The following is a 60,948-nucleotide window of genomic DNA, read 5'->3' as shown; positions in this document are numbered from 1 at the left end:
CCCTGCCCCCATTCCCTTCTCCTTCCAGTCTCCCACCCCTTCCCTCCCTCTCTCTGCCTCCTATGACTATTCTATTCCCCCTCCTAAGGTGATTCAAGCAGCCTCCCTTGGGCCCTCCTTGTTTAACTTCTTGGGGTCTGTGGATTCGTCATGGGTATTTGGTGCTTATGGCTAATAACCACTTAGCAGTGAGTACATATTATGTGTGTCCTTTTGGGTCTGGGTTACCTCACTCAGGATATTTTCTAGTCCCATCCATTTGCCTGCAAAATTCATGATGTCCATGTTTTTCATAGCTGAATAGTTTTCTATTGTGTAAATGAACCACATGCTCGCTCGGTTTCTATTCTTCGAGGGACTTCTGGGTTGTTTCCAGTTTCTGGCTATAAGAAGAAATCTGCTGTGAACATAGTGGAGCACGTGTCCTTGCGTGGCGGAGCATCCTTTGGGTGTATGCCCAGGAGCAGTATAGCTGGGTCTTCAGGTAGAACTATTTCCAGTTTTCTGAGAAAACGACAAATTGACTTCCAGAATGGTTATATAAATTTGCACTCCCACCAGCAAATAGAGAAGTGTTCCCCTTGCTCCAGTCCTTGTCAGCATGTGCTGTCACTTTAAGTTTTTGATCTTGGCCATTCTGGTTTGTGTAAGGTGGGAATCTCAGGGTTGTTTTGATTTGCATTTCTTTGATAACTAAGGATGTTGAGCATTTCTTTAAGTGTTTCTTGGCCATTTGAGTTTCCTCTGTTTAGCTCTGTACCCGATTTTTTAATTGGGTTATTTGGTTTGCTGGAGTCTAACTTCTTGAGTTCTTTACATATTTTGGATATCAGCCCTAGGAACCCCTAGTCAAGAGATAAGGACACAAATCTACCCAGGGAGAGGGAAGGAGAGGGGGAGGGGGAGAGGGGGAGGGAGGGGGGGGAAACCATGAGCTGCAAGCCATATATGGAGAAATCCAGTGTGTAAGTTTCGTGACGTCATGTTTTGCTTTCAGGCTTCTCATGCTGAAGTAGGCTGTGCTTCGTAAAGCTGGCCATAAAAAAAAAAAAAAAAAATCCAGGGAGCTGAAGATGGGGCTCAGGAGCAGAGCACTTGTGTAGCATAAACAACCCTGGGTTCATTCAAGCTCCAACATGGAAACTGTCTGCAGACTGAGCGAACCAAGCATTCTATCAGAACCCTGAGACTCTGGATTCTAGGTCCAGCAGCAGCCAGAGGGACCATGCAGGTCCTCCTCGCTGTGATGGTCTGGATGGCTTCTTCTGCATCTGGTTTTTCATATACAGCAAGTACTTTGCCAAAAATAACAAACGAGGACTTCATCGAAGAATGCGTTGAAGTTCACAACCACTTTCGGTCAAAAGCGTATCCACCAGCCGGGAATATGTTGTACATGGTGAGTTCACCGGCAGGGCTTGGAACACATGTCAATCGGAAGCAGCTCGCCTGCATTAATTTGGGTGTGGGTGCTGGGTAACCCTGAGTGGGGTTTTTCTTTCTTTTTTTTTCTTTTTTCCTTTTTCTTCCTTGTAATGAATGTGTGCAGTAAATCAGCTTGTGAGCAAAGTCCATCGTGACCGCCCTCGACTGCCTTGAGCAATACCACAGACATGATTCAGTTCTTTCTGCACACTTCCTTTCCGCAGCCGTGAGCAGCAGACTACTCTGTTGTGGTGGGTTTTCCTATTAATGCTTGTGAGGTCTCTTTTTTGTGTCTTAAGGGTTTTTTTTTTCATTATCTGCTGTGTAAAATTATGGTGTTTCGTTATGACAGTTCTCGGTGTGCTTAGGTTATACTCCTCCCCATCGTCCTCTTGGCCCTCATCCTCTGATCCCTTCCCCTTCCACATTTCTGTGGTCTTTGGTTGTTTTTCCTCTATACTTCACCTGTCAGAGGACATCTGCTTTGTGTTACTTAATGTGACGATCCCCCAAGCCCATCAATTTTCCTGCAAATGTCATAATTTTGTTCTTGGTGACTCAACAATACCCCTCAGTATGTTTGTAGAAATATATCTGTACATGTGATACTTTCCTTACCCTTTCATCGAGTTGGGAACCACTGGATGTAATGCATAGCTTGGATGTTGTGAGTGGTGCTACAAAAACGTGGCTATGCAGGGATCTCCAGAGTGTGTTGACTTCATTCCTGTAGATATGTGCCCAAACATGTTGTCGCTGAATCATCATAGGCTAGTCTTATTTTCTGTTTTTGGTGATACCGATTTCCATAGTGGCTGAGCTAATTTACATCCCTGTCAACAACATTTATGGGCTTTTTTCCCCTCGCCCACAAATCAGTGGACTGAGTAGTCGCATTTCCCTAATGGCTAAGGATGTTGAGCTGCGCTTCTCTGAAGGACTGTGTTCATCTATTTATTGTTGGATTTCTCACTCTTTTCGGGTTTAATGCTTTGAGCTCTTCATAGATTGTAGGTATTAATCTGATGATGGGTGAGTGGCTACCATGCACTTTCTATTTTCTTCTTTTAGCCTTTTTCTTTTTTTTTCTTCTTTCTTCCTTTCATTTTTATTTAAACTTGATATGTAAATGAGGCTGGCCTGGGACTGAGATCTGCCTGACTCTATGGCCCCACCTTCAGTGTTGTGGTTAAAGGCATGTAGCATCATGCCCAATTTTTCTTCCACTCTTTTGGCTATGCCCTCTCTCAAGTAATGTTTGTTTTCACTGCGTCCTTGATTTTTAGTCCATGCTGTCTCACTTGTCAGTACTTAACGTATTTCCTGAGCCACAGAAGCCCTGTACAGAAAATTGTCTATGCTTCATATATTGGAATGTTAGCCAAAGTAACTGGGCAAAAGAGAGAGAAAACAAAATAAAAGCCACAAATAAAAAAAGAAGATGTAAAATTAGAAATTAGGCTGTGGCAGTTTCAGGTCTCATATTAATTAAGATTTGTAATACATTCTGATTTGTTTCTTCTACTGTAAGAACCTGTTTTGGTTTTTCTGGTTTGTTTTTTTGTTTTGTTTTGTTTTTGTTGTTTTTTTGTGCTTCTGGGTGTATATATATATCCAGTTTGCCCAGCACCATTGGCCTACTGTCCTCTTGCATTCATCTCCTTGTCTGTTTCGATGTCAATACCATTCTGTCGATTTTAACTGGCACTCTTGATTTTGAAATCCAGATTGACAAGTCCTTTTGTGCTTCTGTGTAAATTTTCAGATGTTTTTTTTTTTCTATCTCTAAGAAGAAAGCCTTGGAAGCATGGTGAGATCTGTAAAGCATCTTTCCTTTGAAAACACTTACCCAAATCCATGAGCATAAACAGCCTTCCCATCCTCTACAGTAGTGGTTCTCTGCCTAGTGCTGTGACCCCTTAGTACAGTTGGCCATGTTGCAGTGACCCTCAACCATGAAGTATTTCTGTTGCTTCTTCCCACCTATAATTTTGCTATTGCTATGAGCTTTAAGTCTGTTTTTGATGAGAGTTGCAACTCACAGGATGAGAACCACTGAACTAGTTCTCTCCAGCCTGTCTTTAGTGTTTCTTAGTTTTCCTTGCATAGGTCTTTTACTCCCTTGTCAGATGTTTTCCTACATATTTTACCGTTGGAGAACTGTCAGGATGGAATTACTCTGGAGGTTTGCTTTTTGGACTGTTCACCATTCCTTCATACAAAAGCTACCCATGTATCCCATGCTGATTTTTATTTTCTCTGCTACATCCCCGGACTTGTTTACTTCTTAGAGCTTCTGGTTATAAGACCGTGTCACCTGCAGACATGAATGCTTCTGCTTCTCTCTGATTCTTATTCTCTGACCTGATCACTTATTTGGACTGACTGCTTTTGTGTTACGTTGACACAAGATCTAAGAGTCATCAGACAAGGAACCTCCGTTGAGAAAATGCCTTCATGGAATCAAGCTGTAAGGTGTTTCTCTCTATTAGTGATCTATGGGGAAGGGTTCCACCTATTTGCCATCCCCGGACTTGGTGGTCCTGGGTTCTATAAGAAAGCCAGCTTGTTCCATGAGCAAGCCATGGGAGGCAAGCTAGTAACACGCATCCCTCGATGGGCTCTGCATCAACTCCTGCCTCCAGGATTCTGCCCTGTTTGAGTTCCTGTCCTGTCTTCTCAGAACAGAGGTGTGGAAGTGTGAGCTAAATAAACCCCTTCCTCTCTTGCATTTTCTTCCTGGCATGTCTTTAGAGCAATAAAAACCTACGACAGCATTCTCAACCTAGTTAGCAGGTAGAGACTAGTAAGCACTGTGTTTTGCTTCGGGATTCTGCCTCATTTGTCACTTTGACTCTACTCTCGCAGGAACTGGAGCCTGGCCTTAAAGTAGTAACATACTTAAAGCTCATAGCAGTAGCAAAATTACAGGTGGGAAGAAGCAACAAAAATATATCATGGGGGCTGGGGATTTAGCTCAGCGGTAGAGCACTTACCTAGGAAGCGCAAGGCCCTGGGTTCGGCCCCCAGGCCCGAAAAAAAAAAAAAAACCAAAAAAAAAAAAAAAAAATATATATATATATATATATATATATATATATATATATCATGGTTGAGGGTCACTGCAACATGGCCAACTGTATTAAGGGGTCACAACACTAGGCAGTGGGGTTTCCACATCTGAGTTGAGTAGGCGAACAGCCTTGTGTTAGTAGTCTTATGTTTTTTGAGTGAGAGATTTCTTTCTTGACTCCTGTATTGTTTTGATTATTTTTCAGTCTTGGGACCCAAAACTAGCCCAAATTGCAAATGCGTGGGCACAGTCTTGTGTATTTCAACATAATCCACAGCTGCATTCGCGAATACACCCAAACTTTACTGGCCTGGGCGAAAACATTTGGCTTGGCTCTCTATCGCTCTTCTCAGTACATGCGGCCATCCTCGCCTGGTTTGAAGAAATCCAGTACTATGACTTCAGCACTGGGAAATGTAAAAAAGTCTGTGGGCATTACACTCAGGTAAGTACTTCCCGATAGCCTCCAGGAACGACCCGTTTAAAGGTGGAGAGATCTGGACTTGGTGTTGAGAGAATATATCATGAGCCAGTAGGAGTATAATGAGAGGAAAACCTATGTGGAGACATTACGTTCGTGGATAATATCATATGCAATGGCCATCAGTCTAGGCAGTACAAGACACCCACGTGAGATGACATTATGTTCCTTAAAGCCTTGCAATACAGCTGATAAATGAATTTGAAATGTCTTCTCCCTAGCTAAGTGGCTTTAGAGAAACATCATCATCTCTTTAACTGAGTTAGTTGATGTATGGATGTTAGGCCCTCTTCTACATGTTTGGTTAAGAAGTGAAAGAAGCTTTCCGCTTAGGAAAGTAAATGCCATATTCACTGACTAAATGGATGTCAGAGTTACATTCTCCTAGACTTGGGAATCCATGGACATTCTCCCATAAGAAGCTCTCTCTTCTGTAGGGAAGACAGAACATGGTCGTCTACTGAAGAAGTCAGGACCACTAATTTCTTCTTCTCATATCTCATATGAGAGATAGGATTTTGAAAATTAGTTGTTTCATGTGCCAAGGGTCAGCCTTCCTTCTTTTCCCTAGACGAAAGGGGGAGCTTACAAATCGAAGGAAGTTTCTGCTGTCTCAAGTCTGTGTGACATGAACTTGAGTTCACCCCTCTTGTTCTGACTCTCTGGGATGATGGATATGAGCCTGTTAAAAAGTGAATTGTCTTCTGACTGCTACCTACTTTATGTGTCCAGCTACTTAAACTCCAATTAGTGCACAGGCTCATCCATAGACCTTGCGCAACTTCTTTACCTGGATTCTTTCTTTTCATTTGACAAACTTCATTTTCAAGAACTAACTCCTCTAACTACACCTCTTACTGCATGGAACACAGTGTGAGCCCTCGCCGGATAGTTTCTCTGTCCTCTTTGCTCCTAGGACTTCCATCGACTTCTCTTAATTGCACTAGCCATACACAAACACACACACACACACACACACACACACACACACACACACACACACACACACACACGTCTCCCCAAATCAGGGAGAGCTCTCCTGAAAGCCAGAAACCATCCACAGGTGCACACCGCTCTCCCTGCCTTGCTCCTACTTCTTCCTCCCACTTCTGAGGTTGTAAAGCATTGTCATATAAGCAAGCGAATGTGGCAGAGTGAGGTATGCAGGGTCTGGACCAACACTCGTCGGTAGCCACTTTACAAAGAGTGGAGTCCTGGAATCTAGCTTTGTAATTTATGTTAGAAGAGGATTTCTGATAAATGCTTGTCTAAAATTCCTGTTTCATACTTCGTGGGGTGGTGTGGGGTTCAGACTACTCAAGTCATTTTCATGTTCCTACTGGGAAGTTACCTAAAGTAGGAATTGAAACTTGTACTTCCCTTCCTCTTTCGAAAATCAACTTGTTTACATATGCTGCCCAATGATAACGGGAACAGAGCATAAATTCAAATTGATTATGAGACTAGTATAGTAATGACATACTAATTCAACATTTTAGCTTTGTGTTCATTGGAGATGGACTAGCGAGTTTTTCATTAAAAGATTCACTGGTAGGCAAGTTCCAGACTGCATTTATGGACTAGGGCTACACAATCTGAGTTCATATTCCTGCCCTGACCCGGTGAGCCTGACTTTGCTTCTTTTACTAGTAAGTATAGATAACAATAGGACTAATGGGATGGCCTCACATTCAGTAGGTAGTCCAAGTAGGCCCACAGTGAGCTTCCTGTTTCATCTTTCGGAATGCTGGGATCACAGGTGTGAGATACCGTATCCAGCTAAGCCCAACTTTGAAAACAATTTTCAAGGTCTCTCAAAGGCCTGGAACATGTTAGAAAGTGGGGGAATGGTTTCCTCAGGTGGTGGGGTCCAGACAAAGGAAGATAGATAGGTCATGGGGGTTTTCACTTAAAAGGGATGTTGGGGATTTATCCCCTTTTCTGTCTGGTTTCCTGGCCACCAGGAGGTGTGACTAGTTTCCAGACCCTCATCACAGATCCAAAGGCAATGACAACTGACCATTCAGGACCCAGAACATACCTTTCCACTGATATTTTGTCACAGAGACTAACAGCTAACTACTACCAACTACTAGCAATCAGACATTTCCACCTTCCTGCCCTCAGGGACATACCAGTACCTTTATGTCACCATTTGTCCCCAACAGATGCAACAGATGTGACACATAAGACCTCTGCCCTATATGGTCTTTATTTAACCTTGTGACTTCAAAATTTGTATCTGTTTTCCCATCCTCATAACTGCAGGTAGTTAGGCCTAGGACCTAGCCCAGTCTTTACTGGGATATTTAACAGGCAGCTCAAAAGGAACATGCTTCGAACAGAACCCTGTGCCCAAGTTCCTACCCACCTTACTTGTTCCCTGGTTTTCTGTTTAAAAAAAAAAAAAAAAAAAAAGATAGATAGATAGACAGACAGATAAATAGATAGATAATACCTGGGCCCCAAGCCGATAGATAGATAGATAGATAGATAGATAGATAGATAGATAGATAGATAGATAGAACCTGGGTCCTAAGCCCAAGTGCTCCCCACCACACACTCAGAATAAAATCCAATGTTCTCAGTTAGTCTTGTGAACTCCATCAGCTTCTAGGAATTCTATCACCCAAGAGTGAGTTACCACATTTTCATTCCTATACTGCCAAATAAACCTCCAGAATTGCCTCCTCCTTCCTCTGGTCATCTCAGTCCATCTATTCCATAAGTGCCAAGTGGACTCAGAAAGAGAAATATTTTTCTTACCTACCAGAACTCCTTCAGTCCGCTCCCTTTGATCTCATCTGTGACTATCCCCCCATCAGATTAGGCCTCCACTCGCCCTTTTTTTTTTCTGTCACCCTAACATGCCAAGCGACTTTTACTCCAGCAGCCTTCATCCCTGAGAATGGATGGCGTCCACTGTCCAAGCCTTCCCTTTTTCCTACATCATCACTCACATCTCGGTTCAAAGGTCATTCCAGAGACGTCTTCCTCAAAACCCTTTGAATCTTGGCTGCTTTCTTCCCTTCAGACACTCCTTCAAGTTATGTCTTATCTTGTTGCAGCAGCTTTCTGTAGGAAGCCCTGCTTAGAGTGAGCACTGGAGAAAACAGAATTGCTAAGCACATGGGTTTGTTTTCTTCCATGGAAGGAAGGATGATGATGCCGGGTCACCTGGAATGCTGGAGTCAGGGTGGCCAGATAATCCAGAGAGCATTCTATTAGGAGCCAGTCTCCACCTGAATTGTCCCTGAATCCTAAGAATTGTCTGGGCTGACCTCTGGGCTTTTTCCTTATAAAAGAGACCCCCGTGTACCCTGCCATCCTCCAGCAACAGAATACATCCTTACGCTTATGACAAATCCTTCCTCTGCACTAGGCCCTAGCCCTGAACACGGTTTATCAGCCAACAGAGCTCACTCTTATTGTAAAGGTCAAAGGGGCTTTGCTACGTTGCAAGGGAATTTGATGCAGCCACCCTGAAGCTTTGTTAGAAGACCCCTTGGAGACCTTTCCCCCCAGTTTGACTGTGCTGAAATGTGTAAGAGAATTAAACCCCAGGATCAGGCTCTGGAAGATTTCATCCAGCCTGACTGACCAAGTCCGGTTCTTCCTAGTTTGCATTGTCACCTCTTTGTGGTTCATTTCCTGGCTTGCAGTGACAGCTGCAGGGACCCTGTGACAGCTTTCCAGCTGTGCATAAACATAACCTTGTCACTCACGTACATGTTTTTTACACACGAACCCATGCACCCTGTGCTGAGATTAGAACTCAGGACTTGTTCCAGCTGAATTCTGAGTGCTTAAACTTTCCTTAGTAGACTCTCTAGGTATTCCTTAGCACAGATCTGAAAGCGTGATCATAACCAAATGTTCTTTAGTCATTTCATGGTAAGAAGTCTTCTTGTACTTTCAGATTGTTTGGGCAGATAGTTACAAGATTGGCTGTGCAGTGCAACTCTGCCCCAGAGGAGCAAATTTTATTTGCAACTATGGACCAGCGTAAGTGCCTGAATTCTAAAAATATGTTAATGTAGGTATTCATCTTTAATATAGAAAAATCTAGGACAAGTATAAAGAAAAAAAAATCTCAAGGCCTCTAAATCCTCCTGCCCAGAGACTCACTACATTAATATTGTGTGTGTGTGTGTGTGTGTGTGTGTGTGTGTGTGTTGATACACACATACATGTGCTTTAAAACACTAGCATTCATCTTTAAAAGTCACAAGATTAAAATGCTTGCTGGCGATGTAAATTGATACATTAATAATTCAAGGAAAGAAAATTGACATTAACTTGTTTTGTTAAAAACCAGAGCCAACTTTTGCACACTTTGAAACAAAGAACCAAGGTGGAATTGCTCAGTTCACACTAGCTGCTTCAGTTCTTGAGACAGTTGAATTTTTCAGATACAAACAGCTTAGCTTCCAGTGGTTATAAAAACAGTGGGTGATGCTGAGTCGTTCTGGGTGGGAATAGTCTATGTGTTCCATGTGTTGGCTTATTTTCTGTTATCTTTATTCCTTCTGTACAGGGTGAATGTTATTTCAATTTCTATGTTTCCTGAGAGTTGCTTGTGTCCTGCTATGTGGTCAGTTTTAGAGAAAGTACTGTGGGCTGCTTGAGAAGTATGCTCTAGTGTCTGGATGTGACGTTCTAGAAACATGTTATAACCTATGACTCCAGGGACCACAGAACAGAAGAGGGTGTAAGCTTTGAACCTAAGGATAGCCTAGTGTTCTTTAGGGACCACTACCTGAGGCCACCCCCTTGGGGACCTTTGCTCATATTCTGTCTTCCCTTTCCCAGGTTCCCAAACCTCCTATCCCCCAGGTTTCTAGAACAAATTCAAAACTATTCTGCTTGATTGTAGAAAATGATAAAGTCTTAAGGACCCACCCAAACAAATTCCAGGTCTTCCTAGTTTCACGTTTTCCCCAAAACGAATCTACCAATTTTAAGTGACATTTTCCCCACTTCTTTTAGTTTGGAACGCACAATTAAAAAATAAGCTAATAGTGATTTAATCACAGCCATTCTCCAACTTAGGCTGTTTATGGAGTGCTGTACTTTTTAACAATGAAAGACAGCATAACTATATTTCATTCCCAGCCCTACATGCACGGACATGTATGTCTGTATCTTCTAATCTCGTTTGGTTTCACATTAAGTTGCTTCAGAAAGTAGCTTTTCGGGGGGCGGGGCTGGGAACACGGTACACTGATAGAGCATTTGCCTAGTACGGATGAAACTTTGAATTTCATCTCCAGTACAGCAAAAATGGTGAGTTATCCTCATTTTAGGTATAGAAAACAAGTCCAAACAAGTTAGAGATATCAATTACTTAGCTCTCTCTATCTTGTAGATATTTGACTATGTAATAGTTATCAGTTACTATCACATTTATATACAAATAAATTTTTTCTAATTTTCTTTGTCTTTTGGAGGACATTACCTCAGCCAAATGGTAAATCTAGTAAAAACTGTGATGGCCTGGTACACGGGAAATTCCACGTGTAATAGCATTTCTAGGATAGGCAGTGTTTGGGTGGAAGTAATCATATGTGCTATGGGTTAAGTAGAAGAGAGCCCAACATAAGACACTTCTAGATGTTTTTTCCTGCTTCACACATATCAACTGACATCTTTGGCAAATTACTAATCTCTAAGATCTTCGGTTTCCTTACCTGCTAAACAGAAACAAAAACAATTCATTCTCAAAAGTCCTCATAAATGTGATGGTATAAATTATACAAAGTTCATAAACACACAGGGTTCACGCGACACGAGCCCTCCGAATACTAGCAGCCTTCCACTTGCTCCAGCTCTGTGATTTTATTAGCATCCTGAATCTTCATCCATCTCACCATTTGGTAAAGTGCAATTGTGTTGGGGGCCCCCTCTAACGGTCTTCTGCTTTACAGAGGGAATTACCCAACGTGGCCATATAAGCAGGGAGCCACTTGCAGTGCTTGCCCAAAGGATGACAAGTGCCTGAACAATCTCTGCAGTAAGTAAGACCACAGTAAAGACTTCCCAGAGAGTTAAGGGATAAGCATGCGCTTTAAGCTGTCCTTGGTAAGACGCAGAGACCAGCTCAACACACCAGGCATAGGGAAAGGATGCGCACGCACAAGTCTGGAGGATAGAGCTACAGACCTGGAGGCCTTGTTATCTCTCCATGCTGGTAGGTAAGCCAGATGCTAGGCAAAGCTGGGGCTGCAGGGAAATGAGAGAAATCTGTGGCAAACACTGGAGAACTGGGGATCTTTGTTCAGTCGCTGATTCTAGAAAGCTGTAACAAATCAATAGTTTACTATTCTCAGATCAGACATTTAGTTTAACAGATTGTCCTTTAAGACGTCTATTTTTCCACGGTGTGAAGGGAGCCGAAAGCTACTGCAATTATGCCAAGCCCATGGTTCTGTGCTGTCACATCTGTCACAGACTGCCTCACAGCAGCAAGTTGATAAGCCAGATGCCTTGCTGAGACTCTGGGCCTGCTGGGATGGACGAGAAACTGCCGCCTCATCTGTCATAAACAGTACCCTTACACTTGGGGAGGAGCGTACAAACTAAAGGAAATACTTGTGTTATTTAAAACAAATATTTTAATCTTCAGTTTCAACCATGGTTCAAAATCAGATTCATCTAATAGTTGTGGCATATTAAATGATTTTTCCATCCATTCCAGTAGTTATTTCTTTTGTACAAAAATTCACATATCAAGTTCATATAAACACTGGAAAAATACCATACTGACACAGCAGCAAAAACTGGACTGTATCTTGAAAATCATTGTACTTAAAGCCAAATCAAGTTCTTGGTTATAAAGAAAAAATTAGAAACCTGCTTCCCCCCTATACCTAACTTTTTCTTAATTCTGGTTTTACAGCTAACCCACAACGAGATCAGGTCTCACGTATGTATACAAACCTTAAGTCATTTTCATGGGGCACTATGTAGGCTGGGCTATCACAGCACGAGAAGCTGAGTACATTCTTGTTTGTTTCACAGGTCACTCTGCTGATTATCCAGATGGGCCTAAATATCTACGTAACAGATACACATCGCTCTATCTCATTGCTAAGTCAGTTCTCCTAATACTGTCTGTCATAATTACCATTTGGGTAAAGCACAAATACCCTAACTTAGTTCTTTTGGACTAATGCCCTGGTTAGGAGACAACTTATCATATGTGGTGATTTTAAAATGTTTCAATAAAATCTTAGAAGAGTGAACTTGTCTTTCTGCATTGTGAATTCAGACCGACCAGGTTGCCACAGCTAGGCTTTCCAGTAAGTAACGTACTTGGAGTTCCAGATCTGCAATACTCATTTTGATAATTCTAGTTCCCCTCAAGAATACTTGCTGCTCTTCAACGCGCCAGTGTCTGACTTCCAGCATCCACGGTGTCCCACTACCACCTACAGCTCTAGCTCCAAAGGATTCTCTGCCCTCCTCTGGCCTCAGGGGTGGCCGACAGGTGTGCACATGCTTACATGAAGACTAGATACACCATCTGTCTTGCTGGGATCATTTCCTCAGTCAGAATAGAATAATAGCAACAGAGACGTGGAGGCCTTGGATTTTCTGCTTGTGAGGTTTTCTTTTTAAATTCTGGAGTAAAATAACAAAATCGAGTGGAAATTTTCCTCAAAACCAAATCTTTTGGGTATGTTTACAAAGACCAGTCAATGGCAACAAACATTGATGAGTAACAGTCTCATTACAAAAATCTGTACAATTTAAAACAACAGGTGTTCCTAAAACATCTGGGCCAAGTGTGCCTGGGCTGGCTGGGCACAAGGAATGCACAGGCATCCTCCACCTTTGTATTTACAAAGTGCACGTCCATGAGCAGAAGAAAATGGTCAGGATTTTCTGAGTTTGACTCAGCTAAAGTCTTTGCATCTCAAAATCCTTTACGAAAGGAAACAGTAGAAAGTCCGAGTCTTTCCGATGTTACTTTTTTCTCTTCTGCTTCTTTTTGTCAGCCTCCATCTTGAGCTTAACTTCCTCTGCTGTAAGAGCGCCCAGCTTCTTGGCCTTCGCCTTCTTAACCTTTTCCTTGATGGCAGCCACGTCAATCTTCGTTTCAGTAGAAGCTGCAAAAGTTTAAAACAGATGCAAATTTCAGACTCTATTTTTTAGAGTCATCTATGAAACAGAATCTTGTCTAAGAATGATTGGTCAGGACAGACTAACTGAACTCAGTCAAACTTCATTCTTTTGTATTACAAATGATTTTGTATTTGGAATTTAATCATTAAGAAGCCAATTTTCCACACTGCCTGCAAAATAATTTAAAATTATATTTCATGAAAAATAATAGGTACAGATAGATCCCTTCTAGTTTCAGTAACTTTAACAAGGCTTATCAAATTAAGCTAGCAGTATTTTAACATGATTTTGTTAAAACTCTAATGTGACAGCATCTAGTGGTCTTAATAGGTCAAACTATTTAACCGGTGTCAAAAGGCTGAACTAAATACAGAAAATTTTAAAAGGATGTAAAGAATTAAAACTTAAAATGTTCCGTCCAAACAGGGCAGACCCTGGAGGTACAGGCATTTTAAATTGTGTTTCCCACTCATCGTGCTAAGGTTGGCTTTGGAAGGTTACTCTGACAAGTGCAACCAGAGTCAAAGAAAATGAAGAGGTCCGATCAGAATGAGGCCAGACGTGGTTAGGGTGACATGAGGTTTCTCCTCTTGGCACCTTATTATTAACACTTTGTTTTAAGATGACGAGAAGTGTGTGTAAACACAGAAATGTGTGGCAACAGTGTTTGGTGTCTTCAGAGATTACATGAGGCTCTGGGATTACATCTTTCCCAATAACGAATCTAACCCCAGCACAGGGCAGCCAACCTAACTTATAGAAACCTTGATGGTCACTTTTGCCTAGGCTTGTGAGCTAATGAAGCCAGTTGTTTCTTAGAGGTTGATATGCACTCTGGGTTTGCTTATCATATACCACAGGTATCTTACCTTCCTTTGGCTTCACAGCCGGCTTTTCCTTAGGTGGAATAAATGCTTTGTTTCGTTCTTCCTGCCTCTTTGTAAGAGCTTCTGCTTGTTTAGCCTACATCAGTGAAAAACGCCTTAGTAAAACACAACTGTATAACAAACTGTGCTGGTGATGTTGTGTGTAATATGAAAAATCCTTACCTTGATTGCTTCCATTTTCTGCCGCTTCTTCTGATTCGCCTTCAAAAAGTATTCCCCACTAGCCAGTTCTTTATCAACCTATTAGAAAGAGTATCTACAGTTAGACCAGAAATAATGGACACAAGGGAATTTCCTAAGCAGTCAGTGTCCTTGGGGCCAGAAAGAGTGTGGCATCAATTCTATGATTACTGGTCACATGAGAGGTTAATACAAACGTGGAGCTAGGACAGAAGGTGCTGCTTGTGAACCATATGGCTGATTCAGGTAGGACCAAAGGTTTGGGTGTCAGAAAAGTATGAAAAGGAATCAGACGAGTTTGGGAGAAATCTGAGTCTCCAAGAACGTGGTACTCATCTTAAAAAGGATAGAAGCTATGGCACAAAAGAACAGTGAAAGGATCTAAGCCAGGTGTGGCTGTGCAGGCTTTGGATCCACACACCCAGGGAGGCTAATGCAGGAGGATGGAGCTCAAGGCCAGCCAGGGCTTAGACCCTGTCTCAAAAACAAAGAGAAGCAGGCAAGCCAAGAGGAAGAGGGGACCCAAACAAAACCACTGTCTTAATTCTTGTACTTTCTTACTTCAAAGTTCCTTAAGGTTGGTGTCATTACCTCACTTAGGCATGAGGACACTGACCACTGACAGGTCAGATAAAATAACTTGTTTACAGTCTCGGAAAGAGGTGTGAGCACAAGGCAGGGCAGGCTCCGCTGTTTCAAGAAACTTATAGGGCCCCTCCCTCCTCTACAAAGAGCCAAAGTTACAGGTGCATAACCTTGTTTTGGGGTGAATGAGCATGAGAACACAGGGTATCAACGAGAGAGAGACTAAAGTACTATAATTACAAAGCCCACAACAGTGGCATAAGGAAACAAAACACACAAGCATCTTGGCTACTGAACAACAGGAGAAAATTCATCTACTCTACAGGGAGAGGGGTGAGAGGGAAATTGCCAGCAGACTTAGGGCAATCCTCACTACAACCCAGTAAGGTAAATAACCTGAAATCTGCACACTAGCCCAGCTGTGGGAAGGACTGATCTAGGGACCACAAACAATGCACATGTCTATGTCTGCCGACCCAGACTCCACCACACTGAGCTATCCGATGAACCTGACTTGGCACAACACAGTACTGACCCATGCTTGCTGGGTGTCTTGTATTGTGAGGATGAGTGTTGGGACAGGGAACCACCCGCTTCAAAATGCTCGCCTTGTGGAAAACCAAGGGGATCGTCAGAAATATGAATGTAAAGCAGTGTTAGGGCTGGAGGCAGGCACCTCAATGGCCCCAGCTCTCTAACCATAGAACAGAACAACCTATTGTATTCTGACAGGGATACACAGAGGGACCCTAGGGCAGCTGTGGTTTGAGCATCACGCCTTGAGCTATCCGTAGTGAAAAAGTCTAAAACTTTGCTGTACTCCAGCCTTGGGGACACAATGCCATCGAAGGATGATAGTTCTTCTGTGCTGTCCCTCCCACCTGACTGCAGTAATCCTGTAAGGACTCAGTGTGAGTGTCACAAAGGAATACTAAGGTTCCTCCCAGCTTTCCTGTGGAGCCTCTGGGCGAACACCACTGACTAGTCAGAAATAAAGACAGAAGAACCATGGAGCAATGATCCAATACTCACCAGAAAAGAGGTGAGACCCAAATAAAACTATTAGGCAAAGGGGGATATGAAAACCTGTATTAACTAAGTACAAAAATTCACTAGCAGTTAGTACACACCTACATGTCAATTACAAAACCTGAGGGGATGAAAAGATCTTCCCTGTTACTGGATTCCAGGAATTATTCTTGATGAATGCCCATGTCACCACAGCAACCTATGGAGTCAATGCAATTCCTGCTCTTCACAGACAGGGAGAGGCAAGCCTAAAGTTCATATGGAGGCCCAGAAGACCTTTAGTCAAAGCAATCTTGGGGAAGGAGAAGACAGGCACCATTCCTGGTTTCAGGACGTAGCTCAGAGCCGTGGAATCTAAGCAGCGGGCTGGCAGCTCCCCTGCTGTGTAATGAGGTCCTTTCCTCTCACTCTCCTTCCTTCCTTCCCAGCGTAGATGCCACTGCCTGGCATTCTCAGGGCTGTCTCACTTCCAACACCATTCTGACTAGTCCCCCTCCCCCAACCACTGGTCTTCAGGGTTTCCCTGAAAACTCCAAGCACAGGTCAGTGAGGAGTGGAAGACTGTGGCCAGAAAATAGTTTGTTTAAACCAGAAACGACATAGTAAAGACCAAATACTGTAAGATACAGGCAAAGAAGGGAATAGTAAAACAAAATCCCAGATAGGTGTAGATCAAATTCAAGCATGAAGAAAGACGTTCCATGGGTTGGGGAAATTCGAGACAAGGAGGAAGAGTCTAAGGAATTCTTTCCTGATGACCTCAAATATTCCAGAGCCGTAGAATCTGGATCTGCCAGGTGTGGGAGGGAACAGAAAGGAACACAAAGGACTGCCACATATTTAGGCTGGCAGAAGTTGAAGACACAAACTTTTAGTAATTTAACCCAAAGGTACGACTTTTCCCCACTTTAATTTTTTTGCCTAACTCCAATTTTTGAGTTTTCCTGAGAGGGTGTGGCTAAAGAAAGTGTACGTGAGAAAGAGAAGGGGGAGAAAGGGAAGGAAACCCTGGCCGTGAGAGTGGCGGAGAGGGACCAGAAGCCAGCTGAGGAACAACGACAACAAATGCATGTGTGAGTAAGACTTTAAAATGATAGAGTACACAGTCAAAAACTGTTAAACTCCTGGGTAGCTTTCAGCTCCAGAACCCTGGCTGCCTGACACCACCCCCAACACAGTTTACTCACTCTGGGATGCCCACTCCCACTTTGGGCTATCAAGTTCTCATGTCCTAAACACACGCACATCCACAGCCAACCCAAACGCTCAGTACTGTTTCCAAAAACAGGACAAAGTCGTTTCGTCCACACCAGCACTGGCCACTGACCTGACTTTCGGGCTGTGGGGGAGGGAAGGGTGTGTACTCCTTCTTGACACTCTTCTTCTTCGGTTCCTTGCGCTTATTCACATTTTTGTGCTTGAACTGTGGCAAAAATCTTTCCCAACTTTGCGATCGTAACTCAGAGTCTTTTGCCAACTCCCGTTTAATCATCAAGGTCTTTAGGCAAATACATATAAATAAAACTAAATTTTAAAATTCACACATTTGTTAACACATTGCCTCTAAAAAAGAAGGGACAAGCTCCTCGTGTATTCAGAATGAAAGCAATTGCAATTAATTAAACCTGCACAACTGGGCAAATATCGGAAACTCTAGAGTCTGGATCAAACGTAGATATGATATGAAAACAAAGTTCAGCTTTCCTGCCACCTTTCATTAAAATTCAACTTAGCAACACTGACGGTCCATACGTAATTAGCTGGTGCTTCCTGTGAGTAGGACACTTTCGGTATCAACTGCGGTATTCTAAGTCCCAGGAATTTAAATCAGTTTTACCCCAATCTTCCTGACTTTCCAACCTTTGAAATGTACGTGCATTTCCCACAAGCACCCATCAGCAAACGGGTCGCTGCACTATGGCTGCACTCCTGCCTAGTCAGTCTCTGCACAAGGTGCAAGCATTAAATCTCAAAGGCAGCTTTAATGCGACCTCAGAGTCCAGACTTTGAAACAGGCAGAATCCTACTGATACCGCCTATAATCAGTTCTGAGAGGCTTCTCTTCACTGTACTAGAATGCTACAATAACGGACAGTATTTCTTTTCATAGTTTTTTACAAGAGAGATACAAGCACCAAAGGAGGGCTGGGGTAGAGTCTGGTGGGACAATTTCTCCTCTCAATTCACCCAAAATACTTTTGCTCTAGCTCTCTGCATATTACATCTTCATCACTATTTAGTTTTCGGTTTGTGAAGTTGGAAGTCTGACAGTCACTAATAACGTATAAACAAGACTCACTTTAATGTTATAAATTGGATGGATATTCTTCATGGTATCAAGGACTACTTTTCGAACCTGAAATTTACAGAGAAAAATGAAGCAGTCACAAAGATTCCAACAAATTGGACTGACGAGGATTAGGCTCCTGTAACATATCCCATGAATCAGAGACTGTGGCCACACTGAATTCACTTTCTTCCACTGTTCTCAGTGGCTTCTCCACCTTCTGTAACAGCAGTCAGCTTTTTTAAACAAAGCATGCTTCATGACGATGGCCATAGAGTAAACAACTAACAAAATACCCAAGTCCTAGAGGTACTACTGATTTAGGGCGAGACAGCTGGGTTTAAGAGTCAAAAGAGGGTTCAAACCCTGGCACAGGGGCTACAGCTCAGTAGACGAGAGCTTGCCTACTGTGCACAAGACTTTGAGGTGGATTTCCAGCACTGCAAAAATAGTAATTTTTATAATAATAAATAGTAATTCTGGGACTATCACATCGTGTAAGAGTTGATTAATATTCCCATTTCAGTTGACATCTGTAAAATGGAGATAAAACTGTATCTCAATCTACCATAAGATTTGATATGTTATCTCTGCTCCATTAGAAAAAGCTCCATTGCTCTCAACCTATGAGAGAAAAGTCATCAGAATTACTTCTAATGGCATTCCAGGAGGGGCGCAAACTACAGCCTGCTTCAGCTCCATATGATAAGAACAGGACCTGACAGAAAGCTGTGTCCCACTGGCTTTCTCAAAACAGTTGGGAAGGCACAGAGATGTTTATACACACACTAGAACAAAAGATCCTGTAGCTTAAAGGGAAAGGTTTCAGAGTCTGACCTCTACTGGCTACACGTGTTACTACACTACCAGGGCCTCTGCTCAGTATCCCAATGCTGACGCTCTCAGGTGAGCTACTAGGATCTGAACTTAAGTCTAACGGTGGGAAGGGTGAGGGTGCACAGACCTAACTCAGACCTGCATGCCTCCACAGCTGTCAGAGGTTGCCCAAAGCACCTCACTTGACAGCCCTCAAGTAAATGACAAACTATTTACAAATTAGAAATTAAAGCACATTCTAAAGATACGAAATGATATAAGCCATTACTCAATGAAAAATTCTATGACAACCAAGTTACTTCATTTTTGTCTTGGTGGAAGCATCAGGTCGGAGCTCTCACCTCTTTCAGGCCACTGAAAGGTCCGATGGCCGACACGGTGTTCCCCTGAACCATAACGTAACAGTTTGTCAGGAGTTCCAAAGCCTGAATCAAAAGAGCAAATCCAAACTCAGTGTGCTCAAAGTCAACAACAGAGATGCTCGTGCCCCAGTGATGACAAATACCTTCAATGTCGATCCTTTGGGACCAATAAGCCGCTGTCTTCTTTTCACAAATCTCTCTTTATTTCTCACTAGAGAGCCGATTTTAATGATATCACATGCGACATCATCCTGAAGTATCCGTATTGCCTTTTAGGTGAAGGAAAAAAACAAAGGATCAGCATTCTTCTTTTCTAAGCCGAGGCTGATAAAATACAAGCACGAACATGAACATCTGAGGGAGGGCAGATGGAAAGACACAGTATCACAGGCTGTGGAACGAGCTCCCACGTTTCCCTCAGGCCCTGCCCACCTTGTTTGTGTGAGCAGAGTCTCTCTCTCACTGGCCCAGAGCTCACCAAGTTAATCCCCCTAACCCAGACACACCTGTTCAAAAGAGACGCTCCTTGCTAAGAGCTTTATTAGGTCTCGGGCCCTAATGATGATGTAAGGGTCAAAAGTCTTCTTTGTTGTACAAACAGTCATGCTACCCTCAATCAAGTCCAGCGTTGCTTTAACATGCTACAAAAAGAAGGAAAGAACACAAAATAGGTTCAGTTGTATGTAGATCATTATAGAGCTGATCCCAACCAAACCATGAGCCTCTGTGCCCGGAAGCTAACTACCAAAGCCTCTCAACTCCCTCCCTCAAATAAGCTGGGTTGTTAAATACAAATGATGAATACTTCATTAATTTCACACTTGGCAGGATGCAAGAAAGTGAAGCAACTGTAACCCAAGACTGAGAAATGAATTTTCCTTTCTAATTTCTTTCTACCTGGTTAAGGGACTAAATACAAAACAAATTACCACAGGTTTACAAAGAAGCAATAATTAGCAAAAATGAGCTCTACTCTCAATAACAAGAATCACGTGTTTAAAAAAATTCCCTTCTGTGTACACGGGAGCAAGTGAGGAGGGAAAGTGCACATTTATACGAGTGCACACATAGAGGCCAGGGGTCAACTCCCGGTGTCCCTCCCCAGGCACTGCCTGGAGCTCACCAAGAGTCTCGGGTCTTCTGCCTGCACGCTGGCCGCTTACACGGGGTCTGAGGATGCAACTCCAGTCCTGATGTGGCAGTACAAGCACTTTACCAACTGAGAGACCTCCACAGCCCCAAGGACTGGATTTTAACAGAGCAAAGAAAAAAATGCTCTTTTCTGACTCTTGACCCATTCAGGAGAATCCTGCATTACAGCGAGCCGAGAACATTTCAGCACCAGCACTCTGGAGACTTGCCAGCAGGAAGCAAGCACAGCAAAGTTGGGTGCACGGGCACGTGTTGTTTAAAATAAAGTCTGAAGCACGGCGTGCATGGCTCACACAGCCAAGTACATGAGTATGTGATAACCACTGCTTGCCAGAACAGGTAACTGTAGACAGCTTGAGGAACCTCTAAAATATTACGAGGATAGGCATTTCTCAAAATACTTTATTATGCACAAAATTAAAAAGAAATGAACTCTAAGAATAAAGGTTACCTATATCCTTTCAAGTACTAAGGAACCAAATTAACCAGCTATGTTGGTGTTTCTGAAACCAAAATCCACCAGCGCACACACAAATTTCATTAAAAGTAAAGGCATAAGAAGAGCAAAATCTCAAAAGAATTGTTTAAAACCAGCATACATGTTCATTCAGGGCTTTCTGGACCAACGGCCAGCACTCCTTCAGGTAAGCCTCTCGGTATTTTGGGAACAAGGTTGCAAAGCTGCTTTCCTCCAAGAGTCCTCTGGGATTGTCCTCTTTGGAAAAAGCTGGTTCCTTCCAACCATCAGGTACAGTGAGGAGCTCTCCCTCATCTACAGAAGAAAGAATTTACACATCACATGTCAATGGCCTCCACACACACGGTGCACATTCTGTGCACATCTTCATAACATTTCCAATGTACTGTATCCGCCTCCCTGAGTTTTAAATTTTTCAGCATCAGGACCATGGCTCTATCATCATCATCACCATCACCACAACCACAACCACCACAACCACCACCACCACCATCACCACCATCACCATCATGCTGTAATAGGACCACCTGAATACACGGTGGTTGCCTAATCAGAACAAGTTCTTTGAGAAAAAGGACACTTCCTTGTATCCACTGTAACTGGAATGCATTAGTAGACAACAATTACTAAGTCACCTTCACTGCACTATAATGTGGTTCAAATACCCTATTAGCACCTTTATCCCTTATTATTAGTAACCTTTCTGACTTTTCCTGGTATAGAGACCCACCCCCACATGACTGTGTGTATGTGTAAAATTCTTAAAAGTGGATTCTGGTGTACCATGTCAATTAACAACCACTGTGATAGAATTTTAGGTTTTCCAAAGAGCTTTCTGCACACCTTTCAATAGTAAAAGAAAAGGCACTGTTACTATTTCTACTTTATAGGAGAAAATATTCAAACCAAAAGGACTGATGTGCTAGAGGGACAGACGCTGAAATGGCCTAGAATCCTGACAACTATATGAGATCACCTCTGGAGAGCCTGAGCCACTTCTCCAAACTCTCTGTCCCAGATCTTTACAAATCCCTCAAATCCAATAGCTACACATTAACTAGACCCAAAGAGAAGCAACCATCGTGATCTTGTAGCATCTGCACACCTATGGAAGTCTGTGGGGAATGCCATCTGGGGCTCCATCCCAGAGATCTGTGCTTAAAGAATCTCATTCTGTCCTCGGTAAACCACTGAGGTCTGAAAGGCAAGGCCCTTGGCCCATGCTATCAGCCCCACTTAAGAAAATGTGCTTTTTACTTCCACTGACATCCATTCTGCAACTCCTGGTTCAAACTCTTGACAATGGGTCCTCATAAACCATTCATTCTTCAATACCTTCATTTTAAAAATGCAAACTACTACCCTATAAAAACCGGGAACATGAATTGTATTCTGAGTGTGTACTGATCCAAGTTAAACAGTGCTGTCAATCTGTAAAAGGGAAAGGAGCCCCCTACAAAATCACTGAAACAGGCAAAAGAAATAAAAGCCACATTCACAACCCCGGAAGCACTAATAGCCCCAAAACATGTGAAGCTGTGCAACTCCATCAGCCACTGGCGAAACCCAATTATAAACACAATCAGATAAAATTTATCTACCAAACTACCCATTTTCAAAAGTGAAATTAAAAAAATCACTGTAAATTTGGAACAATGAGAAATTTCATCTATTAGGGAGTTGCACTGGCCCACCTTCCCCACCATGGTTGACTTTGCCCTCACACTGCGAACCTAAACAAACCTTTCCTAAAACAAAGACAAAATCCCGGCACAGCTCCTTCCAGTAGCATTAGCATAACTTGAAGATACCCTGCAATTCAGTGTCTAACCCTATGTTCCTAAAGAAACCCTTGGGCATTACCAGAAGACATTCGCAAAGGTGCCTACAAGAGCAAGCTGAAGGCAGAGCTCAAATGTCCACCAACGGGGGAATTTAAAAATTACACAGCATCGAAAAGAATAAAATCACACCTACAAACATCACCTTGGTTAAATAACCAGAGAAGCTAAAAGACACAGCATGCATGGAAGCTCCTTTCGTTCTCCTGTGATTCAAAGTGAGGCAAAAATCGAAGCGTCACGTTAAAATCATCACGGCGGTAGATAGGTAAATTCGAATGAATTATTCGGGGTACCAGAAAGGAAGCTATTATCTGTGATTGGCACATTGGAAACTTGTCAATTCCTCAAACGTTGGTTTGAGCTTTAACCGGCGTCTATTTTACGTACTTGCCGTACTTACCGTACTCAGTTTTTAAATGCAACAGTTACAAAAACATTTTCATATTGAAGGTGGATTAAAAACAAAACTATCATCATAATTCAAGAAAGCAACCAAACTAGGGCAGCAAAAATCAAACTACCGGTCAAAACTAAAGACCGAGCTGCGCCATCTAGCAATTTACTAATCAGATAAAAGTTCTGACAAAACTTCCCATTTAGCTCCCTCCCCACCTTTCTCTGTCCGCCTCACTCTTCACCCTTAACGCTCACCGCACAAGAGGATTATCTTGCCCACCTGATCCCGATCCGCATCCTCTCAACTTTCCCTCCCCATAGCTCAACAAAGTACGGCTGCGCCTTCCACAATTTCTGATTCCTGGTGCTTTTACCGGAACCAGAAGGCACTTCAGCTACTCTTAACAGGGGCAGTCCCTGGTAAAAACAGAGTTAGAACACGTGGCCGGCGCAGTCAACACCCCCCTAGTCATCGGGAATTGCTCCTGCAGGCACTGAACAATCTAAAGGAGGCTTAACCCAAGCGCGCAGCCAAAGAAGGAAAAGCGATGCTTCGAAGTCCACCAGCTCCAGGTTTCGGTTCCCGCACTACCTCACCTTGGTTCTCACGCTTCTGTTTCTGCTGCCGAGAGTCACTTTTTCGAGCTTCTTTGGCAGGCGTGTCTACAGAAGTTGCCATCTTAAAATTGCTTCCGGTGCTACCGGAAGTGGAACTGTCCTTTAATCCCGCCGGCTACAGCGTCTCTAATGCAAAATAAGTTCCGGATGATCCGGACAAAATCTGCGCGGTCTCTACTCATACGAACACGAAGCCAAAACGGTAGCGTGACACTTCCTTCCCAGGATGCATTGCAGCCTCGGCATTGCAAGCTGGGAATTGGAGTTTTCTTGTACCAAGCTCTAAATTGTAGCTGCTTGTAGCCCCATAGGAAAGAAAGGGAGAGAAGAGAAAGGGAGTGAAGGACAGGAGAGAGAAGAGAGTTTGGTGAAGGAAAGGGAAAGAAGATAGGGGAAATTATTAAAATTCCTTTTTGAGGAGGATTAGAAATCTAATGAAAATGGTGAATTGTATCTAAAATTTACCCATACTTTGTTGCTACTCTTTAGCCTATTTGAAAACCTACCATGAGTTTTGTACTTTAAATCTCTTAGCTAGATTGGTTTTAGAAGACTTTTCCATTTTATTTTTATTTGTTTGTTTGCTTGTCTGTCTGTCTGTTTGTTTGTTTTGGTTTTATGACTTGAGGTCTCACTATGTATCGTTCCCTAACTTGGAACATGCTATGTAGAGCTGGCTGGCCTCAAAGTCATAATGATCTGCCTACCTATGACTCCAGAATTTGGGATTAAACGTGTGTACCACCACACCCATCTTCAACATTCAAATGTTTGTGGGGGGTTTTTTGTGGGGGTTAAGGGGAGCTGTTACCAAAACTTTATTGCTTATTATTCTTACATCATAACTTTAAAAGGCTTAGGGTGTAGTCATTAAAAACAAAAACAAAAAAAGCACAAAAATATATTCAATAAATTAGACCCTAAGATGTGGAGAGATGTAACCTGGGTCTGGAAACATGTGAGGACCTCCCCTTCTGAGCCATGCTCTTCCCAACCTCCAGGAAGCATTTAATAAGCACGTGGGTCAATAGACCAGATAAAGGAAAGAGAGAGGAGTACTCACATATACTTAGTAAAACTGAGACATCGAGAATAATATTTCAGGAGCTAAGATCAGTGGTTCTCAACCTGTGGGTGTATGAATCCTTAGAGAGTCAAATGATCCTTTCACAGGGGTCACCTAAGACCATCAGAAAACACAAATATAAACATTATAATTCATAACAGTAGCAAAGAATTATGAAGCAGCAACAAAAGAATGCTGTAGTTGGGGGGCACCACAACACGCGGAACTATGATAAAGAGTTGCAGCATTAGGAGGGTTGATAACTTCTAGGTTCCACTAGGTTTTAAACAAATTTTAAGGGAAATTCTCTTGTGTATAAACTGGTGCCTTATAATGGTAATCCCATTTGAGTGGCTTTAAGAGTCAAACATAATTAGTATTATGTTCGAATGGTGCTGATCTTCGAGCTTCTTTCAAAGAGTGCTGTCCATATGTGGGTATGTGGGTCTGGGTTCATTTCAGTGGAAAGGGGCTGATGATCTTACAACTTGTTCCAAGTCCTTGTTTGTTTTTGTGGGTTTTTTTTTTTAAGTTGAAAGCATAAGAGTATTTCAATAAATACTAAAAAGTCTTCTAAGGTCAACTTAGAGGATGGGAAATTCAACGTGACTATCAGATTGGTGGCATCCACATGTTCTGAATAATTTCCATCTAGATTTTAATAAGTCTGTTACTCGTTGATCATAAAAACTTAAAAGATAAATGCATATGGGGCTTTATTGAAATTTGTTATGATGTGTTGGGTTGTTATACCTGGGAGGCTTTTTTTGTTTTAAGGGAGATAGAAGAGGAATGGATCTGGGGAAGAAGGGGGGGAGAGACTAGAAGGAGTGGAGGGTAGGGGAAACTGGTTGGAATATAATGTATGTAAACAATAAAAACAAAACAAAATAAAAATAAAAGGTAAAATGCTCTGCTGACCATGGTAGTCAACAGTCCCAGCACTTGAGATGTTGAGGCAGGAGGATTGCCTCAAGTCTGAGACCAACCTGATCTACATAGTGATCTTCAGACCAGTCTGTTTCAAAAACACCAAACAAGCACTCAATCATAAGAAATCATTTAACAAAATTAAAGGGTATGAAATTTGAGAAAATATTTGCAACACACTGATTCGACTAATATCACTGCTTTGAAAAGGAATAAAACGGTATAGACCAACAGAAAAATTATTAATAGGCAACTTAACTGGGCCAAAGTGCCCATATATTTAGTTATATACTGTTTTAGATGTTTCTATAAGGATATCTATAGGGCTCACACAAGTTGGAGAGTGAACAGAACAAGAAAACCAACTACTCCCCAACAAGAACAGATTCTGCAGCAATAAGCCTTCAAGCTTGAATTCCATGTGTCTTTCCCAAGATCAACCCTCCATCTTACCATAAGCATAATTAGGTGAGTGGCTTCTTCATGTATGATTCTCACTCCTAGTAGAAAAGTGTTCAGACTTCACAATAAAAAAAATCACTTCTTGACTACCAGATCTGCAAGAACAGACTCTCTCTCTCTCTCTCTCTCTCTCTCTCTCTCTCTCTCTCTCTCTCTCTCTCTCTCTGAGAGAGAGAGAGAACTAATTCTGCTAGAAGAAAGACTATTTGCAAACACTTCGAGTGGAAATGTACACAAATGTTGGCATTTTGCAAAGCAATCTGGCAGTATAAAGTGTTCACATCTGTCCCAGTAATCTCCCAGAGAAAGTACAAAAGTACAAAAAGAAACAAGCACATAAAAGGAAGAAATTCTATTCAATTATTGGCCCAGTTTAGAGAGTACTTGGGAAAGACCCAATAATTTGCATCCCCCAACAACAAATAACTATTTAAAGTAAAATCTCAGCAGCTCTAAGATGAGAAACATTGGTCTACATCTCTATGGTTTCGGATCTGTAAGATTCTAAAACAAAGGGTCAGCAAATGCCTTAATCTCAACCAAGCGTAGCACGCAGAGACAGTTTCCATTCTTCTGTCTGTGAAGGAAGAAGCTGTGTCAAAAGCACACTGCCAGACCGCCATTCATTACTCTGCTGGCCTTCTTTTCAAAGGTCTATTTATTCTTTGGCAATTTTCATACACTTACAGTGTATCTTCAATAGATCCAACCCCCAACTGATTATCTACAAGATTATCTAGCAGATATCTTGGGGCACCGAGGTGTAGACCCAGTGGAGTAAAAGACACCGATACATTTTATTATTTATATATCTTTACAACAACAGCATTTTACAGAACTCTTGCTTACTTTCCCGTTCCTATTCTGTAATCTTCCCTGGGCCTTGAGGTTGGTACAGGTGTCCCACTTAGGGCTTGGCACTCAACAGTCACTTCTCAGCACTCGGACCAGTTATGAGCATCTCCACTGCATCCTACTATCCAGAGGCTTCTCTGGGCATGTTTGAAAGCAGCACTCGTCTATGCATATAGTTATAAATATTTAGAAGGCAGTTTGACATTACGTCTATTTATCTGCTAGGCTTCCTGATGAGTAACCCTGTTCCATTTCGTTCAACTTTGCGTCTGTCATCTGGGATTCAGTTGGCCTGTCATTCAGTTGCCCGTCTACCCACACAATGGGACGTGTAAGCACAGGGGATGCTTGGTGTCTGAAGACATTCACTGCTGCTTGAATATTAGTCCCTCTGGGCTCTAGACCAATAAACACTTACATTTCTTTGGAAATTCAATTCCCTCACCCACTTCTTATGTAACAGGCTTTTTTTTTTTCTCCTTATACTTGTTTTTCATTGACAAGCAACAGCTTTGATTTCATTTGCAGTTATAATATTCTCTCTCCTCCATATGTACAACAATGCCAAGCAACCAGAGCTTCCAGGGACTAAGCCACTACCTAAAAGACTATACATGGACTGACCCTGGACTCTGACCTCATAGGTAGCAATGAATATCCTAGTAAGAGCACCAGTGGAAGGAGAAGCCCTGGGTCCCTAAGACTGAACCCCCAGTGAACTAGACTGTCGGGGAGGGCGGCAATGGGGGAGGGTGGGGAGGGAACACCCATAGGGAAGGGGGGAGGGAAGGGATGTTTGCCAAATGTACATAAGAAATACTCAAGTTAATAAAAAAAAAAAAAAATAAAAAAAAAAAAAAAAAAAAAAAAAAAAAAATATTTCTCTCCTAAAGGAGAACTGGAGCACATTTCTTAATATTAGGCTGTAGCATAGCAGCAGAAGGTTTTTAAGTGCCTGCATGCATATTCAAGATTTAATCAGCGGCATGTGAGATGTAGTGATATTGCCGCAAATTATTTTATGCAAAAAGGAACAAACAGTATTTTATTTTTATATACAACGTGGGAGGACTAGTTGGGGACTTGGGAAAGCAGATCTTTAGTCATTCGTTAAATTTACAAGTTCCTCTCATTCTTAATGGTAGGTGGCTGGGAATAAAATGAAATTTTCACAGAAAGTATTTTAAACGCTTAGTGGATATGTATTTAACTAAGTCTCTTAGTGGTATTAGTAAACATCGCAACTTCATTATTGCAAATTCTCCGTTTAAAAAGTCTAGCTGCGACACTTCCGGTGTTTGGCCAGAGTCCCGGACCAGCGGAGGATCCCTGCCTTCAGCAGCTCTCTGCTCCCAGGCCCCCTGGAGGGGAGTTCTCGCCGCCTGGTCGGGCGGGCACTCCTGAGGCAGCAGAGCGGAGGAGACCACCAACGCCGCCCATCTCTGCCCACATCCCTGGCCCAGGAGGAAACTGTATACGGCCTCTGGGTACCCATAGAGGAGGGCCCAGGAGCAGCAGATCCACTGCATCTGAGACACCGCACCTGAAGGGACCGACCGGATAAACAGTTCTCTGCACCCAAATCCCGTGGGAGGGAGAGCTAAACCTTCAGAGAGGCAGACACGCCTGGGAAACCAGAAGAGACTGCACGCTGCACACAGTACTGACCCCAGAGGAAAACAAAAGCTATCTGGAACCCTGGTGCACGGAACCTCCCGGAAGGGGCGGCGCAGATCTTCCTGGCTGCTGAGGCCGTGGAGAGCTCATAGGCAACACCCCTCGAGCAAACCTGAGCCTGGGGACCACAGGTAAGACAAACTTTTCTACTACAAACGACTTGCCTGGTGAACTCAAGACACAGGCTCACAGGAACAGCTGAAGACCTGTAGAGAGGAAAAACTACACGCCCGAAAGCAGAACACTCTGTCCCCATAACTGGCTGAAAGAAAACAGGAAAACAGGTCTACAGCACTCCTGAAACACAGGCTTATAAGACAGTCTAGCCACTGTCAGAAATAGCAGAACAAAGTAACACTAGAGATAATCTGATGGCGAGAGTCAAGCGCAGGAACCCAAGCAACAGAAACCAAGACTACATGGCATCATCGGAGCCCAATTCTCCCACCAAAGCAAACACGGAATATCCAAACACACCAGAAAAGCAAGATCTAGTTTCAAAATCATATTTGATCATGATGTTGGAGGACTTCAAGAAAGACATGAAGAACTCCCTTAGAGAAACACAGGAAAACATAAACAAACAAGTAGAAGCCTACAGAGAGGAATCGCAAAAATTCCAAAAAGAATTCCAGGAAAACATAAATAAACAAGTAGAAGCCCATAGAGAGGAGTCACAAAAATCCCTGAAAGAATTCCAGGAAAACACAATCAAACAGTTGAAGGAATTAAAAATGGAAATAGAAGCAATCAAGAAAGAACACATGGAAACAACCCTGGATATAGAAAACCAAAAGAAGAGACAAGGAGCTGTAGATACAAGCATCACCAACAGAATACAGAGATGGAAGAGAGAATCTCAGGAGCAGAAGATTCCATAGAAATCATTGACTCAACTGTCAAAGATAATGTAAAGCGGAAAAGCTACTGGTCCAAAACATACAGGAAATCCAGGACTCAATGAGAAGATCAAACCTAAGGATAATAGGTATAGAAGAGAGTGAAGACTCCCAGCTCAAAGGACCAGTAAATATCTTCAACAAAATCATAGAAGAAAACTTCCCTAACCTAAAAAAAAGAGATACCCAGGGCATACAAGAAGCCTACAGAACTCCAAATAGATTGGACCAGAAAAGAAACACCTCCCGTCACATAATAGTCAAAACACCAAACGCACAAAATAAAGAAAAGAATATTAAAAGCAGTAAGGGAAAAGGTCAAGTAACATATAAAGGCAGACCTATCAGAATCACACCAGACTTTTCGCCAGAAACTATGAAGGCCAGAAGATCCTGGACTGATGTCATACAGACCCTAAGAGAACACAAATGCCAGACCAGGTTACTGTATCCTGCAAAACTCTCAATCAACATAGATGGAGAAACCAAGATATTCCATGACAAAACCAAATTTACACAATATCTTTCTACAAATCCAGCACTACAAAGGATAATAAATGATAAAGCCCAACATAAGGAGGCAAGCTATACCCTAGAAGAAGCAAGAAACTAATCGTCTTGGCAACAAAACAAAGAGAAGAAAAGCACACAAACATAACCTCACATACAAATATGAATACAACAGGAAGCAATAATCACTATTCCTTAATATCTCTCAACATCAATGGCCTCAACTCCCCAATAAAAAGACATAGATTAACAAACTGGATACGCAACGAGGACCCTGCATTCTGCTGCCTACAGGAAACACACCTCAGAGACAAAGACAGACACTACCTCAGAGTGAAAGGCTGGAAAACAACTTTCCAGGCAAATGGTCGGAAGAAGCAAGCTGGGGTAGCCATTCTAATATCAGATAAAATCAATTTTCAACTAAAAGTCATCAAAAAAGATAAGGAAGGACACTTCATATTCATCAAAGGAAAAATCCACCAAGATGAACTCTCAATCCTAAATATCTATGCCCCAAATACAAGGGCACCTACATATGTAAAAGAAACCTTACTAAAACTCAAAACACACATTGCACCTCACACAATAATAGTAGGAGACTTCAACACCCCACTCTCATCAATGGACAGATTATGGAAACAGAAATTAAACAGAGATGTAGACAGACTAAGAGAAGTCATGAGCCAAATGGACTTAACAGATATTTATAGAACATTCTATCCTAAAGCAAAAGGATATACCTTCTTCTCAGCTCCTCATGGTACTTTCTCCAAAACTGACCATATAATTGGTCAAAAAATGGGCCTCAACAGGTACAGAAAGATAGAAATAATCCCATGCGGGCTATCAGACCACGACGGCCTAAAACTGGTCTTCAATAACAATAAGGGAAGAATGCCCACATATACGTGGAAATTGAACAATGCTCTACTCAATGATAACCTGGTCAAGGAAGAAATAAAGAAAGAAATTAAAGACTTTTTAGAATTTAATTAAAATGAAGATACAACATACCCAAACTTATGGGACACAATGAAAGCTGTGCTAAGAGGAAAACTCATAGCGCTGAGTGCCTGCAGAAAGAAACAGGAAAGAGCATATGTCAGCAGCTTGACAGCACACCTAAAAGCTCTAGAACAAAAAGAAGCAAATACACCCAGGAGGAGTAGAAGGCAGGGAAAAATCAAACTCAGAGCCGAAATCAACCAAGTAGAAACAAAAAGGACCATAGAAAGAATCAACAGAACCAAAAGTTGGTTCTTTGAGAAAATCAACAAGATAGATAAACCCTTAGCCAGACTAACGAGAGGACACAGAGAGTGTGTCCAAATTAACAAAATCAGAAATGAAAAGGAGACATAACTACAGATTCAGAGGAAATTCAAAAAATCATCAGATCTTACTATAAAAGCCTATATTCAACAAAACTTGAAAATCTGCAGGAAATGGACAATTTCCTAGACAGATACCAGGTACCGAAGTTAAATCAGGAACAGATAAACCAGTTAAACAACCCCATAACTCCTAAGGAAATAGAAGAAGTCATTAAAGGTCTCCCAACCAAAAAGAGCCCAGGTCCAGACGGGTTTAGTGCAGAATTCTATCAGACCTTCATAGAAGACCTCGTACCAATATTATCCAAACTATTCCACAAAATTGAAACAGATGGAGCACTACTGAATTCCTTCTATGAAGCCACAATTACTCTTATACCTAAACCACACAAAGACCCAACAAAGAAAGAGAACTTCAGACCAATTTCCCTTATGAATATCGATGCAAAAATACTCAATAAAATTCTGGCAAACCGAATCCAAGAGCACATCAAAACAATCATTCACCATGATCAAGTAGGCTTCATCCCAGGCATGCAGGGATGGTTTAATATACGGAAAACCAACAACGTGATCCATTATATAAACAAACTGAAAGAACAAAACCACATGATTATTTCATTAGATGCTGAGAAAGCATTTGACAAAATTCAACACCCCTTCATGATAAAAGTCCTGGAAAGAATAGAATTCAAGGCCCATACCTAAACATAGTAAAAGCCATATACAGCAAACCAGTTGCTAACATTAAACTAAATGGAGAGAAACTTGAAGCAATCCCACTAAAATCAGGGACTAGACAAGGCTGCCCCTCTCTCCCTACTTATTCAATATAGTTCTTGAAGTTCTAGCCAGAGCAATCAGACAACAAAAGGAGGTCAAGGGATACAGATCGGAAAAAGAAGAAGTCAAAATATCACTATTTGCAGATGATATGATAGTATATTTAAGTGATCCCAAAAGTTCCACCAGAGAACTACTAAAGCTGATAAACAACTTCAGCAAAGTGGCTGGGTATAAAATTAACTCAAATAAATCAGTAGCCTTCCTCTACACAAAAGAGAAACAGGAGAGAAAGAAATTAGGGAAATGACACCCTTCATAATAGATCCAAATAATATAAAGTACCTCGGTGTGACTTTAACCAAGCAAGTAAAAGATCTGTACATAAGAACTTCAAGACTCTGAAGAAAGAAATTGAAGAAGATCTCAGAAGATGGAAAGATCTCCCATGCTCATGGATTGGCAGGATTAATATAGTAAAAATGGCCATTCTACCAAAAGCGATCTACAGATTCAATGCAATCCCCATCAAAATACCAATCCAATTCTTCAAAGAGTTAGACAGAACAATTTGCAAATTCATCTGGAATAACAAAAAACCCAGGATAGCTAAAACTATCCTCAACAATAAAAGGACTTCAGGGGGAATCACTATCCCAGATCTCAAGCAGTATTACAGAGCAATAGTGATAAAAACTGCATGGTATTGGTACAGAGACAGACAGATAGACCAATGGAACAGAATTGAAGACCCAGAAATGAACCCACACACCTATGGCCACTTGATTTTTGACAAAGGAGCCAAAACCATCCAATGGAAAAAAGATAGCATTTTCAGCATATGGTGCTGGTTCAACTGGAGGTCAACATGTAGAAGAATGCAGATCGTTCCATGCTTATCACCCTGTACAAAGCTTAAGTCCAAGTGGATCAAGGAACTCCACATCAAACCAGATACACTCAAACTAATAGAAGAAAAACTAGGGAAGCATTTGGAACACATGGGCACTGGAAAAAATTTCCTGAACAAAACACCCATGGCTTATGCTCTAAGATCAAGAATCGACAAATGGGATCTCATAAAACTGCAAAGCTTCTGTAAGGCAAAGGACACTGTGGTTAGGACAAAACGGCAACCAACAGATTGGGAAAAGATCTTTACCAATCCTACAACAGACAGAGGGCTTATATCCAAAATATACAAAGAACTGAAGAAGTTAGACAGCAGGGAGACAAATAACCCTATTAAAAAATGGGGTTCAGAGCTAAACAGAGAATTCACAGCTGAGGAATGCCGAATGGCTGAGAAACACCTAAAGAAATGTTCAACATCGTTAGTCATAAGGGAAATGCAAATCAAAACAACCCTGAGATTTCACCTCACACCAGTGAGAATGGCTAAGATCAAAAACTCAGGTGACAGCAAATGCTGGCGAGGATGTGGAGAAAGGGGAACACTCCTCCATTGTTGGTGGGGTTGCAGACTGGTACAACCATTCTGGAAATCAGTCTGGAGGTTCCTCAGAAAATTGGACATTGAACTGCCTGAGGATCCAGCTATACCTCTCCTGGGCATATACCCAAAAGATGCCCCAACATATAAAAAAAAGACGCGTGCTCCACTATGTTCATCGCAGCCTTATTTATAATAGCCAGAAGCTGGAAAAAGAACCCAGATGCCCTTCAACAGAGGAATGGATACAGAAAATGTGGTACATCTACACAATGGAATATTACTCAGCTATCAAAAACAATGACTTTTTATGAAATTGTAGGCAAATGGTTGGAACTGGAAAATATCATCCTGAGTGAGCTAACTTAATCACAGAAAGACATACATGGTATGTACTCATTGATAAGTGGCTATTAGCCCAAATGCTTGAATTACCTAGATGCCTAGAACAAATGAAACTCAAGGCGGATGATCAAAATGTGAATGCAGATCGCTCCTGAGAGACACAGCCAGAATACAGCAAATACAGAGGCGTATGCCAGCAGGAAACCACTGAACTGAGAACAGGACCCCTGTTGAAGGAATCAGAGAAAGAACTGGAAGATCTTGAAGGAGCTCGAGACCCCATATGTACAGCAATGCCAACCAAACAGAGCTTCCAGGGACTAAGCCACTACCCAAAGACTATACATGGACTGACCCTGGACTCTGACCTGGTAGGTTGCAATGAATATCCTAGTAAGAGCACCAGTGGAAGGGGAAGCCCTGGGTCCTGCTAAGACTGAACCCCTAGTGAACTAGACTGTTGGGGAGAGGGCAGCAATGGGGGGAGGGTTGGGAGGGGAACACCCATAAGGAAGGGGAGGGGGAGGGGGATGTTTGCCCGGAAACCGGGAAAGGGAATAACACTCGAAATGTATATAAGAAATACTCAAGTTAATAATAATAATAAAAAAAAAAGTCTAGCTGCCTACGACCCATTGGGAGACATGAAGATTGGAGCTTCTGATCATTACACTTTGTAAACACATGGCGATCATAACCCGCTTTTGTCAACTAGTCCCTTCACAGATCTGATGCTAAGTCTCCACACTGTTGCACAGAAAACAACACACATTTGCAAACACAGAAGAGCGCCTTTCCCCAGAAGCTCCAGTGGTTCAGGTCTCAAGGTTCTACTTCCTTAAGGATCAGGGCAGGAATATCTCAAGGGGCTAGAGATGGTCTCATGAGCACCGAATACTCTGAGACTAGAGATTCTCAGAAGAGACTTGGGGACTCTTCTTAAGATTCTTTCAAAAGACATAAAAACTTAACATAAAAGTAAAAAAGGGTAACCTATTACATAATCCTAGGGTTATGAACCCATATGCTAGATTTAGCAGGCACAGTGACATAAAGATATTCATTTCCTCTCTCGGCCACTTCTCTCTGTGTCTCTCGTCCTCCTCTTATGTTGGAAAAGCCAACTGCCACTCCACAGGGGTGAGCAGCAGTCATGTAGAGAGGTTCTCAGTTGAGAAACCAAAGTCACATTGGCAGCCACATGCAACAGGGAGTTGACAAAGTCTTCACTACATGACTGGTCATTGTTTCAAGCAGCTATTGGAGGGGCTAATAAATTTTTATACAAACACAAGGAAGATTCACTGAAACCTTTATCATCTTTTGATGGGTGTGTGTACAGGAAATTTTCTTTAAAGGAATGTCTGCCTCTGGTTCTTGCCGCTAGAGGGCAAGTGGTCACAAGGAAGGTATTGGTTAAACGTTGAAAAGCTTGGCCTGTATCCATGAAACCTCTGAACTAAGATGCAAAAAATAAAGTTTCATCTGAGTCAGCTGTTGTGTTGTGCATGAGGATGAAAATACCCAGAGACACTAACTCATACAGGCTACATCTAAATATACAAACTCAGCGTCATCTAACAACAAATAGATCAGCTAACTGCTAATATTAATCAATTTAGTTGCTATGCTAGGCATAGAATAAAGGGTAAAATTGCTTTGTTAATCCTGTCTGTTCTTTTATTTAATTAACATATTAAAATTTCTGAAATCACAGGACTTGGGAAAACAACCCTTCTTGTGTGTTAGAAGCCTGTTACAAGCCACTCTTGTATGACTAAATGGCACTTTATTCAATGTACACAACGTACCTTGGACATCTTTGCCCATCAACACATGAGAGTCTGTAGCTTATCCAGAGACAAAGCTTAAAAGAAGTAATTATACCCGATATTTATTTATTTATCTATCTATTTATTTATTTATTTTTGCTCTGGAAACATTTTAGCATGCTGAGATATTTAAATAGTCAGCTATAAAACACTGGAAGGCGAAAATACAAAACAACTTGATGACCATGTTAATAAGCTTTTCTGTTGCAATAAACGCCATGGTCAGAGCAACTTAGGAGGAAAGGATTTACTTCACCTTACACTTCCAAGTCATAATCCACCTCTGAAGTAAGTCAGGAGAGGAACTTGAGGCAGGAGCTTGAGGCAGAAGCAACAAAGAGGAGACATGCTTTCCTGTGGAGTCTGGGCTGGCTCTGCTCAGTCAGGAACAGGAAATCATCCTCAGTCGTCAATCAAGACTGTCTCACAAGACCTCACAAATGCAGCCACGAACTCATCTGATTAGGGCGATTTTTCAGCCGAGGTTCCCTCTTCAGGATTACATCAAGTTGACAAAGAAAACGAGCGAGCATGCTGTCTGTGGGATTTTGAGTGAGCTATCTGCCATACTCTTGGCGTTTGAATACACGGTCCCCAGTCTGTCACACTGTTTGGGTAGGATCAGGATGGCAATGGACTCTCAGTCCCCCGGAACTGTGCTGGCTGGTTTCCTGTCGGCTCGGCACGAGCTAGATTCTCTTGAGAGGAGGGTGTCTCAGCTGAGAAAACTCTCTCCAGGAGAGCTGGCTGCACACAAGCCTGTAGAGCATTTTCTTAATTAGTAACTGATGGGGAGGCCCAAGCCCATGGTGGGTGGTACCATCTCTGGGCTGGTGGCCCTCGGTGCTATAAGAAAGCAGACTGAGCAAGCCATTGGGGACAAGTCAGTAAGCAGCACCCCTCCATAGCCACTGCATCGGTGGCTCCAGGTTTCTTCCCTGTTTTGAGTTCCTGTCCTGACTCCCTTCGATGATGAATAGTGATTTGGAAGCATAAGCTAAATAAACCCTTTCCCACACAAGTTGATTTGGTCATGGTGTTTCATTGCCCCAATAAGGACAGGAACCAAAAGCCTAAAATAAACCCTCCCGTCTCTAAGTCACTTTGGTCATGGTGTTTGATCACAGAAATAAAAAAGTAAATAATATATTGTCCCTCACTTGTTTACAGAGGACTCCCTCCGTGTGATCTTGGCTAACTTTCTCAGAGCTTCCTTTGTTCTATCGTCTTTGTGTTTAAGATGAATGCACCTTTACCTTCCCTCTAGTGGTTTCAGTGAGAATGGCCACATGCAGGCTCATGTGTTTGGATATTTGGTCCTAATTTGGCAGAACTATTTGGAAAAGGTAAGGAGGCATGGCCTTGCTTGAGAATGTGTGTCACTGAGTGAGGGCTTTGAGGCTTCCTAAGACTCGCCATTCCCAGTGTGTCTCTTGCTTTCTCTGCTTCAAACTTGCGGATCACGATGTCAGTTCTCAGCTGTTGCCGCCGCCATACCATTTCTCCGCCATTATGAAACCTAGCCCTCCGAAATCATAAGCTGAGTGAATGTGTTCTTTCATGAGTTGCCTTGGTCATGGTGTTTTGCCACTGCAGTAGAAGGGTAACCAAGACAAGAGCTCAATAGTATCGTTTGGTGATTCATTAACAACAACAACAACAACAAAAAGAACCCTCCATGAATCTCATTTGACTTTGTAGAAGACAGGTGTTTAATGAATCTGAACGGTTGTTACAATGATAACTAGTCATATTTTAAGATAGATGAGCAGATGCCTGGCAGGGGTGGTTTTGGTTGAAGCAATTATTCCACCAAAGCAATGACTAATGTCAAAATTTCAGTAATAGGAAGTCAGGAGTGTAAAAGTATTTTTTTATTCTCCTGGAAGCTTCTGGCTTCCATACAATCTTATTTAGGTCTAGAATGTTTTCAGCCTCTGAGACTTGCTGCTGATCAAGCTTACCCTTTTTAGTTCTTTCTGAACTCAGGTTGGCTGGTTCAACACAGTTCTTCCGGCTCAAACTGCTCTCCAAAGTGAATCAATCTGGCTTGTCTGAGCTTCACCTGAATTGCTCTGCTTGGCCTCATACTAATTTTGGCAAATTGTTCTAATCTCATTCTCTGACTCATTCTATCTTTACCTATGTCTAACTTGTTCTCATTCTGTAACCTCTCTCTCTAAAACTCTCCCAGTTAAAACTGGCTCTCCTGGTCTCTCTCTCTCTCTCTCTCTCTCTCTCTCTCTCTCTCTCTCTCTCTCTCTCTCTCTCTCTGTCTCTCCCCACCCACCCCATCTCAAGTAGCTTCCCTTTCCTCCCTCTTCTCCTGAGAGTCGAGTTGGGCATATCCTATCAAATTGTTCTCTGACCTGTCACTTAATCTGCCACTCAGTTGGACACCAGTTTCAAACATGGCTGCTTCCTTCTACAAACTAACTTTAATCTTCATTGTTTGGGATTAAAGATGTGTGCTAGGGATGAGACACAACGCCACTAGAAACAGATATTTTCAGTAAATAACACAATCGCAAGGCTCACAGAGTGATCAAATTATCACAGCATACTCACGTGGCTTAACTTCTCATCCCTGCCAGGAATATATGGGTACAGAGTCAACAATACTCCCAAGGTAAATAATCAGGCAGCCTAAGAAGACCTGCCTAATGAATATGGTACAGAAGCCTTAAATAAGACACTTCTGATGCCTTCACTTGTGTATGCTCCGTGTCACTCCTCACACGAAGAATTGAATCTATCTCCCCCATGTTGATATCTGGCCAGGGTCCTTGACTTACTTAGGCCAATTGAATGTTGCAGACATGGCTCTGCTAAATCTAAGCCACAGTTTTAGGGAGACTGGCAACTACTATTTCCTCTCCCTTGGGATGTGACCTCAGTGTGTGATGTCCAACCCCCTACATGTAAGGAAGCCCAACCTAGCCATGGAAGGGAGAAACAAGCATAGCAGCTAAGATTTTAGTCATGAATGAGAGAGAAAATATCCTTAAATTTTATATGTCATGACTTTGGTAGATTCCACATGGAACTATCCTGTTCACATTGTAAAACCAGTTCACATAGTAAAAATTCATAGTAATCTGTTAACATTATAATACGTGACATTTATTACCCAGAAATAAGCTATTTGAAACATCACTGTTTATAATAGGGCCACACTTCTCCTGGCCCCTTCTCATTACTAAATTTCTCTTTTAGAAAAAAATGAAATGAGAAAAAAAGTTAACCCTCTGGAAAATTGGAATAGTGATTCCATTTTAGAATATAGAAGTGTTAACTTCTTAAGATCTCTGGTGGAAAAAAAAAGAGCATTTATGTTATCTTTCTTCTCTAACTGTTTACATCTAGTAAGTATTTGTTGAATAGATGCATTGCCCAGTTTGTCTCAGGCAGTTTCAGGCACAAGTCTACTGTACCAAAGGATAGAGCATAACCAGGCATCCTAAAATATAAGACAAATAACAATTATCACACACACACACACACACACACACACACACACACGGAGGTGGGGTAGGGGATGGGATTCAGCCAGTCACAGTGCATTTGAGAAGAGAACAACAGACAGCAGGATTGGAGACGCCTCCCCAGACTCAAGAGTAATCCGAAGTAGGAAAGCAGAAAGCATTGTCCCGCGTGCAATACACTTTAATGAAACACTTGTAAGTCACTATGTGAGCGGTGTTCCTCCGTTATGTGCTTAGGAGACTTTACTAATGATGAAATTGATTTGACCAGGTGATTATTACTTCATCTTATGAGCTTAGGGAAGGAAGGATGGTATGTGACAATATTGAAAGGTGGGCAAACTATTGACCTATGCCCTCTAATGATACAGTTTCTAAGAGGGATGGCTGCTACTGTGCTAAAAGAAAATAAGCCTCTACTCACTTGGTGAAGAAATGGATACTTTACAGTCACAGTGTAGCGCTCGAGGAGGCTGCAGGTGCTCATTACCCAAGAACCAAGGGCCTGACAGGATTCTCAGTGGAGAATCCCTGCTAGCCAGATTCAGTGGTGTATGCTTGCCATGCCAGCTACTTGGGAGGCTGAGGCAAAAACAAACAAACAAACAAACAAACCAGCTTGGATCCAGAGCTTTGAACCTGGAGTATGAAGGTGACACAGGCCACTTAGTAGGACTTTAAAAATCAAAGGAAACCCTCCCCGCCAAACTCTTCTTTCATAAGGAGAGTGATTCTCACCCAAAGACTGTTCTGTGGTGGCGGGAGGTTGTTCGGTTGTTGGGAAGGTTTTTTGTTTGTTTGTTTTGTTTTGGCAGGGTCTTCCTACTTAGCTCAGGGTGGCCTTGATCTCTGGATGTTCCCCCCTCAGCCTCCCAGTGCAGAGACTATAGGCATGTAGTGTGATACTAAGTTCCTTCCCTGATCTTTTAAAGTTGTCAGTGACTTTGAAAGAGTAAGTCTGTTTCCTTCTCCCCTTCCTCATAGTCTCCTCAGTGTCATGTCCTTGGTATGCGCTTAGAAATATTTGCTGCGTGAGCAAACATTGGGCAAGTAGACAAACAGACGCGATTGAATCCCAGCTATGCCACTTAGTAGCAGTGTGGCCTTGGTCGAGTTACTTAACCTTTCCAGTTTCCTATGTTCTCAATTTGAAAAGGAAAGGACAGTGCTGATTTACGTGCTTGATATAAAAAGCATTAAACATCGAACAGATGATAAAAATTAATACATCAACCCCTCCTGAGGGTGATGCCTCCAGCGACCTAAACCACCTTCCATGAAACCCCACTCCTCAACAGTGGGTATAACCTTTCGATGTTTTCAACTGAGACCAAGTTTCTCATGCCTGAACCCTGGGAAAGTAAACAGCAATTATATATGGTATTCTCTTCACCCCTCAACCGTGTGTGTGTGTGTGTGTGTGTGTGTGTGTGCGTGTGTGTGTGTGTGTGTGTGTGCCTGCCTATTTCTCATTGTTTCTGTCTGTCTGCCTGCCCCCTGCCTATTTTTCACCCTGTCTCTGTCTCTCTCTGAGTCTCTCTCTCTCTCTCTCTCTCTCTCTCTCTCTCTCTCTCTCTCTCTCTCTCTCTCTCGTGTGTGTGTGTGTGTGTGTGTGTGTGTGTGTGTGTGTGTGTGTGTGTGTGTGTGTGTATGGTGTACAGACATGAGCATCTAGGTAACAGTACTGGGATATAACTGGGACACCCTGAGAGGGAGGAAGTGGAGGATGTGGACCCACACGTGGACCCCAACATGCACTTGACAACAACCCACCAGGGCTCACCACAATGTAGTCTCTCGTCACAAAAGCTACTTGCTTTCAGGTAAATCTGGGGACATGAAAGATCACAGTGGCTAGAAGGTAATTTGAATGTGTTTTCCTTTCAATAGTGACTTTAAAGTCTGCTCCCCCCGCCAATACATTTCTTGTTTGGTCAGCATTCACTGAGAACTGAGCACCTGTTACAACTTGTGGGGAAATCCTGCTTGTTAAGGTTGCAGTCTGTGACCAGACAGCACCTCTGAGCTAGGTGCAAAATGGAGGACTGCCCTTACTACCATCAAGGCCTCCCCTTCTCTGATCTCGACTGGGGAGCGGGTCCCACCATACCTTCTACCTGGGGAAGGTCAAGTAGTCCTTGGCAGACCTACAAGTTCAACTTCCTCTTTCCCCATAAGAACCTGCCCAGCAAGTACTTGAGATTCCTGGAATGTCTCTCCATACAATGAAGCATTCCCGGTACTTTAAACTCCAACCAATGAAACTTTGCCCCAAGAATCCCTTCCCACTCTCCAAGGTTCATATATATAAAGCCCTAGTCCACTCCAATAAAGTGTATGTGTACAAGCCCACTCCAGATGAAGATATGCACACAAACTAAGATGACCAAAGAGAGCTGTTTCATTGAAGATCATTAGAGAAGGAGAAGACCTTCGTCTAAAAGAGCTGTAACACTGAGACTCCTGGGAAAGGCCTCCCCCGCCCCCTTCTGCAGATCCCCACGGGCTCTGGACTCCACTTCAGCCTTCCAGCCCAGTGTGCAGCAGTGTCTGGACACCCCAAGAAGGAGGAAGTGGAGGACATGAAACCACAGCTGGACCCCAACAAGCATACACAACTCACCAGGGCTCGCCCTTTTTATACGCAACAACAGTTTGAATGCACTAGTATAGTGCATGAAGTTCTTTAGAGGCGAAGAGGGAGACTGACGAAGAAAAGGAATCTTGAGTTATTTTACAACCTATAGATGTAGTGTCCAATATTACATAGATGCATACATGATTATATAGACATGTTGCCAATCTTGCAGTGTCTCGTATGGAAAACATCGGAAAATCCCATCCTCTCAAGGAAATCCCATGCTATCAAGGAGGTGCGTGGTGAGCTCTGATCTGAAACAAACCTAGTAGAAATTTTGGAAAACAAAATTGAATAAAAGATAACTTTGTAAAAAGCAAGGAAAAACTGATGGTTGTGCCATTATTTATAACTGTTGGGATTCAGACACGGGACAAACAGCTGAGGTGCATATTTTACAAACCAAAGTGAACCTGGCCTCCAGGATCTCCCAGCATTCCTCAGTCCCTATTTAGCATACCCTGCCTTCTACCCTGAACTTTCCAGCCCAAAGGCTGGGCTTCCCCTGCCACAGAGGCAATTTCCTATATAATCCCTCTCTCCTCTTCCTCTCCCCATGGGGATTTCCCTAGCCTAGTTCCTAGGGACCGCTGAATCCTTCTAAGAGCAGCTTCCCGATGAACCTGCCTTTACATACTCTAATCTGGCTTGGATTGGCTCATTTTACTGATGTAGAAATAGCTTATCAAGAACATGTTTGTGGACTAAGAATGAGAAATTATTGGTGTTTAATTCAACAGATGTTCAGTGAACTTCACTTAGCTTGATGAGAATACACAGTGGCTCAGCTTGACTGTAGTTTGAAATGAATGCTACAGAGATAATACAGTGGTTAGGGAAATCACCTTAATCAGGTCTTCCTCAACCTTCCTCGTGCTGTGACCCTTCCATACAGTTCCTCATGTTGTGGTGACCACAACCATAAAATCACTTATATTGCCACTTTATGACTATAATTTTGCTACCGTTATAAATCAGAATGTAAATATCTTGTGTTTTATGATGGGCTTGGGGTCGCGACCCACAGGTTGAGAACACCTGCCTTAAGGCCAAACTCCACCTATTTAGACACCGATTTAAAGGGAAACAAAAAAATCATTATGTTTTCAGTTCATTGTGTGGGACAAAAGTTTCAGATTTTCTCTTCATCACCACTAGGGGGAGCCCTCGTGTGTTGTAAATATGCCCTAAGATAACTGATGTTCCCAAATCATCATTTCTAACTGTGGGGTCTCATCCTGCAGTGAGCACAGGATTTACAGTTAGACCTAGGAGCAGTAGCAAGTGAGTCCTCTCCCTGTAGCACGTTCTTACCTTGGGTAACCAGTTACTGCCTGACATCCGACAAGCGTCCACCTCCTTGCATGCTGGATTCTGTATAGTGTGTGTGTGGTGGGGTGCGGGGGGCATTCTCCAACGCCCCAGATCTTAAACAGCATCTCTATTTGGAGTGAAATTACAAAGTTAACTCTGAATCCGTGGAAATGGCACTCGAAAAGTGAGGTATTGAAAACATAAGGTTAGGACAAAAATAATCCTCCCCGCCCCTCAGTGGACTCCGGTTGGCTAAGGTCTGAGGGTGGAGAATGTGCAGACCAGATGCGCATTCCACATCATCCAGTCCGTTCAGTGACGACCCCTCGGGGTGATCCCAACAGACACAGTCTTACCTTTTCCAGCTCTCCAGTTAGAACATCTGTGGGATTCAGTTCCCACCCCAGGTTCCCGACCTGGTACCCAATCTCCCCTCTGAAAATGGAACATTTCCCTAGAAATACCTCTCTTTCCCTGCTCATAGATTCGCAAACAAGATGGGCTCGAATGCTCCTCAATTGTGGAGAGAGCGGACGATAAGGAAGTCAGAAACAGAGCCAGTGGGAACCTCTGGTCTAGAGCAGTGTCGCCTCTTTGTTCAGCCTCTGCTGGTGACTTCAGTGACAGACAGGGCATTCCGGTGACTTGATGGAAAAACACAATCTCCACCTTGCGTTGGTTAGCATTAAAAAACATTTTTTTTAAATAAAGTCTTGTCTTAGTTAGGGTTTTACTGTTGTGAACAGACACCATGACCAAGGCAACTCTTACAAGGACAACATTTAATTGGGGCTGGCTTATGGGGTTCAGAGGTTCAGTCTATTATCATCAAGGCGGGAACGTGGCAGCATCCAGGCAGGCATGGTGCTGGTGCAGGAAGAGCTGAGAGCTCTACATCTTCATCTGAAGGCTGCTAGGAGAATACTCGCTTTCAGGAAGCTAGGATGAGGGTCTTAAAGCCCACACCCACAGTGCCACACCTACTCCAACAAGGCCACACCCCCTCTAACATGGCCACACCTCCTAAAAGTGCCACTCCCTGGGTCAAGCACATACAAACCACCACAAGTTTCTTTTGAGAATTACATACTATGAGTTTATTTATTGACAGTTTCACATGTGCAGATAATATATTCTCACCACTCTTGGCCCCGCACCCCCTGTTATCTGCCTCTGTCGGCCATTTTCTGCTTTCCACAAAGTCTCCATTCCTCTTCCATGTCCTCTGTTTTGGTTTTGTTCACTCCGGGGCCCACTGGGCTTTCCCAGGGCCTGGTTAGTGCATTTTGAATAACAGGTTCTGTCATTGATTCGGTCTGTGAAAATAGATCTAATAACTACTTCATCACCCACACTGCACTGGACTTTAATGAGATTGACATAGGTCCTATCTGCACATGAGCATGTAGGGAAGAAGAGGCCTATTCTAAACTAACCTGAACTAAATGGCTAGCGTTAACTAACTCTTCAGTTCTGTGTTCCACATGGCAGGCACACAGCACAACAGAAACACACCGGTGTTCTTCCACTTTTTCCAACTGGTAGGAAATAAGCCAGGGCACCAAATGACTTATTTACATCACTGACGTGCTGGGGTGAATGGTTTGATTTCCTAGGCTTCAGTTTTCTAGCACACAGCTAGCACGGCTTGGACTGAATCGGCAGGTTCTCTCCAGTGCTGAGGTAATGGGATCTTTGTAAAATGCCATGTGGTACATTGCTGTGACCACTCGTCTGACTAGAACAAGTTACCGGTTGGAATTATATATTTTGGCTCAGGGTTTCAGACGTCTCAGTCATTCAGGGTAGCAAAGGAACGACAGAGCAGAGCCGCTGACCATGGGGCAGGGAGAACGCAGAGCAAAGGAACCCTAAGAAAAGGTCAGAGTTAGACATTGCACCCCAAAAGGCACACCCTAACAACCTCTACCTAGGACCCACCACCTATTAAAGTTCTCACGATTTCAGGATATGCTTTCCACAGATTTATAAGACGACCTCTTTCTTTATTATAGGAACATGCTTAACTTTATTGCTAATGAATGCATGCAAGTTAGTCTCTTTAAACGGAAAAAAAGAGAACTTTAGCCTTTAGGTGGGCATGGTGGCACACATCTTGAATCCCAGCAGGAGGCAGAAGCAGGTGAATCTCTGTGTGTTTGAGGCCAGCCGAGTTGACAAAGCATGGTCCAGGACAGCCAGGGCTAAACAGAGAAACCCTATCTTGAAACACACACACACACACACACACACACACACACACACACACACACACAGAGAGAGAGAGAGAGAGAGAGAGAGAGAGAGAGAGAGAGAGAGAGAGAGAGAGAGAGCACTTGCGCCTATGGGAGACATTTTGTTTCAAAACATAATGTCCCCCTAACATCCATGGTAGGTTCAAGATCATCCCTGTGAGAGCAGATTTAGGCCTTTGGAGACTCAGTGGCAGCGACAGTCATGTCAGTGATTTTGCCCACAGTGCCAACAGTAAAGCTCAACGCTGCAATCCTAAGGTCCCTGCGCGTGCCGGAAATAGCCTGGCAAGACCATGTGACATCCTAGCTCCCAAAGCCAAGCCCTGCTTTCCTATTTCAACATCTTCCTGACTTTCCTCTAATTCACAGTGAGCTGCCTGTGTCCTTATGGGGCTACCTCAGAGGACCGCACCCCATCATTTCCCCAGAACCAAGTACATTTGCAAAAATCCCTCAGACCTTGTACTGCCACATGCGGGAATTTCATTGCAAGTGGAGACATAGGATTCTGATAGTTTCTGTAGCTCCTCAGGTAACTTCCAGCAGATGGCGTAGTATGACTTTCAATGCCCCTCAGTGGCTCTCCTCTGTTGTTAACGCCGGAAGAGGATGCACGAAATGTTTCCTGGCCTCTCTCTGAAGGAAAGGCAGCCGTGGGATCTACTTCTCCTCAAGAAGCTTCCTGAGAATTAAAAGAAATATGTTTTCTGAGCCTTCCTGCTTAGAACATGCCTGTGCTGGCTGAAACGCCAACGGACGTCATGAAGTCATGTGGGTAAAGGTTGACTCTAAAACAGACACAGCAAAAGCAGAATGAACAGAGATCAAGTTACTATTGCTTGATTGTTTGTTTGTTTTTGTTTTTTTGAGACAGGGTTTTTCTGTGTAGCCCTGGCTGTCTTGGAACTCCCTTTGTAGACTAGGCTTGGAACTCAGAGTGCCACCTGCCTCTGCTTTCTGAGTGCTAGAATGTGACGCCGCTGTTGGGCTGAGTCCTCTAATAGTGTTTTAGGGGGAAAGAAGCTTGACCAGCCTGTATTAGACCTAATACGTTTGTTTTATTTTATTTAGTGTTTGTCGATAAGAGATTAATATAATCTTAAAATGATCATTTATAATAATAATAATAATAATAATAATAATAATAATAATAACCATATATAGAAAGGTCATAATAAACATTTTCGGCAGTCAAAAACTGGTCAGAACACGCTGACACTGCTTCTTTGGTATGAAGCTATCTAAGCAGCATTTTATCTTCTAGGTTTGAGGTTTGATCAATAAACATTGGAATAGCCTAACTAAATAAAAATAAATCTGCCAGCACCAACCTGCCTCTATGGGGGAATGGAAGTACTTTTAATTTTGAGAAACTCAGAACTGTGAGCACTCAAAGTGAATGGTAAAAAGCTGTATCTTACTCAGAGACAGAGGCTGGAGCTGATTTTGTGATTTTTTTTTTGTTTGTTTGTTTTAGTTTAAAGATGGAGGCAGGGAAGATACTCAGAGGGTAGAGTACTTATGGAGGACAGGAGTTAGGATTCCCAGAACTTGTTGGGGATGGCTGCCTGTTTGCAATGCCAGTTCGTAGGGCAGACAGAGACAAAGGATCTTCAAGCAGTGTGGCTATGGAAAGTAGCAGAACGGCAAACTCTAGGCTGGGAGAGAGGCTCTGCCTCAACGTAGAAGATGGAGAACAATTGAGAATGAAACTCAGCATGTGTCAACTTCCAGTCTTCACGTCCACACTCATGCACAGCCACCCACGTGCAAAGAGTGCAAAGCTGCCAATCGCAGAGCATATTTTCTGTCCTGGTGAAGACAGCTCTCGGATATTTAGATATGAGTCTTATCTGTGAGATTCCTTGTCTCATATGGAAACTGAGGTGCAAACATCAAATGCCCTGTCAAGTCTTTGCTAAAACACACTCAGCCATGTAATTTTAAGTGGATGTGGAACTTTAAGAAGGCTTGGTTTCCCCATGTGTTTGATTTAGAATGTTATTATAACAAAGTACTCCAGGCATGATAACTTTATAAAGAAAAGAGTTTCTATTTTGGAGGTTCAGGTTCAAGATGATGGCTTCCTTGGGGGTGGAGTCCTTGGTGCAGCACATGGTGGCTCGTGTCTATGTGTGCTTTCTCTCTACTTTCTTATATAGCCATCAGCATCTAGGCATGGTGTTGTCATCCTAATCCACGTTCCGACAACCCTACATCTAAAGAGCATAGTTGACTTAAGCTTTCACCTTCATAGTACCAAATGTAAGAGATAGTTTAAGACCATAAGGTCCGTGGCAGCTCTGGATACCCACGCAGATCTCCTGGGTCTCGTTTTGCTTATAGTTTTGTTTGTATTATGGGAAAAATATATCCCAAACTGCCCTAATTCATTTACTGACTAGTTTTGTTCAAGATGGTTAGCCATGATATCAGATTTAAATGTAAGCCACAGGATTACTTATTAAAATTAATATTACTCTAGCGGGATGATTTATAGCCAGAGCAAGCAACATATTTTACCAAGTCTCCAGAAGCTAATTTTGTGTTGCTAATAATTCCACAAATAGAGCCTGGGCTCTAAAGTGACACTGCATCAATATGTTCCACTTCCAAAAAACAAAAGTGTTCTTCATAAACAGGCAATACTTGGAGCTTTTAGACTATCACAGACTATAATTAATTTGCAAAAACAAAGTAACTATAGTTATAGATGAAAATGTAAATTGCTAAGCTATGTGAACCCAATAGGTGTCCCCAATTGACGTAGGCATTCTAGAAGTTTACCAGAAATTTGCAAAAGGAGACAATGAGAATCATTTCATATTCTGTCAGTATAACACAGGCGGAATACAGAATATCCCCATAGACATAGAATGACAGTCTCCCACACTTTAGGTTAAGGAAAGCCACTTGATGTCTTGAAGTTTTGCTTTAGTTGAACTTATCTATTTTGGTTTTTTTTTTGTTTGTTTGTTTGTTTTGGTTTTTTGTTTGTTTGTTTTTTTCCTTTTTTCTTTTTTCTTTCCGGAGCTGGGGACCGAACCCAGGGCCTTGCACTTGCTAGGCAAGCGCTCTACCACTGAGCTAAATCCCCAACCCTGAACTTATCTATTTTTAGTGTTCCATTCCTCATCCTTTCTTTATTCCTTCTATTATATCCTCCACATATCAAGCACACTTATTTTATAGTCATTTTTAGAGTACTCTGTCAGGCAAGTCCTCCTCATGGCACGTTAACCTTAGTGGCTCTCTTCTAAAGAACACTGACACACCCATTGTGCTGATAGGATTTTACCGGCAAGTGGCTTCACCTGCAAGATTAGGTTTGAGCACGGCTTGGCTACAGAGAACTGAACTAAGTGGCATTTCATGTGGTCCTTTGTATTTCTGCCTGCAAACCACGCAGACAACTGTGTGAGCAAGCCGATTCTCTACCACGTGCTTGTTAGAACATATATCCAGTTCCTTAGATTTGCATCTAAGTCTTGATTTCTCAGTGAGGAAAGGCTTAAATGAAGTTCCTTTACAAGTAAATATGTTGGAAAGGTTATTTGTACTGCAGCAATAGGAATATTAATTATATAACATAAAAGATATGCATCTTAGCTATCTGAAGCATAAATCTTTGGCCACGAAAGAGAAACTAATGAAATGAAAATAAGATGCTTTCAATGTGCCATTATCCTAAACAAGAATAAATGAATTTGGCTGAATATCATCTGTAAATAAGGGACGCACGAATTCTTTTCAGCCTTCAGTTAAGCATTTATCTGAGTAAATAAAACTAATGCGCACTTCAAAAAATCCTAATGTTCTTTAATTGCCTACTTAATGTTAAGACTTTCAAAAATGCTGACCTAGTTCCATTACTTGAAACTTTTTTCAGTTTTTTTTTTTTTTTTTTTTCTGTGAAACATTTAATTGCCCTTTGACAGCAACTGTGGGACATGATAGTAAGTTAGACATGGCTTCTGCTCTAAGAATATCATGAGATTGTAAAAATGGTTATAATAGTCTTTGGTAAATGTCACAGTGACTACACAAAATGAAGGGTCATGGAGATGCCTCAGTGGGCAAGAGTACTTTGCTGTGGAAACAAGGTGACCTGAGTTTGAATGCTCACACGCCTTCCAAACCCAGGCTTGTGCTGTGCAACACACCCTCCAGACTGAAGACAAGGAAACCGTGGACAGCCGGTCTAGTTGAAATGCTGAGTTCTGGGTTCAGTGAGAGACTCTTTATCAAAACATTAAGATAGAAGCAATACAGGAAGACATTCAACATATCCTTCTCTGTCCTTGGCGTGTGCATATATGGGTATACACACACACACACACACACACACACACACACACACACACACACACACACACCCATAAATCTTAGAGAAGACACAAACTCGCCTATACCTGGAAGTATGCAAGGTGCACCTATGGAAGACTTCACTTAGTGTAAACTTTAAGCTAGTCCCCTTCTTTCAAAGGCTAGCATGCACATGAAGAGCTTGTAACATATATTACCTTTAAGCATGAAGTGGAAATTGGCAAGAGAAATCAGCCCTGAAGGGGGAGAAAACTATATAGACCAGTTCATGTTTCGACAACATGGTACTGATATGGATGTCCTACATGGACCAAGATATGTAATGCAGGGTATCCAGGGGACTATAAGTCAGCTCAAAATGGCTGAACTGGATGTCCAAAAGTAAATAGTGGTGTAACCCATTGTCTTGCTATTCCTCACAAGGACTGTGGCAGTATGCCACTTTTGTGTGATTCTTTATACCTATGGGCTTGAGGTCAAAGGTGAGTGCCTTTGTTAGTTCCCCTGTGTGTCAATCCATAGGTCTGTGTACCTTCATCCATGTAGCCTGTGTGCCAGTCTAATTGTGTGCTTGTACCCAACTGTGTGCAGCCTATATGTGCTGGGTGTGCCTGGGTGACATTTCATCTACCTGCCTAGTGGCCTGTGTGCAGGTAAGTAAAGCATGTCTTATTTATCCATGGCTCCCCAGCCTACGGTGACCCCCACTTCTTGGCATTGAAACTTGGACTTCACAGCCCACTCAAGGGGATTCTTGCAGCCTGGGCTAAAAACTTAAAGTTTATTCCAGAGAAGATAGAGGGCCAATGACATCCTAACTGAAAGGGGCAATTTGAGCAGGTTTCATTCTTTACGATGGATCATTTGAAGAGCTAAATCTAGAGACAGGTAGGTGTCTTAGTTAGGGGTTTGTTGCTATGAAGAGACACCGTGACCAAGGCAACGCTTATAAAGGCAGACATTTAACTGGGCCTGGGTTAGTTTCAGAGATTTAATCCAGCATCATGATGGTGGGAAACATATTGGCACCCAGGCAGACATAGTACTGGATGAACTGAGAGTTCTACCCCTTGGTCTGAAGGCAGCCAAGAGAATGTCTTCCGCAGGCAGCCAGGAGGAAACTCTGGATCACACTGGCCAGACTTGAGTACATATTTGAGACCTCAAAGCCCTGCCTCCACAGTGACACAATTCCTCTAAGAAGGCTACACCCTCCTCCAAGAAAGCCGCAAGTCCTAACGGTGCTACTTCCTATGGACCAAGCACATTCAAACCATTACAGCAGGGAGACAGTGAGGAGGCTATCGAAGGACGCTGGGCAAGCCTGTTCTCAGCTTACCTAGAAGGGTTAGCTGTGGAAATGAAGGTAGAGGTGAAAGAATTTAGTCAGGAAAGTGAGGGGCAAAAGGAAGTCTTAAGTGGCTCTATTTTAAGGCTTCAGTAATGAGGATTTAGGAGCCATTAACTGAGATTAGCAAGACTGAAAGCAGGTCTGTGGTCCCTAAAAGGCTTTAAGTGCCTAGGGGTATCCAGGTGGCTCTGTGCTTAGGTGAGAAAAGGCCTCATTGTTATAAAACCACCAACAGAACTTGAGTGTGTCTAAGGAGAATGTGCAGAGAAGGGACGGAGAACTCAACTGCAGAGACCCTGAGAGCAAATGGTTGATGGTAGGAAAGGGAACCGGCAAGGGAAATGAGGACTCTGTGAGCCGGAAGTGCAGGATTTCGGAGACAACGCATGGAGAGGGTGGATGTGTTGGGGGTGGGGGTTTCTTTCTATGTCATTCAGAAACGTTAAAGATAATTCCTGTCCGCTGTCTCCACATTTCCCAAGAATTTCTGATGCAAAGGTAGGACTTCTGTCTAAAATATGCAGGCTTTAAAAGACAGCCAGGGCCCGTCGAAATGACTGGGTGCATGTAGGTGTCTCATCAGGCAAACAGCAGGACGCCGCCATTATTGCTAATAGTTGTTGTTCCTGGAAGAGTGAAGAGGCTCTTTTGAAGAGAGAGATATCCTTTTACCCCTGGAGTTACCCAACTAAAATTCCTCGCTATCACCCAAATTGAAAACCAGGAGGCACATTTTAATTAAAAATATTTATAGACTCGGGGTAGCAGCTGCCAGTTCCTCTCACCGCTCCTGAATGCATTCTGCAGCTGGCCATAGCTCTCCATTCCAATCAGCCTAACTGATAATAACAGCTGTTCACTAGACAGGGGCCTTCTTTTTCATTAGTGCTCGTGTGGTATGTAGTCCATACTGGTAAAGAAATCTTTACTGTGATGGTTTTTTAAAATAACTACCCTGTGACTTGGTAAATTATACTTAGATTTTTTAAAATTATTATTTCCTTAAAGTCTTTCCTGCTTCTGTCCTAAGCTATACATTTTAAATCGTAAGAACGCTTTACAGGACAGTAAGTCAAACAGGAAGAGGATGAAAGGAAAGAAGAGGAGGAGTTAAAAGGATTTTTTTAAAGGGACACTGCTGTTTTTATTAAATTATTTTATTTATTTACATTCCAAATGTTAACCCCCTTCCTGGTTCGCCCTTCCTGAGTTCCTCATCCCACACTCCCCCCTTTGTTTCGGAGAGGTTGCTACCCCCACCTTCTCAACTCATCTCTGCTAGCTTCCTCCTTCCCTGGAGCATCAAGTCCCTACAGGATTAGGCTCATCCTCTCCCACTGAGGCCAGACAAGGCAGTCCTCTGCTACATATATGTAGCACGGACAGGCCCATGTATGCTTTTTGGTTGGTGGCTTAGTCTCTAGGAGCTATGAAGGATCCAGGTTAGTTAATATTGTTGTTCTTCCTTTGGACTTGCAATCCCTTTCATCTCCTTTAGTCCTGCCCTACCTAACTCTTCCATAGGGGTCCCTGATCTCAGTTCAATGGTTGGCTTAAGTATCTGCATCTGTTTCAGTCAGCTGCTGGTAGATTTTTCTAAGAGGACAGCCATGCTGGGCTTCTCTCTGCAAGCCCAACATGGCATCAGTAACAGTGTCAGGGTTTGGTGCCTGTCCATGGGATCGATCCTAAGTTAGGCAGATCACTGGATGGCCTTTCCTTCAGTCTCTGCTCCCCTTTTGTCCCTGCATTTCCTTTAGACAGGAACAATTCTGGGTCAAATGTTTTGAGGATTGGCAGGTGGTCCCATGCCTCAACTGGGGGCCCTGTCTACTGGAGTTGGCCTCTTTATGTTCAATCTCTCCACTGGTGGGCATTTCAGCTAAGGTCATCACCACTGGATCCTGGGAACCTCTCACATCCTAGGACTCTGGGACTTTCTAGAGGTTCCCCCACCCTCGCCCCCACAACTGCTGCATATTTCCATTCTCCTGGCCCTCCGGGCTTCTCTCCTGTCTCACCATATACCTGATATTGCCCCCTCTTTCCTCTTCCTCTCTTCTCTCCTTCCCAAGTCCCTCTCTCCTCTGCCTCCTGTGATTATTTTGTTCCCCTTTCTAAAGTGGGACTGAAGTATCCACACTTGGGCCTTCCTTCTTGTTAAGCTTCACATGGTCTGTGAATTGTATTATGGATATTCAGTACTTTGTGGCTAATACTCACTTATCAGTGAGTACATTCCATGCATGTCCTTTTGGGTCTGGGTTACCTCACTCAGGATGATATTTTCTAGTTCCATCCATTTTCCTGTAAAATTCATGTCCTCATCTTTAATAGCTGGATAGTATCCCATTGTGTAAATGAACTACATTTTCTGTATCCATTCTTCCACTGACGGACATCTGGGTTGTTTCCAGCTTCTGGTTATTATAAATAAGACTGCTATGAACACAGTGGAGCATATGCCCTTGTGGTATAATGGGGCATCTTTTGGGTATATGCCCAAGAGTGGTATAGTTGGGTCTTCAGATAGAAGTATTTCCAATTTTCTGAGGAACCTGCAGATTGATTTCCAGAGCAGTTGTACCAGTTTACAATCCCACCAGCAATGGAGGAGTGTTTCTTTTTCTCTCTGTTCTTATACTCTTCAGTATCTTGAACACATCCTGCTCTTGAGTGTAGATCATCTCTGAGTCAACTCAAATTGCAGCTTCTTCTTTGTTTTGTGTCATTGGTCAAAAAGTATTGCAAAAAAAAATTTAGAAAGTAAAAACTAATATAACAGAGTTCAGGTTCTTGTTAATAGGGTCAAAAAAAGTACTAAAATAATAAATTATAACCTCAATACAACCAGAATTTGAACCTTATCAACAGACCAAAGATCCAGAAGTACTCAGAAATAGACAAGCACATCAGTTTTCAATGTGTTCAGAATTCCTTTGGTATAATTCCTTATAAAGCTATTTCCAGATTCCTCTTACTGGAAGGTATTATTTGGAGGCTTGTCATGGCTGGATTTATGTCAACTTGACACAAACTAGAGTCATCAGAGAGAAGGCAGCTTTTCAATTGAGAAAAATGTCTCCAAAAGATCTGGCTGTACACAAGCCTGGAGGGCATTTTCTTAATTAGTGATTTATGTGGAAGGGCCCAGCTCACTGTGGGTGGTGCCATCCCTGGGCTGGTGGTCCTGTGTTCTATAAGAAAGCAGGCTGAGCAAGTCAGGAGAAGCAAGCCAGTAAACAGCACCCCTCCATGGCCTCTGCATCAGTTCCTAACTCCAGGTTCCTGCCCTGCTTGAGTTCTTGCCCTCGCTACTTTTGATGATGAACTGTTATATGGACCTGTGAGGGAAATAAACTCTTTTATCTTTAAGTTGCTTTTAACAACTTATCAAAAGCAATAGTAACTCAAACTAAGATAAGGTTGAAGAGATGGACCAGCAATTAATAGTACTTGTTGCTCTTGCAGAGGACCCTGGCTCAGTGTCCAGTACTCACAGGGTGGCTCAGAAACATCTGCAACTCCAGTTCCAAATCACTTGATGCCTTTTTCTTCCCTTGATGAGCACCAGGCATGTGCATGGTACACATACATATCTACATACATACATGAAGGCAAAATGCTCATATACATAAAATACATCTTAAGAAAAAAAGCAAAGAATTACTATTTATGGGATTTAATTACATATTAGAGTTCAACTTGATTCTTAATTTTATTATCTACATGGCTCATAAATTGAACTTTTAAATTAATGATCCATTGAGCTGTATAATATATTTGAGTTGTATATGTACATATGTTTTATATGTGGCCTAATAAAAGGAGTTTCTGAATTTTTGTAAAATAAAAAAGGATATTTGAATTCTTCACATATACTTAAATATGATGGTTCTGAACAATCTCTTTTAAAATGAAAGGAAACTTGAAATTGTGTGTGAGGACCGGAGTGGGCAGACTGAACTCTGGAAGAGACTGAAGATGATCCTGAAACTCTAACCAGAGGCAAGAATTTCTTAGGACAGATTATCCAGAGACCCAGCTTGAGTTTTAACCTAGCTGGTTCTATTTGTAGCCAAGGGTCTTCTTCCAGAGACAAAATGCCATGGCTTCATTTTTCTGCTCTCAATCTACCCTTTCAAAACACCCTTTTCTCATCTGATTTTTTTTCCTTCACTTGAGTGGCTGTACTAAACTTACAAGGCAGGAGTAGAAATAGACTAGATGCCAAATTTGCATCCTAAGTGAGCCAGAGGAAATTCTTGCTAAATTAGAAGAGAATTGGTAAGAAATAGGAATGAAGCCATCGTAGGAAATTCATGAGACAAGCAACTGTTTTAAAGGTGACCACATAAAAACAATGCTAAGGGGAATGAGACAGAGCAGGGATATGCAAGAATTAAACTTTTGTTATTTCTTTTATATGTGTAGAATTGACTTGTTTGGGGAAATGGGACTCCATCTATTTTAGTGCAAAGGAAAAAATACAAATAAGGGCTTTTAGGATGGCAATTTTAGAAGCAGTGACAGAGGGGTTGGGGATTTAGCTCAGTGGTAGAGCGCTTGCCTAGCAAGCGCAAGGCCCTGGGTTCGGTCCCCAGCTCTGAAAAAACAAAACAAAACAAAACAAAACAAAAACTAAGTTAGAAGCAGTGACAGAGAATTTGTTGTTGGTGTTGCTGCTGCTGTTAGTGGTGGTAGTAGCACTGCTGCTGCTGCTGTTGTTTTTGAAGGTGGTGGTGGTATGGATGTTGTTGTTTTTGGTGGTGGTGGTTTGGGTGGTAGTGGTGTTGCTGCTGTTGGTGGTGGTGTAATTGGTAGTAGTAGTGTTGCTATTGTTGATGGTGTTGTTGTTGCTACTGGTGGTGGTGCAATTGTTCTTGTTGCTGACGATGTTGCTGTTGGTGGTAGTGGCATTGGTGTTGTTGATGATGGTGTTGCTTTGGTGTAGTTGTTGTTCTTGTTGTTGTTGATAGTGTTGTTGTTGTTGGTAGTGGTGGTATTGGTGGTCTTGTTGTTGGTAGTGTTGGTGTTGGTATTATTGATAGTGGTGTTGCTGTTGGTGCTGGTGCAGCTCTTGTTGATAGCAGTGTTGCTGTTGGTGGTGGTGTAGTTGTTGATGGTGTTGTTGTTGTTGTTGTTGGTGGTGGTGGTGATATTAGTGGTCCTGTTATTGGTAGTGTTGTTGTTGGTGTTGTTGATAGCACTGTTGCTGTTGGTGGTGATGTAGTTGTTGATGGTGTTGTTGTTGTTGTTGTTGATGATGATGTTGTTGTTGGTGGTATTCATGGTGCTGTTAGTGGTAGTGTTGGTGGTGGTGCTTTTGTTGTTATTGTTGCTGTTGTTGCTGCCTTTCACTGGACATCTCCACTGAGCCCACTAAGTAGCTGCTGCGCAGTCCTCATGTTTACAAGGAGACCATACTCATGATTTGATAACCAGACCAGGCAGAATAAATAATGCTGCAAAGTACAAGTGGTTATTCCTCCTCTTGTTCCACAGATACTGGGAGGATCACCAATTAAACACACCCTTAGTTTGCTATGAAAACATGCACATTGGATGTTTCCTTCCCTGAGTCCTGCAAATTCTTACAAAACCTGTTATTTTTCACTTGGGAGAAAAAAATTTTAAGAACATGATCTGTGTCTTAACTCATGATGCTACAAAGAACAGTCAGAGGAAGAGAGAAGGGACTGAGTAAACCCTGAGGCCATGCGTCGCCTGCTCTGGGCTGCATGGCATCAGAGGGCAGCCTTTATTCTCCACACACGTTTCTTTTCTATCCCATTCATCACTGTCCTACAAGCCATGCTTTCATGGTACATCTGAAAGGATGGTCCTGTGGCTCGGTAGAGGAGACAATCGAGAGGAAGAAAAGGTCAGCTGGGCTGGAGATGGCTCAGAGGCTCATGACCACCCATCCCTAACGAGATCCGGTACCCTCTGGCCTGCAGTCACGCATACATGCTAACAGAACAATGTATAAATAATAAATAGATCTTTTTAAAAAAAGAAAAAGAAAGGGGTCAGCTATGGAGAACACTGTAACCACGGGCTTTCCCACAAGTTTCCGAAAAACTCTGAGGCCGTAAGTTTGGTCTTGGTCCTCAACTTGATCATAACTTAATTTACCCATTTATTCTATTCTATGAGAACTATGTGGTTGGTTACCTCTTATCAGTTTCATGTGTCTGTCTCCTCAGAGTTCAGGGTGACTCTCTTCCCACCTAATTCTATCCCAGAGTTCCTCTCTCCCTACCGCAACTCCCACCTCCTTTTCCCCGCCTCAGCTCATTGACCAATCAGCTCTTTATTGACAGGTGATGCTTCCACACACCATACAAGAGAGATTCTCTCTACAGAACATCCTTTGTTTTCCTATCTCAATTCCAGCACTTCCTTCAGGCTCTTGTAGAGGAACACCATTTGGCCTGCAATGAAAACTCTTCAAAACCTGAGAACTAAGTCCTCTAGAAAGGACAAACAGAACCTAATGCAAACTGGTAAAATTAATTAATGAAATATGTTTTTCCATCCAACTGTTCAAACATATTATGAGGAACTACATAGGAAAAAAATCTGAAATTTCAGTTGTCCCTTTTGTTTTACTACAGAGATATTCATATTCATTCAAACTAAAATTGAGACAACTCTCAGTTTCAAAAGTTTTCTGAATTGGTGTATTCCTAATTATCTATAAAGATAATAGATATGGGATTACAAATTGACATCAACTTTTTCCTTAGACTTGTTATGTTTTTCCTATAACACATTCTCCAGAAGCAAAAGGCATCCTTTACCTTGGTGGGTAAGCACCTTACCTTGTGTGCTGTCGTCAGGTTTTAGCCATGGTGTGTTCAGTTTAATGTGGCTTAATGTTTTGCTCTCAGCCAAAGGCATGGACTTTTGAAATACTGGACTTCCAGACTGCAGTTGCCCTTTCGAGTTGAGGAGGGAAAAAGCACGCTTCTAGTCCTCACACACTAGGCAGCCTAACACTTGCTGTGTGTTTGTTTACCTAGAATAGCAATTCTAGGTATACGCAATTGTAGATAACTGAAACCCTCAGGGACTTCATCTTCCTTGTGGGTTCATAAATTTGTTCACATTGATCGACCTTTCAGCCAATTCACTAATAAAGTCATCAATAAGGACTGAGAATTGGAATGTTGAGGGAATCAAGGGCAGGTCCTGATATTGGGAGAAACTCAGCAGTGTTAGGTATTGCTTGTCATTTTAAAATCACACTTGCTCTTTCTGGAGAGGTCTGCCCGAGCTCCCTCAACCTCTTGCGGCTAACTCCAACAGCCCCCAAGGGAAAACACCAGACAGCCTTAATATTTTAAAACTAGTCAGATAACTCAATGGCTGGGCGAAGAATATCCTGCCCCATCCTCCTTTGCCTCCATCCACAGTGGAGGCTACAGATTATAGGTGCCCAGAGACCTACAGGCCTGCCCCTCCTCTGGTCCACCGCCTGCTCCAACTCCTCCCTCTCATCCCCCTTTCCACCTGGGAGCCGGAAGTCCCACCTTTTTCCCTTTGCTCAGTGATTGGTTTCCGCTTTTTTTATTGACACAATCATAACCAATTAGAGTTGGGGGGAATTGACAGGCCTGAAAAGATTGCCATTATTTTTGTCCATGGGAAAGTGAAGAGAATGACATTTTCAGTAAGCGAAGGCTAACGAGAGGAGCATGGCAGAATCTGGGCACACATGGGATGCTGGGATGAGACTTGGCTGGAGCAGGGTGTGCCGGCGGCGTAACGAGAGGAGAGAAAAAAGACCCTGGCTAGCAGGATGTGGTAGGATTTAGACACTGAGGTGGAAGAGTCAATAGGGAATGAGGTCCAAAACTTGTTTGGTTGCATGAATTTGTTTTGGCCACGAGCAGTTGTTGAGGGAAAAAAAGAATTATAGAAACATCGGATCATTAAATTAGAGCACAAGGTGTTTTACTTAAAGAAATCAATTCTCCCAAAGAGCTTTTGTCTGGATTTCTTTGTTTGCACATGTTGAGATTCTCTAATAACCATCTTATTTTGATTTATGTTCTGAAATAAAGGTTCATGGACACCAAAATAAAATAACAGGTACAAAAACAAAACAAAACAACAACAACAACAACAAAACAAAAACAAACACCTCAGGCTTTTGCACAGAATTCTCACAACCCACATGACATTGATGTCAGAAAGAAAAGTTTCTTCTCTGCTCCCTACGGTCAGTGTTTGGGAGCTTGTGAATTAAACTAATGTAGAGTGAGAACAGGAGAAGCAAGCAGCCTTTGAAAGACTTATTTCATTTGTAATTGTGTGCACCTGTGTGTCTGTGTGTGCACAAACGTCACACAAGCACAGTGTCCATCACAGAGACCAGAAGAGAAGTTGCGTCCCCTGGAGACAGTGGTGGTTGTGAGCTGCCCTGGGCCCGTAGTTGGAACTAACTTGGGTTCTCCGGCAGGGGAGCAGGTGCCATCTCTGAGCCATCTTCCCAGCTCCAGCAAAGAGTTTTTATTCCAGAGGCTTCGTACTTGATAGAAAAAGAAAAAAAGGAAGGGGTATTTAGAAGCAGGGCATATATATTTTAAGAGAGGAAAAAGTTAAAATAGTAAAAAGTAAAATAGTAAATCCCAAAGGTTGGCACTTTAGGAGATAAGTCACAGTGAGTTGGAAATAGAGTGAAGATAAGGTTATTTTCCCAAAGACTGTTTCTGCATTCCTCTTGGCATTGGTCTTCATTGTCCGTAATAAGACCCACTCCCCTTTCTTCATTGTCCGTAATAAGACCCGCTCCCCTTTTCGTGGTTCACAGACAGCAGCTGGGGATTTAGCTCAGTGGTAGAGCGCTTACCTAGGAAGCGCAAGGCCCTGGGTTCGGTCCCCAGCTCCGAAAAAAAGAACCAAAAAAAAAAAAAAAAATATATATATATATATATATATATATATATATATATATATATATACAGACAGCAGCTTTCTTAAGAGGAATTTGTTTCCTGCATCTCGAGTCTTACTTGCCCCCAAGTCACTATCGTTAGAGTGGCGAGCTCTGATCTGCCGCATCAGCACATCCAGATAGACGGTTGGTTGTGGTTGACAATAGTATGGGTTTCTTGAGTCCTCTAGGAAGTTAATCAGGTGTGCTCTTGAGTCTGTCTGTGGGCCCCTACCAAAGGCCAGTTTATTTAACTGGGAAGATCTGCCCTGGATGTGGGCAGCACTCAATATAAAAGAGATCTGGAAGGGGCAGAAAGGGGGAAGCCGCCAGCCCAGCGGAGGCAGATGCAGTTCCCTGCTGCCAGGCGGTGTGCAACCTCTTCCGCCTTCCACCCCACCACCCTGACATTCCCTGCCCAGCCTCTTCCACCTTCCACTCCACCACCACGACATTCCCTGCCTCATCGTTTGCCCAAAGCGATGTGTCCAAATGACCTGCAAGTAAAAACTCTGAGATAATGCCAAATCAATATTTTCTCCTTTAAAAGGTTCCCGTTAGGCATTTGTCCTGGTGATGATAATTGACTGACATATTAGGTAATGCTAAATCTTTACATGACTAACCTAACCTCCTTCCCTGTGGTCGCAATATAATAAACATTTCCATTCCAGCCATAGATTATTTAAGAGTACCAAAACAGCATTAACACATTAACACACGCT

The 60,948-nt window shown here is 42.5% G+C and overlaps 2 protein-coding genes across 2 annotated transcripts; one reads left to right on the top strand and one right to left on the bottom strand.

Moving 5' to 3' along the window:
• Nucleotides 1-991: 991 nt before the first annotated feature.
• Nucleotides 992-12,220, top strand: Glipr1 (GLI pathogenesis related 1). The gene is made up of 6 exons (XM_032912393.1): nt 992-1,399; nt 4,704-4,943; nt 8,899-8,984; nt 10,907-10,992; nt 11,878-11,904; nt 12,000-12,220. Exons 1-6 carry the CDS (start codon nt 1,226-1,228, stop codon nt 12,149-12,151), a joined length of 765 nt encoding a protein of 254 aa, XP_032768284.1. The 5' UTR covers nt 992-1,225; the 3' UTR covers nt 12,152-12,220.
• Nucleotides 12,221-12,558: 338 nt separating this feature from the next.
• Krr1 (KRR1 small subunit processome component homolog) lies at nt 12,559-23,965 on the bottom strand. The gene is made up of 10 exons (XM_032912384.1): nt 23,741-23,965; nt 21,025-21,197; nt 19,780-19,914; nt 19,417-19,542; nt 19,253-19,336; nt 18,087-18,143; nt 17,115-17,285; nt 14,156-14,233; nt 13,976-14,069; nt 12,559-13,090 (listed from the first exon to the last, which is right to left on the bottom strand). The coding sequence occupies exons 1-10, from the start codon at nt 23,820-23,822 to the stop codon at nt 12,948-12,950; spliced, it is 1,143 nt and encodes a 380-aa protein (XP_032768275.1). The 5' UTR covers nt 23,823-23,965; the 3' UTR covers nt 12,559-12,947.
• Between the last annotated feature and the right edge of the window lie 36,983 nt (nt 23,966-60,948).

Source organism: Rattus rattus, chromosome 1 (assembly GCF_011064425.1).
Source record: "Rattus rattus isolate New Zealand chromosome 1, Rrattus_CSIRO_v1, whole genome shotgun sequence".
In the NCBI taxonomy this organism is placed as follows: Eukaryota; Metazoa; Chordata; class Mammalia; order Rodentia; family Muridae; genus Rattus; species Rattus rattus.
This window is presented reverse-complemented; position numbering and strand designations above follow the sequence as displayed.

Excerpts from the sequence above, each read along its gene's own strand:
- Glipr1 (XM_032912393.1), top strand. The coding sequence starts at position 1,226 with ATGCAGGTCCTCCTCGCTGTGATGGTCTGGATGGCTTCTTCTGCATCT. Across the intron at positions 4,944-8,898 it reads TCTGTGGGCATTACACTCAG|ATTGTTTGGGCAGATAGTTA; the intron begins GTAAGTACTTCC and ends TTGTACTTTCAG. Across the intron at positions 10,993-11,877 it reads GTGCCTGAACAATCTCTGCA|CTAACCCACAACGAGATCAG; the intron begins GTAAGTAAGACC and ends CTGGTTTTACAG.
- Krr1 (XM_032912384.1), bottom strand. The coding sequence starts at position 23,822 with ATGGCAACTTCTGTAGACACGCCTGCCAAAGAAGCTCGAAAAAGTGAC. Across the intron at positions 19,915-21,024 it reads AGAAAGCCCTGAATGAACAT|CATGTTAAAGCAACGCTGGA; the intron begins GTATGCTGGTTT and ends TTCTTTTTGTAG. Across the intron at positions 14,234-17,114 it reads CCCCACAGCCCGAAAGTCAG|GTTGATAAAGAACTGGCTAG; the intron begins GTCAGTGGCCAG and ends TCTTTCTAATAG.